This window comes from Pantherophis guttatus, chromosome 1 (genome assembly GCF_059756535.1).
Source record: "Pantherophis guttatus breed Tessera chromosome 1, ASM5975653v1, whole genome shotgun sequence".
NCBI classification, from domain to species: Eukaryota; Metazoa; Chordata; class Lepidosauria; order Squamata; family Colubridae; genus Pantherophis; species Pantherophis guttatus.
Window position 1 is genome coordinate 8,643,524 of NC_142063.1, and position 68,705 is coordinate 8,712,228.

General features: G+C 44.2%; 1 protein-coding gene across 2 annotated transcripts; it reads right to left on the reverse strand.

Moving 5' to 3' along the window:
- Window positions 1-12,609: 12,609 nt before the first annotated feature.
- MAP2K2 (mitogen-activated protein kinase kinase 2) lies at window positions 12,610-60,623 on the reverse strand. Of its 2 annotated transcripts, none has more exons than XM_034404357.3 (11): window positions 60,252-60,623; window positions 50,589-50,799; window positions 42,208-42,354; window positions 35,721-35,798; window positions 35,282-35,333; window positions 33,901-34,025; window positions 29,793-30,006; window positions 26,448-26,512; window positions 24,157-24,218; window positions 22,290-22,335; window positions 12,610-17,239 (listed from the first exon to the last, which is right to left on the reverse strand). In XM_034404357.3, the coding sequence occupies exons 1-11, from the start codon at window positions 60,347-60,349 to the stop codon at window positions 17,129-17,131; spliced, it is 1,209 nt and encodes a 402-aa protein (XP_034260248.1). In that variant the 5' UTR covers window positions 60,350-60,623; the 3' UTR covers window positions 12,610-17,128. The 2 variants fall into 2 exon arrangements, with proteins under 2 accessions (XP_034260248.1, XP_087749627.1); XM_087893501.1 differs by having other exon boundaries at window positions 16,948-17,239; window positions 50,579-50,799; window positions 60,252-60,541.
- Window positions 60,624-68,705: the final 8,082 nt, after the last annotated feature.

A 68,705-nucleotide genomic window follows, 5' to 3' on the forward strand; every position in this document is an offset into this window, starting at 1 on the left:
GGATGGCATGACCCCAGGACATTGCAACAGTCATAAATACAAGTCAGTTGCCAAGGATTTTGAATTTTGATCACATGAGGATGATGCAACGGTTGTTAAGTGTGAAAAATGGTCATAAGTCATTTTTTTCAGTGCCATTGTAACTTCGGACGGTCACTAAATGAACTGTTTGTAAGTCGAGGACTACATATTTTTTAAAAAAGAAAAGTTGATCAACCAATTGGGTACCAGCATGAAAATACAGGTAGTCCTCGACTTACAACAGTTTGCTTAGTGACCAGTTCACTTAGTGACCATTCAAAGTTACAACGGCACTGAAAAATGTGACTTATGATCATTTTTCACACTTATGACAGTTGCAGCATCCCCGTGGTCACCTGATGATTGATGCTTGGCAACCGACTCACATTTATGACGGTCGCAGTGTCCCGGAGTCACGTGATCCCCTCTTGCGACCATCTGACAAGCAAAGTCAATGGGGAAGTCAGATTCAACTTAACAACGGGGTAATAACTTATCAGCTGCAGCGACTCCCTTAACAACGGTGGCACGAAAGGTCTTTAAATGAGCCAAAACTCACTTCACCAATGTCTCGCTTAAGAAAGAACAGAAATGCTGGGCTCAATTGTGGTCGTAATTTGAGGAATATCTTTAAAGCTCCAGACAACCCTAATTTCAAGAGCAATTGAAATAAACTTGCAGATGGACTTCAGATGTAAATTTTGGCCTTGGGTGAAAGGGGGAGTGGGTCCCTTTAAAATCCCTGGGGATTCCAGGATCCAGAATGCTCAGCTGGCCAGCAAGGAAAGCCCTGTCAATCACCTGAATTAACTAAGCCCCACCCCTTTATGGTCCTTTCCCTGCATGGTTAAAAAAGGGAAAAAAAACAGGATTTCAAGTCAGGCAGGAGAGTGGGTGGAGCCTCACCAGAATGGGCGGAGCCTCCTGGACATTTGACAGTCAGCCCAACTAGGGGGCGTTGCTGATGGGGCGGTCATGTTTGGGGTTCGAATTTCCAGAGGACTCACTCTGGGATGGTGTCTACAGATTGTCCTTGATTTACAACCAAAATTAAGTTCCAAATTTCTGGTAGTAAGGGAGACGTTCGTTAAGTGAGTTTTGCCTTGTTTTATGACCCGTCTTGCCACAGTTAAGGGAATTCCACTGCCGTTGTTAAGTGAGTCACATGGTTGTTAAGTGAATCTGGCTTCTGCCGTTGATTTTTCTGGGCAGAAGGGGACCATGTGACCATTGCAGAAGTGGTATTCAGCCGGTTCGTACTGGTTTGTGCGGACGGCGCGCACGAGCAAATTGCCGCATTTTGTGACGCCACATGCATCCGTGGATGCGCGCAGTTGCATATGCGCATTGCACTCACATTTCCGGTGCTGGGCAAACCAGTTGCTACAGTATGTGAAGCCCACTTCTGGACCACGGGAGACTGCGTCCGTCGTAAATGTGAGCCAGCTGAAGCCATTCACGTAACAACTGTGGCAATGAAAGGTCGTAACGTGGAGCAAAGCTCGCTTACCTGCCTCTTTTAGCGACAGGAATTTGGGGCCCAGTTGCAGTCATACGTCGAGGACTACCTGTGTACAATTTTAGAACGGAAATTTTAACAAGGTAAAACTCATCTGGATATTCGGAAGAAATATTAAGGAACAGCCTGTAACTGATAAGGTAGAAATAATAAAAATAAAAATAATAACTGATAAGGTGGCTCAGGATGGAGAGGAGACACCAGGTATGTTCGAGACATCCTAACTCAGGGATCTCCAACCTTAGCAACTTTTAAGATTTGCGGACTTCGACTCCCAGAATTCCTCGGCTAGTTTTGCTGGCTGAGGAATTCTGGGAGTTGAAGTCCACAAGTCTGTCTATTATGAAGTCCACTATGAAATTGCTAAGGATGGAGATCCCTGTCCTAACTGGTCTAGAGAAAAGAAGGATGGAGGGGGGGGGGGCATGAGAGCAGTATTCCAGAATTTGAGGGGCTGCCACAAAGAGGAGAAAGTCAATTGTATATTCCAAAGCACCTGAAGGCAGGACAAGAAACAACAGATGGAAACTAATCAAGGAGAGAAGGAACCTAGAAGTAAGGAAAAACTTCCTAACAGTAAGGACAATTAACCAGTGGAACTGCTTGCCACCAGAAGTTGTGCTTGCTTCATCACTGGAGGCTTTTAAGAAGAGACTGGACAGTCACTTGTCTGAAGTGATAGGATCTCCTGCTTGAGTTGGACTAGAACAGGGGTCACCAACCTTTCAGACCTCAGGGATCATTAAATTCATCATTTTAAATCCTGTGGACCACTAATACGATCTGCCTAATGACCGGCTGGGTGGGCGTGGCTCGGTGGGCGTGTGACTGGGTGGGCGTGGCCAACTTAATGTCACTCACATCGAGGGGTACCTCACCGGCCTCTACTCGCCCCTCCCCTCCCAGCCACTCCTCACCTGCCCAACTGGACTCCTTAGGGCCCCAACAGGAAGCAGTTGTAGGAGCTAAGCAGCCACCACGAGAAAGAGTTGGCAAAACAGCTGTCTCGGCTCAACTTTTCTAGACCGGGACTCATTACGCACAGTCACTCAAGCCCTTGTCATTTCCGAACTTGACTACTGCAATGCTCTCTACATGGGGCTCCCCTTGAAGTGCACCCGGAAGCTCCAATTGGTCCAGAATGCAGCCGTGCGAGTAATTATGGGAGCAACATGGCGCTCACATGTAACACCTCTTCTACGCGAGCTGCACTGGCTTCCGGTGGCCTTCCGAGTGCGCTTCAAGGTGTTGGTTCTTACCTTTAAACTGCTCCATGTCTTAGGACCTGAGTACTTACGAGACCGCCTGCTGCAACCGATAACCTCCCACCAACCAATACGCTCTCACAGAGTAGGCCTACTCATAGTCCCATCATTAAAACAATGTCGTCTAGTAGTTCCAAGGGAGAGAGCCTTCTCTGTGGGGGCACCTACTCTTTGGAACAAAATAACCCCTGGAATACGAATAATCCCAGATCTTCGCACTTTCCGACGTGCCCTGAAGACCTTTCTGTTTCAACAAGCAGGGCTGGCATAAACATCTAAATTCTATGCCAAGGTCTTAGCAGATACACCAAGTTGACTCAATTTATTATTTACTGTTTATTTTAAAAAAAAAACTATTATATGTATATGAAATCTTAATCTGTTCACCGCCCTGAGTCCTTCGGGAGAAGGGCGGTATAGAAATTCAACAAATAAATAAATAAATAAAATTGGATCTGGTCGAGAAGGAGGCTCAGCAGAAGCACCTCACTGAGGACTAGGAGCATAGGCTTTCCAAGCAGAGGGAAGACCTGCGGGAGTGCGGGAAGGCCAGGTACCGGCGCCTGGAGGCTCAGTGGGCTGAGCCAGTTCCAGGCCATGATGCTCTCCCACTGGAACGAAGCCCTCCGGCTCTTCACCACCAGCGGCTCTTCCCTCCAGCCTTCGTACCAGGAGCCCCATACCAGGAGGCTAAAGCAGACCCCGAGTCGGAATTTCTGCCCCACACAAAAAGACCCCGAAGGGGGAGACTCTCTGCAGCAACACAAACGTTCATTGCACGTATCCAGCCCAAGGGGCCGTAGTTTGAGGACCCCTGATTTAGGGCAATATCAAAAAATGCAAATAATTTTTCTCCGGATCGCCAAAATTTTCTTGGGGACCACCAGTGGTTCACGGACCACCAGTTAGTGACCGCTGGACTAGAAGACCTCCAAGGTCCCTTCCAGCTCTATTCTGATTGATTATATTTCTGATTGGTTGGATGCTTTTGTTGGAAGGAATGTCCTTCTGGGTTCAGCTCCAAGTGGTGAAAAAGACACTGGAAACATGGAGACTGCTTAGAAAAATGGTTTAATGGTGGAACAGGATCACATGGTTTGAGTTCCTGAACAGAAAAGGGGCGAGACGCAGTGAGTCCCCGGGTTTTATGCCCTCTCTGAGCTTTGAACTTCCTGGGGCCCAGAAAGAGTATCCTGATTGGTTGTCAGACTCCCAGGGAGTGGGGGGTCTTAGCTAGCCTTGCTGGCTGATGTAATCTTCCCAGGTGCCATGTGGTGAGTTTCTGTGGCTAGATGGGTCCTATTGTGTTAGTTTCTGTTGCTAGATGGGTCCTATTGTGTTGCAGATGATGGTCCTTTGACAAAGATTGAGTTTCTGCCTCTGGCCCATTGACAAAGGGTGGGGGAAGGAAGATGGGAGCTGCTTCGTCTTTAAAACATGCTTCTCCATTTCTCATCCAGGGAAACATAATATTCTGCCTTTTTAATATTTCCCAAAATATTTCATTCTTCTAGGAAAGGGGTGGGTGCTAACTTCCTACACTTTCCATCTTAGGTGAGACCAGGGGTGGGTTCTCTACCGGTTCACAATGGGATCGCGTGAGCGAAGAGAGCACGCGCGCCTTGCTTCTGTACATGCGCAGATCGCCGATGATGATATCCAGGGCTTCGCACCGGTTTTATTACCGGTTCTTGCGAACCGGTCTGAACCAGGGGCAACCCACCACTGGGTGAGACCCAATTCCCCCATCCTTAGCATAGCCCTGGGAGTCCATCTCCAAGCATCTGGTTGGGAGAAGCTGCAGGAGCCCACAGGGTTTTCTACAGGCAGTCCTCAGACAGTTCAAAGTTACAGTGGCACTGGAAAAAAGCAACTGAGGTACCGTGTTTCACACCTACGACCGTTGCAGCATCTGGATGCCTGGCAACTGACTCACATTTATGACGGTGTCAGTGTCCTGGGGTCATGTGATTCCCCCTTTTGCAACCTTCTGACAATGGAGAAATCAGATTCATTTTACAACTGCGTTGTTAATAACTGCAGCAACTCACTTAAGAAATGTGGCAAGGAAAGCCGTAAAATGAGACGGAGCTCCCTTAACAAATTTTTCGCTTAGCAGCATACATTTTGGGCTCAGTTGTGGTCGTAAATCCAGGACTACCTGTATTTTAATGTCTTTCTTTTCTTTAATATATTTTGCTGTAAGCCACCCAGAGTCTTTGGATATGAGACGGGCAGCCAATAAAATTTTCTAAATAAATATAAACCCATGGATGTCATATATATATATATATATATATAATTTTATTTTAATCCATCTTTTATTAAACAGTGTGTCGTCTGAGTACAAATGTTTGTGCAGTAACAGTTAAAATTTAGAATCATAATATTTAATCTATTCTTAGCTTAATACCAATACATTAAATATCTAATACTTTACATCCTCTTAATTTGCTTAACTCTATTAACTATTTTCTACATTTTACTCATCTACTTTTATTTCTAATTTTTATATTTGTCCTCTTAACCATCGATAAAATGTTTCCCATATCTCCTAATAACCAGTTTGTCCTTTCTCTTTAATTGCCAGTGTTAATCTATTCATTTCTGCACGTTCTAATATTTTCCTTATCATATTCTCCTCTGTAGGAATCTCTTCGCTTTTCCAAGGGCCCGTTTAGAATTTTTACACTCTAAATCATCTTTTTTTTTTTTTACATTCTAAATCGGCTTTTTTTACATTCTAAATCGGCTTTTTTTACACTCTAAATCGGCTTTTTTTACATTCTAAATCAGCTTTTTTTTTTTAACATTCTAGATCAGCTTTGAAATCGCTCTCACTCCATTTTTCTCTGTAAGGGTTTTTATTTATATTTATTATTTAATTGTTCCAGCTCCCGCAGATTTTGCTTTCCAGCAGTTCCTAAACAAAAGTGTTCTCTTGGGTTTACCCTATTTGCATTATTTTTTCTTCTCCCAAATTCTAGTTAAGGTAGTTTTTAGGAACTCTCTGGTTTTATGAGCACTAGCTGTTTATGCCTAGGGTCCGTGATGAAGGGAGGGGTGCGTTTTGAAGGCAAATGACAACAAGAAATGGATGAATATAACGTCCCTTTACAGGCCTCCAGGGGTTGGGATTTTCTTTAGGACAAATTTAATTTTATTCCTCCGTTCATCCCTCCTTGCCTTGTTCAGGAAGCTGGGGAGGGGAGTGGGGGGGGTGGGAACGGAAAAAAAAAAAGCAGAGAATGGGGAGGGCAAAGCAGGACAGATAGTTGTTGACGTTGTGGGTTGACCTTGCCTGCTCTCCAGCCAACTTTTTTTATCACTTCTCTGCAATGTCAGACCCTGAAAAAATGTGCCCGTGAAATGCTGCGGCAGAACCGAAGGAAGCCACTGACATCACTTTGCCTTGGGATTCCTGGGCTGCTTCCCACCAGCCATCGTTTCGGGGAAGGGAAGCAAAACCTCAACTGTTAAATCAGGGCTCGGTTGCTTTCAAAGGGATGAGCTGCATCGTTTGCATTGCTTTGTTTGTTTTTTTAAAATGTATTCAGTTTAGGGACGCCCAGGGTCAGGGATGTGAGATGGGCAGCTCTACCTACCTACCTACCTTATCTATCTACCTACCTATTATCATCATCAATCCATCCATCCATCATCGTCTATCGTCTATCCATCTATATCATCTATCGTCTATCATTTATCTATCCATCTATGTCTATCCCTCTATATCTATCGTCTATCTCTATCCACTGTCTATCTAATCTACCTATCATCAATCCATCCGTCTATCAATCCATCGTCTATCATCTATCCATCTATCTATATCATCTATCATCTATCCATCTATGTCTTATATCTGTCTATCCCTCTATCTATATCGTCTATCTCTATCCACTATCTCTTTATCGTTTGTGTATCTATCTCTACTATCTATCTATCATCAATCTATCCATCCATCGTCTATCTATCAATATCTATCATCTATTGTCTATCATTTATCTATCCATCTATATCATGTCTATCCCTCTATATCTATTGTCTATCTCTATCCAGTCTATCTTTCTATCTAATCTACCTACCTATCATCAATCCATCCGTCTATCAATCCATCGTCTATCATCTATCCATCTGTCTTATATCTGTCTATCCCTCTATCTATATCTATCGTCTATCTCTATCCACTATCTATCTTTATCCAGTTTGTGTATCTACTATCTATCTTTCTATCTATCATCATCAATCTATCCATCCATCCATTGTCTATCATCTATCATCTCTCTATATCTATCATCTATTGTCTATCATTTATCTACCCATCTATATCATCTGTCTATCCCTCTATATCTATTGTCTATCTCTATCCAGTCTGTCTGTGTATGTATCTATCTATCATCTATCTCTATTCACTATTTGTGTATCTATTTCTATCCACTCTCTCTCTCTCTCGTCTATCTATCCATCCATCAGCCCTTATAAATACACAGTACAGGTAGTCCTCAACTTACGACCACAATCAAGCCCAGAATTTATGTTGCTAAGTGAGGTAGCTGTTAAGCGAGTTTTGCTCCCTTTTACAACCTTTCTTACCACCCTTGTTAAGTGAATCACTGCATTTGTTAAGTTAGTCACCCGGTGGGGTTGAGTCTCGCTTTCCTCCTTGATTTTGTCAGAAGGTCGCAAAAGGGGAAGTCACATGACTGTGGGACACTGCAACCGTCATAAACATGAGTCACTTGCCAAGCGTCTGAATTTTGATCACGTGGCTGTGGGGATGCTGCAGCAGTCACAAGTATGAGAAATGGTCATAAGTGACTTTTTTTTCCAGTGCAGTGGTAACTTTGAACGGTCACTAAATGAACTGTTGAAATGAACTACATCATTTGCACTGATTTTATTTCATATTAAGTTTGCTTTTATCTAGTCTGCTCAGGGGTCACAAGATGTGAGGTGGGCAGCTCTATAAATACATTAATAAATAAACAAACCCTTATATAGAGTATTAATCTTTTGGAAGCAGATCTAAGGAGATTCTCCGTCATCCGGGTCACGGTTGTCTCAAATATGCTTTTTTTTTTCCTTCCAAAGGCAACTGCACTCTTTGTTTTTCCTTGAAGACATTTCGCTTCACATCCAAGAAGCTTCTTCAGTTCCAACTGAATGGTGGAGGGTGGCACGACATAAGCAGTTCCAAGAAGGTAAGAATTCTGTATTGGCCGAGCGTGATTGGACCCACACGGATCCACCCCAGGGGTGAAATGCTCCTGGATCAGACCGGATTGCCCGATCCAGTAGCGATTTTTCCCTGTTGTTCGGTGATCCAGTAGCGATCACTGCCCGGGTGTCATTACTTCCTGGTTTTAACCAGGTAGTCCTCGAAGTACAACCTTTCATTTAGTGACCATTCAAAATTTCGATGGGGCTGAAAAATATGACTTACGACCATTTCTGGAAGTCCACAACTCATAAAGTTGCCACGGTTGAGACCCGTGTTAAGAGTCTGTCACTGGATTGCTAAGAGCGACTCCAAGGTTGATGATCCTTCTGGAGAACTCCACTGGTCCCATGTGGTGTGGAGTCTTAAGTCTAGGAGTTCAAGGTCAACATAGTGACCGACTCTTAACCTGACCAACGGTTTATTCCATACATTTCCTTGCTGGCTGGCGAAAGCCCCCCAGAAGGTGATGTGTGGTGGAGTCCATGTGGTGACGATTGCTTTATTGAGGGAAGGGATGACACAAAGCCCTCAAGAGGTCCTAGCTAGTGACAATAATCCTGGACAGGCTCCATGAGAAACTGGTTGGGGTGCTCCTCAGAGGTTCCTGGAGGATAGTGATGATCTAGACCTCAAGGCAGGTTTGGACAAGGACGTCATGCTGATAGAACATTAGTCACGCTTGATGACCTTCAGCAAAGCCAGGACAATTGTCGAACCATCCTGGTTTCTCTTCTGTCTCTCAATGGCTTTGGATACCATTGACCCAAAAATCTTCCTGGACCATCATGTTGGAAGTCAAGAGGTCCAGTGTTACATGAGGACTGTCCTCCTTGGTAGTCACATCCAATTGGTGTGTCCGTGGGGTGGAGGAAGAGATCAAGCTTGGGACCCTTGAGTTGGGTTGACTCAAGGCTCAACTCTCCACTTTGTTTTATACTTATATGAGGCTGCTGAGTGAGGTCATCCATTGGGGTCAACTATCAACTGTCAAATACTGTTGGCATTTGACATCAACGGATGTCTCAACTAGCACAATACCTTGACCTTGGTCAATACTGTGACCTTGGTCGATTAGCTCTCGGTCTTCTCATGTCTAAAAGTTCAGTGGGAGGAATTTACTCCTGACTTTCAACACAGGGGTGGGATTCAGCCTATTCGGACCAGTTCGGGTGAACTGGTAGCTCCGACGATCAGCTGAGAGCGAACTGGTTCGTCTCCCTCGCGCTCTACTGACCTATATTTCCTTTGCTTGAAGCGCAGCTGATCGGCGCGGCAGAGCGGATTGCTGTGCCTCAGCTGTTTTACTCAACGGGGCTGCAGTAGAAGGTAAGTTTTAGAGCTGTTTTCAAAAGTGCGTGCTCGGCGAACTGGTTTTATACTGGTTGAATCCCACCACTGGTTCAACAGCTCTGGATAATTGGACCACTGGATAATTGGATCACGCAGGAGGTTGTTGCCCTTTGGTGTACAGCCTGAGTCAGTCACTCACTAGTGGTCTACCGCTCACTAGTGGTCACAGTCACTCATAGAGTAGGCAATGTTTGTGTCCTGGAAAACATTCTGCATTGGTAGCTAAGCTCGTTCCCAGTTGCCTTCTTGGAAGTGACCGTTACCCCATCTAAAGCGATTCCCGATACAGGACCAGCCCGTTTCCCCGGGGTTTCTACCAATCTGCTTAATCAGGCGTATTATGTCATAGCAGCACAGTGGCCTAGTGGTGAAGATGCTCGCCTCCCATTTGGAAGGTTGAGAGTTCAAATCCTAGGTAGCGGCAGATGTTTCTCGCTCGGGGTGCAAAGAGAAAATATTTACTGTGAACTCTCTGTTAGGCATCAGGAAGGGCATCCAGCCAGTAAACGCTCAGCTCCATTCAGTCACCTTGACTCCATCCCAAATTAAGGGTCGTAAAAAGAAAAAAAAAAATTCTGGGTCCTGTCAATTAAAATGCCACTTGATGGGGCCCAGAAAATGGGCCTCCTCTGTGTTGGCAGCCTCTCTGCAGAACATTATAGATCCATATGAAAACTAGCGCCCCCCACTCCCAATTTTGTTTAAATGATTTCTTAAACCTGGCTCTTCCGCTGCAGTCATGATGGAATTGGCCTTAAAAGTATTAATAACATGAAAAAATAAATAAAAAACAACTAAGGGATGATTGGTTTGCTATTTTCTTGCAGGATGGCGTTCTGGATCCCTATCATGCCTATACTATGCATTACACGGTGGTCTCCCATCCCTGCCTGGTTTTGGAGCCTAGCCTAGTCTTACCATTAACTCTAAAATTCTTGTTCAATTGCATCCTAATATAATGAACTTAACCAGTGTTACTTGGCTGAATTGGGCGACTATAGAAACTGAAGAAATGAATGAACGAAGCGATCAATGAAGTTGATGAGAAATTTAAACGTATTTTATAGCAATGGAATCACTGGATAAGGATTTCTTTGTCTCAGTAGACACCATTTTGGTTTTTTTTAGCTTCACAATTTGCAGCACTGTACAGGTAGTCCTCGATTTAAAACCACAACGGAGCCCCACATTTTCGTTGCTAAGTGAGACATCTGTGAAGTGAATTTTCCTCCACTTTACGACCTTTCTTGCCACGGTTGTTAAACGAACCGCTGCCGTTGTTAAGTTAGTGACACGGCGGTTAAGTGAATCTGGCTTCCCCGTTGACATTGCTTATTAGAACAGTGTTTCTCAACTTTGGAAGCTTGAAGATGGGTGGGCTTCAACTCCCAGAATCCCGCAGCCAGCGCTGCTGGTTGGGGGATTCTGGGAGTTGAAGTCCACCCATCTTCAAACTACCAAGGTTGAGAGACAATGTATTAGAAAGTCACAAAAGGGGATCACGTGACCCCACCCCCGGTCATAAATATGAGTCAGTTACCAAATGTCTGAATTTTGATCAGGTGACCATGGGGAGGCTGCAACGGTCGTTAAGTGTGAAAACCAGTCATAAATCCCTTTTTTTCAGTGCCGTTGCAATTCAAACGGTCACTAAATGAACTGTTACAAGTGGAGGACTACCTGTAATGGTTTATTGCAGGGGTGGGCAAATATGGTTGGCCCCTTTATGACCTGTGGACTTCAACTCCCAGAATTCCTGAGCCAGCTTGGCTGTCTCAGGAATTCTGGGAATTGAAGTCCACAGGTTGTCAAAAGGGCCACATTTGCTCACCCCTGGTTTATGGGAATAATTTCCTTGAACTGAGCTAATGAAACCCACAGGGGTACATCTGCAGAGTTTTCTTGGAAGTAAGAAAGAAAGAAATGGCCACGCACTGTCACCTATATTTATACTTCTTTTTTTAAAAAAAAAAAGAGAGAGAGAAAGAAGCACATTGTAATGTAAAGTGCCATTTATTTTATCTCCCCATGATGAAAATATTTCCTTAAAAAAAATTGCACCATCATAATGCTGAACATTCTCCTTAAAACACCCCTAAAACAACTAAAGCCAAAAATGAAGAAAAAAAAATACCCCCAAACAAATTAAAAAAACAAAACAAAAACAAAACTAGAGCAAAACATACCAAACTGTCAAACATTTTTTACTAAGTTATTTTTTTTTTTTTGTTGGTTGGTTGGTTGAAAAATTTAAATAGAGGCAAGAGAAACACGAAAGACATCCCTGGGGCGCACGGACACTCCCCCCACCCCCCGTTTCCCTCCCGTCCCAGCTAAAGCTTCACTGTGCAGATATGGGTTCTCTCGAAATAATCATAATTAAAAAAGGAAATAAGAAGAAGAAAAAAAAGCAGTGCCCGTTTTTGGACGGAGCGACCTCTGGGACTGCTTCTCAACTCCAAATGCTGAATAGGGTACATTCAAATCTGCAGGAGTCACATCATCCCTCCCCCAAATCGGAGCAAAATGCGTTCGCGCAGGGGAGACGAGAGAGAATTACAATAGCAGCTAGTGGGGAAATTAAAAAAAAAAAAAAACAAAAACCCCAAAAAACCAAAGAGCCATGCGCCACAGAATCCTCCTGCCGTCACGCTGCGACACCGGCCACCTCGCAGGGGTGTAAGGTCCAAAATGTCTCGAGCTGGAAGGTTGCAATCGGAGAACGGACGCTCATTTGCAGTGAGCCGCATAAAAACGGACAAGATGATTCATTCGACTGGACCGTTTTATGATTTGCCATCTCAAAATGTTTTGGATGCAACCCAGCCTTTCAGGATTGCCTAAAGATTTTTATTTTTAGTTTTCTTTGCATTTTTGGGGGGGCTCTTCCTGGGGAGAATCCACCATTCCCCCCCACTTCTCTCATCGCTCTCTACCCTCCATGCTCCACGCACGCTTAGCTGCAGAGGCTGGCAGCAATGTGGGTGGAGGCCTTTAAAGCATTCAAATACAGCAGGAGCCTGCAAAGGTGGCCGCTTTAAGACTTGTGGACTTCAACTCCCAGAATTCCCCAGCCAGCTGTGCTGGCTGGGGAATTCTGGGAGCTGAAGTCCACAAGTCTTAAAGCGGCCACCTTTGCAGGCTCCTGCAATAGAGCAACTCCAAAATGAAAGCTTTCAATTGATTGACTTATAGAGCTATGGCCGAGCCAGTTTAAAAAACAAACAAACAAATACAATCATTTTTTTTTTACTTGCAATATCTGAAACTCAAACCAGCAGCACAGGCTGGATTCAAAGGAGAAATGTGAATTCCATCCCACCCCAGGCTCAAATTGTTCCTCCCGACAGACTGCTCTGAGTTAACTGCTAGCCTTTTTGCATCCTTTTTTTCCTCTGAAGGAAGCCCAGATTTGCTACCTGGGCCGCCGCCCGCTCCTTTCGTCCCTCAAATGAAATTAGTTGAAAGGGAAGGAAAAACAGAAAAGAGAAAAAGAGACCGATGGGCTTTCCTGGACAGTAGACAGATGCTTACTACATCTCTACTACAGAAATGTAGTAGAACCGGGGAGAAATTCAAAGGAGGAGGAAGAGAAGCAGCAGTCCAGCATTTCTTCTCCATCAGAAGACATCCCTGAGAAGTCCTCTCCCTCTTCCCTCCCCCAAAAAAAAGAAGGCCGCAGACTCCATCAGAAAAAGCTGCAACCTGAGCGACAACCAATTAAAAATCCTTCCTCGCCTTTGAATTTCCTGAGAGCAAGACAATGAAAAACGATCTGCTGCGAACTCCGCAATGGCGACAGGAAAGGCATCCGGCCAGTAAACACTCAGCTCCATTCAGTTGCCCCGACTCCATCCCAATTGCAAGGGATTACAGGGTCATTAAAAGAGAGAGAAAAAAGACGTAGCTTGAACAAGGAGGCTAACGCAAGCAGATCCTACAAATTTGACTTCCCAGAGTTGTGGGTGCTCCATCACTGGAGGTTTAAAACAAAACAAAAAAAGACCGGACAACCATCTGACCAGGATGGTATAGGGCAGTGATGGCTAACCTTTTTGCCATCGCGTGCCAGGAGAGGGGGGGCGGGGGGGAGGGTCGCGCATGCACGTGCCCACGCGCATGCGCACGTAACCCCACCCACCCCTGCTCCTGGCACATGATGGCCTGGTAGGCCCATTTTTCTTTCTTACCTGATTCCAGATCCTTTCTATGGATCTGGGAAGGTCGAAAACAGTCTTTCCCACTCCCTTGGAGGCCCTACGGAGGCTGAAAGGGCCCATTTCCCAACTCTCGGTGGGACAGGAAGTGACGTTTTTTGCTGTCCCCAGCCTCCAGAACCTCTCTAGGAGTCTGTAGGAGCCTCTCTAGGAGTCTCTGGAGGCTAGGGACAGAAAAAAAGTCACTTCCTGTCCCACCGGGAGTTGGGAAATGGGCCCTTTCAGCCTCCGTAGGGCCTCCGTGGGAGTGGGAAAGGCTGTTTTCGCCCTTCCCAGATCCATAGAAAGGATCTGGAGCCAGGTAAGAAAGAAAAATGGGCCTTCCCCACCCCCCCAGAGACAGGAAACAGCCTGTTTCCCTACTTCTGGTGGGCCCAGAAGGCCCAAAAATCAGCTGTCCGGCGCACGCATGCCCCCCAGAGCTGAGCTGGCATGCCCACTAATATGGCTCCGCGTATAGGTTCGCCATCACGGGTATAGGGTCTCTTGCCTTGAGCAGGGGGTTGGACTAGAAGACCTCCGAGGTCCCTTCCAATCCTACTACCCAACTACGGTTGTGGGACCCAGCTACACTTCTACAGGTGCCAGCCGTATTCATGGGGACTAATAGGAAAGTCTTGCGAGAGGAGAATGCGTCCATTTTGCTACGAATTTGAAAAAAGAAAAGAGCTTGGATATTCAGTGGTCTTCTGTAAGACTTGGGTGTGAGTCTGTGGGAGCCGGAAAGTACAGACAGCCGAATGGCGTCCGACTGGACAGAGCCGCTAGTTAGACCGCTTTCATTGTTGACTTCCTTGCTCCAGGGAGCTTGGAGAATTTACCCTGGCACCTCTGGGCTTGGGGCTGCCACTTTAGGATGGCAGTAGATGAAGTTGGGCGAGGTTGCTCTAAGGGCAACTGAGATAAGATGGCTTCAGCAAGCAGTGGGCTCGAGTATCCGAGGTGCAAACTCTTTGCAAGCATCAGGGCTCCTGGTTAGCCAGCCAACAGATCAATAGGCCACAGAGGACAGCTCTGTCTGGCCGAGGCCCTTGCTGAGATCTCCTCCCGAATGGAGGCCGAGTGATCGATGGATCAAGGAGAGGAGATTCACTTCCAAGGGGCCGTGGAGGGAGGGGCGAGGTAAAAGGCTACAACCCTTCAAGGAGGCAACGGGCTGATTTGGGACATTTATCATTCCCCTCCAGTAATAACATCACCCTGTTCTTGGTCCTGCAGGACTGTAACCGGTTTTTTGGGAACCAACAAGTCCGTGTTGGCAATCAAAGCGTGCCTTTAGCCCACGGGGAAATTTTAAGAAGGGGAAGAGACAGAAAAAGGGGAAGGGAGAGGAGAGGGAAGGAAGGAATAGATGAGAAGGGAGGGAGGAAGAAAGGAAATGGAAAGAAAGGGATAAACAAGAAGGGAGGGAGGAAGGGAGATGGAAGTAGGGAGAAAGATGGAAAGACAGGAAGGATAAACAGATGAGAGGGAGGGAGAGGAAGGAAATGGAAGGAGGGAGAAAGAAAAAGATAAACAGGATGGATGGGAGGGAGGGAGGGAGGGAAGAAAGGAAGGAAGGAAGGAAGGAAGGGGAGGGAGGCAAGGGGGCTGAAAACCTGGCCCAGCCAATGAAACTTTTAGTCCTCCTCCTCCTCCTCCGCAGTGGCTGCCTCTCCCCAGAGCCAGGGAGGCTGAGGGCAGCAGCCCCACCCAGAAGAGCCCCAGGTGTGCAGCCCAACTGCTATGATGACACCGCAGCCTCCTGGGACAGCGGTGCAGAAGCAGCCGAGCCCAAAGAAAGGAAAACAGAAGAAGCCGGGCGAGCCTTAAGGGGGAAACCAGAGCGATGCCTGGCTGTATCCAAGCAGCAAAACACGGGAGGGGAGAAGGGACGGCCAAGGCCAGAGGCGCTGCTGGCGTTCAAGGCCCTGAAAAAAAAAAGGGATGGACAACCGGTCCTCGCACTTACAACCATCACAAAACCACGACCCAACAGCTTTTCTGCCCACCGCGACCTCAAGCTATCCTCCGAGGGCATCCCCCCCCCCACTGCCAAAATCCAGCATGCTGTAATGGCTTCAGACTCGTCATGTCACCGAAGCCTTGGACGGAGAAGGTCCTTCAAGTGTGCCAAGTCTGAAGGCAGAGCCAGGACACCTCCTGCCTGCCTCTTCACCCCCAGGCCCCAATTCCTGCCCACTCCCCTTCAAAGGAAGGTCCCAGAACAAAACCAAAGGCAGGCAGGCAGGCAGGCAAGCGGAGCAGAAGAGAGGAGGGTCACAGGAAGGAGTTGAGAGCTTGGCCAGAGAGGCATTTCCTTAATTGGGCCGTTTTTTTCACTATCTGCTCCCAAACAGCTTCCAGGAAGTCAACAGGGGCTCTTCCGCTTCCTGGGCCAGGGGTCCAAGAGGCAACCACAAAGCCGTCTGATTGGCTAAACTGCCCGCTTTGCCCTGGCTGCCCCAGACAGTGAGATCTCTGCCCATCAGCAAATGCCCACCCTTAGATTCACCTACAGAAAAGGAGAGTGAGAAAGGGAGAGAGGGGGAGGGAGAAAGAAAGAGGGAAGGAGAGAAAGAAAGAGACAGAAATGGGAAGGAAGGAAGGAGGAAAGAGAAAAAGATAGGTAGGTAGGTAGGTAGGTAGGTAGATAAGATGATAGATAGATAGATAGATAGATAGATAGATAGATAGATAGATAAATAGATAGATAGATAGATAGATAGATAGATAGATAGATAGATAGATAGATAGATAGATAGATAGATAGATAGATGATAGATAGATAGATAAAAACCAAAATAACAGAGTTGGAAGGGTACTTGGAGGTCTTAGTCCAACCCTCTGCTCTAGCAGGAAACCCTATACTATTTTGGATAAATGGTCGTCCAAAAAGAAAGAGAAAGTGAGACAGAGAGGAAGCTAGAGAGAAGAAGAGGAAAAGAAGAAAAAGAGAGAGGAAGGGAGAGACAAAAAGAGATGGAGAGGAGAGGAGAGGAGAGGAGAGGAGAGGAGAGGAGAAGGAAGGAAGGAAGGAAGGAAGGAAGGAAAGAAGGAAGGAAGGAAGGAAGGAAGGAAGGAAGGAAGGAAGGAAGGAAGGAAGGAAGGAAGGAAGGAAGGAAGGAAGGAAAAGAGACAGATACAGCCAGCCTATCCTGGAAACTCTTTCCTCTCTTCTCGAAACCAATCAGCAGCCAGGCCCATCTCGGCCAGCTCTACCCACCCAAACCCGAGAGCTTGCAGAGAGCGAGGGATTCTCCCACCGCAGGAAGAGAAACCAAACCAAACCCAAGAACAGTCACAGGAGGGAGAAGCCGAGGCTCCTTTCTGCTCTCGGGGCCGCAAGAGAGAGAGAGAGAGAAAGAGAGAAAGAGAGGGACAATCTCTTTCTTGACAACTCTCCTGCCTGGCTTGTTCCGGGTGCAAAGACTGAGGGAGGCAAGGGGCTTCTTCCTTCTGCCGGGAGGGCAGCGAACAGCAGCAGACAAGCAGGTGCACGAGAGAGGGAGGGAGGGAGGGAGGAGGAGGAAGAACAAGGCAGCTGGCGTGGCGGTCACATGGCCGTGCGGGTGGGGGTGCTGGGCTGCTTCAACCGCAGCGTCTTGCATAGCCAGCCGGCAAAATCCACCACTTCCACCTCGGCGCACTTGATGAAGGTGTGATTCTGGAAAGCAGATGGGAGAAAGAAAAAAAAAAAAAAAAAGAAGAAGGGGTTAGAACCAGAGACGACATCGTCGGACGTACGGACAGGAAGTGGTGGCCTTGCAGAGGGCGGGGAAAACAAGGGTCAGGGGTCAAACGGAAGCCACAGGGGTTGAATTTCCCTGTCCGAGCCTTTTTGTGAAAGGTGTGGGATAGAGGTATCCAAGCGTGGCCTCTTTTAAGATTTGTGGACTTCAACTCCCAGAATTCCCCAGCCAGCTCTGGGAGTTGGAAGTCCACAAGTCTTAAAGGGGCCACGACTGGAGACTGCTGGGTATGGGGCTTTTGAAAAAGGACACGAAGAATATCCGTCGCAGTACAGGTTATCCTCAATTTACAACCAACCGTCTGAAATTACAAAAAAAGCAATGTACGGACAGTCCTTGCACTTATGACCATCACAGCACATTAACAAAATTCAGAGGCATGGCAAACCGTGTGTGTGTGTGTGTGTGTGTGTGTGTGTGTGTGTGTGTGCGCGCGTGCGTGTGTGTATTACATAAGGTGCAGCCTCCCAGGACCGGGTGATGGCCATTTGTGACCTTCCCAGCTGTCGTCCGACAATGGGACAATCTGGATTCGCTTTAACCCCCATGTGATTCACTTAACAACGGCACTGAATTTCTTAACCACGGTGGCAAAAAAAAAAAAAAAAAAAAAAAGTCCCAAAGGTGCTTTTTCCCAATAGACAACTTAAGTTTCATGGATTTTTTTTTTCCCTCTCTGAAAAAGTTTCGCTTCTCATCCAAGAAGTTTCTTCAGAACTGAAGAAGAAAAAAGCTTCTTGGATGAGAAGCGAAACATTTTCAAAGTCACAAACCAAAAAAGGCCAGTTGGGTCTTTTGGAAAGGGCACCTTTGCGACAACCGTGAGAACTGGATGACGGATAATCTCCGTAGACACGTGCAAAAAAGGTTGTAAAATCAGCAGCCACTCATTTAATAAGTGCAGAGAAGAGCAACGAAGATGATGAGGGGACTGGAGGCTAAAACATATGAAGAACGGTTGCTGGAATTGGGGATGTCTAGTTTAATGAAAAGAAGGACCAGGGGAGACAGGATAGCAGTCTTCCAGTATTTGAGGGGCTGCCACTCTGTGACTTTTTCAGATATAGTGAAAGGTAAGGAAATGGCTAAGCAGCAGCTGCTCCTTGGGGCTTCCTGCCAAGCAGCCTCCAGGGCCCTGCCAGAGGTCGCCTTGAGCGGGGAATTCGGAATAACTGAGTTGGAAGGGACCTTGGAGGTCTTCTAGTCCAACTCCCTGCTCAGGCAGGAGTCTTTATTCCATCCCCGACAAATGGCTGCCCAGTCTCTTCATAAAACATATGAAGAACGGTTGCAGGAACTGGGTGTGTCTAGTCTGATGAAAAGAAGGACTAGGGGAGACATGATAGGAGTCTTCCAGTATCTCAGGGGCTGCCCCAAAGAAGAGGGAGTCAAGCTATTCTCCAAAACACCTGAAGGCAAGAGAAAAAATAATGGATGGAAACTAATCGAGGAGAGAAGCAACATAGAACTAAGTAGGAATTTCCTGACAGTGAGAACAATTAATCAGTGGAACAACTTGCCTCCAGAAGTTGTGAATGGTTCAACACTGGAAGTTTTAAAGAAGAGGTTGGACAACCACTTGTTATCCAACCAAAGTGGTGTAGGGTTGCCTGCCTAAGCAGGGGGCTGGACTAGAAGACCTCCAAGGTTCCTCCTATTCTAAATAATTCTAATTTCAATTCTTATTCCTAATTCCATTCCTATTCCTATTCCTATTCTATCCACCGTGCTTAGCAATTGAAATGTTGGTCCCAATTCGTAAATTGAGGAATATCTGTAAGTTTTGGGGGAGCCCTGTCTAGATTGTGGCTCTGCAAAACTGGTGAGGAGCACAACAGCAACATTTAGCATAGGCAGCGGGAAGGAATGCTGAAAACTGCAGCTCGTCCGCATTTAAAGAGACACGGGGCTCTTTGACCTTAATGCAAAACAGTATTAAGTACCAAAAGGCAAATTTTAATTTCCCCTATTTGCAAATAATAATAATGGGGAAGCCTTCAAGAATAAAAGATGGACATTTGAATTTAAAGAAAAAAATTAAAATTCCACGCACATACATTGACACATCTTGAATGTATAGGCAGTCCTTGGCTTACGACCGTTTGTTTAGTGACCGTTCGAATTTATAACGGCACTGAAAAAAAATGACTTGCAGCTGTTTTTCAGAGTTACGACCTTTGATTATGTGATTAGAATTCAAGGCGCTTGGCAACCGGTTCAAACTTATGACCGTTGCTGCGTCCCAAGGTCACGGAATCCCCTTTTGCGACCTTCTGAGAAGCAAAGTCAAGGGCGGAAGCCAGATTCACTTAACAACCGGGTTACTCATTTATCAACGGTGGCGATTCGCTTAACAACGGTGGGCAAGAAAGGTTGTAAAAACGGGGCCAAACTCGCTTAACCGAAGTCTCACTTAACAGCAGAAATTTTGGGCTCAATTGGTGGTCTTAAGTCGGGGATTGCCTGTATTTTAATTTAGGGTGGATTCCTGCCCTAGGTTGTTATTTTCCCCACTGTCATTAATTTGGTTCTCATTTGTTGACGGAGGGGTTGGCTGGGAGCGGAAAGCCCCGTCCTGAAGGCCTCTGTCGAATTTCTGTTCCTCGTAGATAGCAGACCCCTCCTTCAATGCACACATGGCTTTAGAAGGAAGTCAAACCCACCCTGCTGTTTCACATCACATTTGTGTCACATGTGCTTATTCATGACTTTGCGCTCTCTGGACGATATTGGGAGTAAGAAATGCAAGTGGGGAAAAAACGGGGGGATTATCTCACCAGCGCAGAGCTGGATACAATTCTCCTGTTTGGAGATAAGCAGACAGACGAGTCCAATGCAGAGCCCACTTTCTCTTTCTATCAAAAGCCGTATTTTTCAGCCTTGGCAGTTATTAAGATATGTGGACTTCAACTCCCAGAATTCCTCAGCCAGCATGGCTGGCTGAGGAATTCTGGGAGTTGAAGTCCACACATCTTAAAATGGGACTTGAAGTCCACACATCTTCCCCAATTCTGGGAGTTGAAGTCCACACAACTTAAAATGCCGAGGAGGAGGAGGAGAAACATGGATACAGAAACTCATTCCCTGTTTCCCAATGGATTTTCCCTTCTTCCTGAAGTCAAAACACAAATTGAACACTAATTTGTGTTTTGGGCAAGGGGGAATTCAGAAGAAGTTACATTTCTGAGGTCTTAACAGTTTGGGATAATTTTAAAAACAGCAGAGTTGGCCCTTTGTATCAGCCAATTGAAACAAACAAACAAACAAAACAACCGAAGGGGGAAAAAAGACTTTAAATTCATTTTTTAGAACTAACTTAACTAACTGGGAAGGAAGAAAAACGTTGTGCTCAGTCAGAAGAAGAGACTGGGAGCCATCAGCGCAAAGGGCTATGAATGGATGATGTAAGTCTGGCACAGTTAATTGGTGGCGTGGGAGGATCCTGGCTACTGGGGGTGGGAGAAGATCCTGACCACTGGTGGTATGGGAACATCCCAGCCACTGAGGATACCAGAATAACAGAATTGGAAGGGACTTTGGAGGTCTTCTAGTCCAACCCCCTGCTCAAGCAGGAGACCCTATATCAGTGATGGCTAACCTTTTTGCCATTGAGTGCCAGGAGGGTGGAGTCATGCGTGCGCGTGCCCACACCTATAATTCTATGCGTCCCGCCGCCGCACATGTGCGTGGGACCCCACCCCGCCCGCTCCTGGCACACAATGGCCCGGTAGGCCCGTTTTTTCTCTCTCACCTGGCTCCAGAGCCTCTCAAGGAGTCTGGGGAGGGCAAAAATGGCCTCCCCCCCCCCCCCCCGGGAGGCCCTCCAGAGGCCAGAAATGGCTCGTTTGCCAACTTCCAGTAGGACCGGAAGTTGGCAAACAGGCAGTTTTCAGCCTCCAGAGGACCTCCGGGGGTCTGGGAGTGGGGAAGGTCATTTTCACACTCCCCAGATTCCTAGAGAGGCTCTTGAGAGTGGGGACAGCAAAAAATGGGCCTTTCAGTCCCACCGGAAGTTATTAAATGGGCTGCTTCTGGCCTCTGGAGAGCATCTGGGGGAGGGGCCCTTTTCACCCTCCCCAGACTCCTAGAAAGGCTCTGGAACCAGGTGAGAGAGAAAAACAGGCCTTCCCCACCCCTCCCACCCCTTGAGGCCCTCCGGAGGCAGGAAACCACCTTTTTCCCTACTTCTGGTGGGCCCAGAAGGCCCGAAAATCAGCTGGCGCGCATCAGAGCTGAGCTCACGTGCTCACTGATATGGCTATGCATGCCACCATAGGTTCGCCATCACGGACCTATACCATTTCAGACAAGTGACTGTGCAATCTTTTCTTAAAAACCTCCAGTGATGGAGCACCACAATCTCTGGAGGCAAGTTGTTCCACTGATTAATTGTTCTAACTGCCAATAAATTTCTCCTCAATTCCAGGTTGCTTCTCTCCTTGATTAGTTTCCACCTGTTGCTTCTTGTCCTGCCCTCAGGTGCTTTGGAGAACAGGTGGACCCTCTCCTCTTTGTGGCAACCCCTGAGATATTAAAACACTGTTATCATGTCACCCACTAATCCTTCTTTTCATTAAATGAAAAGGGATGTGCAAGGACTCCATCTACTGGGGGTGTGGGAGGACCCTGTAGCTCGTCAGCTTGAGACCACCTCTGCCACAAATGGAGTCTGGAAGAAAAGTATATTCTACCCAATTCAAGGCTTTCCCCTGGACAATCTACACAATTGTTGTGTGATTTTCAGGACTTTTCGCACTTGTCACTGTACCCCCAGGTGGAGGGCAGGGCTGCAATTCCTCAAAGAACACACCAGTGGAACGCACACTTCCACGCTCAGAGAGGAGTTAACAGTAAAAGAGACGGAGAGAGACCAATATGCCTGGGAACTGAGCAAGGATTTGGATCTCCTTAGTGAAGGAAATTCGGTGCTTGAGCACACAAAGCACACAACTCGACAATTCTTACCATCAGCATCTTTAGATCTGCCCGTTCAGCAGGGTTTTTAATTAAGCTGGGGGAAAGAAAAAAAAAAAAAAAAGATTAGTCAATTATGATCACTGCAAAATGAGCATGCATATATTCCTTGGGGGACTCAGCCCCAGTGTTTGGGGGATGCCAGATGCGCAAAGCTCTCCTCAGCTGTCCTGACCCAAGTCCATCCACGTGGCTCCGTCATAAACAAGGTCACACCAAGAGCAGAGCTAGTCCTCGACTTACAACAGTTCCTTTAGCGACCGTTCAGAGTCACGATGCCACTGAAAAAAGTGACATTACGGTCGTTTTTTTTCACACTTCTGACCAGAAAAGTCAACGGGGAAGCCAGATTCCCTTAACAACTGTGTTACTAATTTAACAACGGCAGCGATTCCCTTAACAAACGTGGCAAGAAAAAAGTCATAACATGAGGCAAAACTCACTTCATAAATTTCCCATTTAGCAACATGAATTCTGGACTCCATTGTGGTCGTAATTCAAGGACTAACTGTATGTGACTCCCCTAAAGTTATATAGGTAGTCTTGGACTTACAACGAATTTTTACAGAAAATTACAGAAAATTTTATTTCTCTAATTCAAAGTTCATTCAGTGACCGTTTGAAGTTACAATGGACTGTAAGAAGTGACTTACGACCGTTTTTCACACTTACAACCGTTGCAACATCCCCCGTGGTCACGTGATCAAAATTCGGACGCTTGGCACCTGACTCAAATTTATGACAGCTGCAGTGTCCCCAGAGGGGAGGGGTGTGTGACTTTCTAATAAGCAATGTCAACAGGGAAGCCAGATTCACTTAACCGCCATGTCACTAAATTAACAATGGCAGCGATTCATTTAACAACTGTGGCAAGAAAGGTCATATATTGGAGCAAAATTCACTTAATAGATGTCTCACTTGGCAACAACAATGTGGGGCTCCGTTGTAGTTTTAACTTGAGGACTACCTGTACCGAGAAGCCTCATCCTGAAGGAAAGAGAGGAACCAACAGCTTTGCCGAATTGCATTCAAAAGTTACTTTTTCTAATCTTCTGATGAAAATAATCTGTCGCTACCAAGGAGCCCTGGCACTTAGACCTAGACCAGGGGCGGGCAAATGTGGCTCTTTTACAACCTGTGGACTTCAATTCCCAGAATTCCTGAGACAGCCAAGCCACATTTGCCCACCCCTGACCTAGACTAACTTTATTGTCACTTTGAATGTACATTAATCGACATACATTAAAAATGAAAATTTGTTGCATACAGCTCTCAAAGGGTCACCACCTCCAATATACACTACATAAAGATGATAAAATAAATAAATACAAAATTATGCATATGCCCACACACATTCTATGACCCAGAGGAACCAAATAGTCTAGCTCGGATGTATACATGTACATGGCAAGAAAAACCAATCTTGCGAATTTACCAGACGGATGTCATCAGGGAACAAAGCTGTTCCAGAATTTGACAGTCCCGCAAGTCGTACTTCGGAACCTCCTCCCAGAGGGAAGCAACAGAAATAGATGTAAAGTGGGTGTGTGGGGTCTCTAACAAGGCTTCAAGCTCTAAGCACATAGCGCTTATAAGCAGCATCCTGAATAACGGGAAATGAGTTTGCTATGATCTTCTCCACTTTCCTCACCACTCACTGTATGGACTTTCTATCCAAGTCACTGCTGCCACCAAACCAAACAGTGATGCTTAAAGTCCCCATTTGTAGGCCTCGCAACCAAAGGAGAGAATCCCTCATCCTGAGCCAGCATGTTTCCAGGAAATGCATTCACACAGACTCCTGGGCCCCTAATCCCAAGGTTTTATATTTCCCACCGATAAGTGCGAGACATCTTACCATTTATTTACAAACTCCTGGAATTCTTGGGTGAAAACTCCGGCCGGCAGTTTTGGAGGTGGCTGAAATACACAGGGGGAAAAAATTTAAGGTGAGGTGAGCACATCAGTTTAGGAAAACAGCCTTCAGCCAATGGGTTGACTTAATGACAGTGGCATTTGCTTAACAACCACTGCAAAAAAGGTCATCAATTCAAGTCAGTCACAGGGGGTAGACCCTTTAAAACCACCATGACTCAGGACTGTAACAGACAGGCTCCATTATGGTCGTAAATTGAAGTCTTCCTGTAGGTTTGGAGAGATTCGAACACATTTATGTAGAAGGATGCAATTCAAATAAACGGATCCTTAGTTGATTCTAACATCATCAAGCCTTGGGAGGGAGTAAACATTAAGGTATGAAAACTGATGATGTTACCTAGTTGGGTTATGAAAAGTCTGCAAGAAAAGAACCAAGCTCAGAGAGCACCAAGGACCCTCACAGCTCAACCCTAAACTACAAATAACCTCTTCTATTTGGATAAAAGCTCCTAATCCTCACTGGTCAAGAAGAAAAGCCACAAATGATAGGGATGGAGAAAACTCAGCATGGTTCGGGGCCTTGGCTCTGAAGTCCCCTTGCTCTCCTGAATCTGACAACTCTCCTCATTAGTTCATCATTCAAGACCCCAAAGAACTTGGCATATTAATAACTTAGTAGCAAAGTCCTTTTCCCCGAAGTGGCCTCTCCACAGAATGGGATCAAGGGTGGTTGGGCCATTCTTGCTCTCTGTGCAGAATGGAAATAGTCCCGAGGGAGCCACACAGTTTCCAGGGACTCAGTCATGTTGCTTTCTTACTTCCGATGTATTTATTTCCGTCTGCACCCTCTTCATTCTTTGTTTTTTTCTGCGCAAAGCCCAAATAGAATCCTTCATGTGTGACCCTCCCTTTTGCTCTCTCGTTGGTCCACAACAAGAGAAATTTCCTGGTTTTCGTCCTCTTTCATTTTAAAAGGCAAGAATGTAGACAGAAAGGCTCAGCTCATCTTCATTCATTCTTCCTTTCTCTGTATTTTCACTGAGGCTGAAAACGTACACGCATGGGATGGCGCTGTTCCCATTTTATTGGCAGCACCTTATTTTTACTTGCAATCAGACGTGAACAACACTGTTGTGGAGGACAGATTACACCAGTGGTCCCCAATCTTTCCCGCTGGAGGAAGAGGGGATGGTTCCATGCGAGTGGCCGGACTCCATTTACACAAGGTGTGCACGTGCGACTCGCACAAATGGAGCCTCGCACGTGAGCGCCTGCCGCTTGAGTAAATGGAGCTGCGTTCACAAACGCTCGCTGGTCATGTAAACAGAGCTGTCCATGTGTATGTAGTTGCCCGCTGCTTGTGTGGCTCGGTTCTGAACAGGCTGCAGCCCAGTAGTGGGACACAGCCCAGGCTTCGGGGACCCCAGGATTAGAGGCTTCTAACCTGTGGATTCAATGAAGTGGTATAACAGACAAAGTGTTTTTTGTCAGGGCAACCTGGTCTACCCAATTATGGGACGGAGCACACTGCTTCCGTTTTCGCCTTTCCGCCCCAATCCAGGAGCCTTTGCAGGCAGTCGCTTTTGCGACAAATTACTTTTGTGTTGAATTTTTATGTGTTACCGACAAAGAAATAAAGGGAGACTAGTATAGATCTATTTCAAGCTCTTGTCAGCTAGCCATACCCTTTCTGGGATTCGAACCCGGGCTAGTTGTATATTACGTAGATGTATTAACCTCTAAGCCATACTGCTTCTGAAGCAGTATGCTCCATCCCATAATTGGGTAGACCAGGTTTGCCCTGACAAAAAACACTTAATCTTTCCCCTGGCATAGCCGACAAACAGAGTCTGTGGCTTAGAGGTTAATACGTCTATCTAATATGCAAGTAGCCCGGGTTCAAATCCCAGAATGGGTATGGCTAGCCGACGAGAGCTAAATAGCTTGAAATAGATCGATACTAGTCTCCCTTTATTACTTTGTCGGTAAAACATAAAAATTCAACATAACAGACAAAGCTTCAACTGGTCGGGAGCTTTTATTTAATAAATAGATATTGACAGAGAAGGGAAGAGAAGGCTCGCAACGCAGAGCAGGCTGACCAGCAAGGGCACCTGGCCACGAAACACGAAAAGCCAGATATTCCACCAGGTGTTTAATCCGCCCACCATACCGTTTTAATCCCCCGCCTCCAGGGACCTGATTTAAAGGCACGAAAGCAAACGGCCAGCCCACAGTAGAGAGTCAAAATGTTTTCTTTTGGCCACTCACCTCATTCACAATGTAGTCAAGCAATTCAAAAATGGCCATGGCAGGGCGGCTGTCCATCCCATGACCTGCAGGGTTCAAAAGAGCAAAGGTGGGATGAAAAACTGCCTGTGAAGAACACGCCAAGAAGCGTGCCCATCTTCAAGAAACCATATTTATGGTTTAATATTTAAGGAGAGCAGGATCCAAACACCAACCGGTAGCCTGGTCGGTTGGCCTTTGGAACCTAAAGGTATGCACAAAGCAGAAGCAACGGGCTTCTGAGAGACAGGCAGTCCTCGACTTACGACAACGGAGCCCGACATTTCTATCGTTAAGTGAGACATTTGCTAAGCGGGTTTTGCCCCATTTTACGACCTTTCTTGCCAGAATGGTTAAGTGAATCACCGCAGTTGATAAGTCAGTAGCCTGGCTGGTAAGCGAATCTGGCTTCCCCACTGACTTGGCTTGTCGGAAGGTCGCAAAAGGGGATCACGTGACCTTGGGACACAGCAACGGTCGTTAAGTATGAACCAGTTGCCAAGCGTCCGAATTTTGACCGTATGATTGTGAGGATGCTGCAATGGTCGTAACTTTGAAAAACGGTGCTCAGTCACATTTTTCAGTGCCGTTGTAACATTTGAATGGCCACTAAACGAATTGTTGTAAGTCAAGGACGATTTGCAGTCAGTCCCAGCTTCTACCCAGTCCTAGGAGTTCATATGAGAGGTTAGGGGAGACATAGGGCAGAAGGCTGGGCTGAAACAGCCCGACCTGTCTGTGATCCACCTTATTAGTCTTAAATAATGACCTCACCTGGTGACTTTTCACCTAAAAGGTAGGATAATAAGAACAAAGTTAAGTTTAATGAGACCCACAATATTCCCTTTTTTGTTTTGTTTTTATTTATTTATTCCACTGTTCTTATTTTTTATGAATAACTCAAAAGCTGTGAACATTCCTAATACTCCTACCTTTTCCTATGTCCCCCACAACAAAGACTCTGTGAGGAGAGTTGGGCTGAGAGAGAGAGAGAGAGAGAGAGGTGACTGGCTCAAAAAGTCATGCAGCTGGCTTTCTTGCCTAAGGCAGGACTAGAACTCCCAGTCTCCTGGTGATTGGCCCAAAGTCACCCAACCAGCTTTCATGACTAAGGTGGGACTAGAACTCCCAGTCTCCTGGAGATTGGCTCAAAGTAACCCAACCGGCTTTCATGACTAAGGTGGGACTAGAACTCCCAGTCTCCTGGAGACTGGCCCAAAATCACCCAGCCAGCTTTTGTACCTGGCGGGATTAGAATTCACTGTCTCCTGGTGATAGGCCCAAAGACACCCAGCCAAGTCAGAACTAGAACTCACTGTCTCCTGGAGATTGGCTCAAAGTAACCCAACCAGCTTTCATGCATAAGGTGGGACTAGAATTCACCATCCCCTGGTTTTTAGCCTGGTGCCTTCATCACTAGATAAGCTGTATAGGCCTGAACCTCTTTATCTATGGGGAAAAAACATGAGTGAAACTGGCTAAGTGCCATCGAGAAGTCTCCTTCTTTCCCTTCTGGATACTGGATATTTTTATCCTCTGATTCCCTGAGTTTGTGGATCTTTGGGGCTTGAAAACCACGTCCTTTCATTCTCCCAATCTTCACCACGTTGACAAGCAACATCTTGCTGCAACATCCCGCCCCCAACCTATTTGCCTCAGTACGTGCCATGTTCAACTTTAGCACTGCCAGTCAGCACCACTTATGCCAGCTAGGCATAGCTTAGCTGCAGTCCAACGTATCTGGAGGGCATCATATCAAGAAGGATGGCTGAGCTGCCTTGAAAAGAAACTGACTGCAGGTTTCCCAGGCAGCTTGTCTCATTTCAAAGCATATTTAAAGCAAACTGGTAAGCCGAGGAGAGTTAAAAAACCATGTAAAGAATCAGTAAAATCATAAATTCAGGTAATCCTCAATTTATGACCACAATTGAGCCCAAACTTTATGTTATTAAGTGAATCACCGCAGTTCTTAAACTAGTAACACTGTTGTTAAGTGAAACTGACTTCCCCATTGACTCTGCTTGTCAAAAGGTTGCAAAAGGAGATTGCATAACCCAGGGACTCTGCAACCGTCATAAATGTGAGTCAGCTGTCCAGCATCCAAATGTAAATCACGTGACCAGGGGGATGCTGCAACGGTCATAAGTGTGAAAAAATGGTTATAAGTCCCTTTTTTTCCATCTCGTTGTAATTTCAAACGGTCAATAAATGAACTGTTGTAAATTGAGGAGTACTTGTATACAGTAGGTAGTCCTTGACTTACAACCATCTGTTTAATGACTGTTTGAAGTTGAAGAACGGCGCTGAAAAAGTGACTGAAACTGTTTTTCATGCTTTATGACAGTTGCAGCATCGCCATGGCCACATGATCAAAATGCTTGGCAACTGGCATGTACTTAGGACGGTTGCAGTGTCCCGGGGGTCACATGATCCTCTTTTGCGTCCTTCTGACAAGCAAACTTAATAGGGAAGCTGGGTTCACTTAACAACAATCTTAACTTAACAACTGCAGGGATTCACTTAACCACTCTGGCAAGAAAGATCATTAAAATGGAGGAAAACTCACTTAACTGTCTCACTTAGCAATGGGAATTTTGGGCTCAATTGTGGTTGTAAGTTGAGGGCCACCTGTAACTGATTATTTTTAAAACTGAATTTCTATAGTTGAATAGCTACGAGTATTTATTGAAATGTGCATAGGCATGAGTTTAATTCTGCTGGTACTGACACTTAGCCATGAAAGCTAGCTGGGTGACTTTGGGCCAATCATCACAAGCCTGTGAGTTCTATTCACACTTTATGTGAATAGAAAGCCAGCTGGGTAACTTTGAAAGCCAGCTGGGTAACTTTGGGTGGCCTGTCAATCTCTCCCATGTCAAGTTGGTTGGTCAATTCCTTTCATAACCAGTGGATCAACACTCTTTGGAAAATGCTAGAATAATTAACCACAGTCCAGCTACAAACGATTATGCTTCCTTCCGACATTTAATAAAAACAACAACAGTGATATAATTTCAATTATATCACTGGGCCTGGTGGCTCAGCAGACTGATAGCATTGTGATTAACACCAGCTGTCTGCAATTACTGTAAGTTCGAATCTCACCAGGCTCAAGGTTGACTCAGCCTTCCATCCTTTCTAAGGTAGGTGAAATGAGGACCCAGTTTGTGAGGGCAATAAGCTGACTTTCTATAAATATACAAAAGTATGAAGGCTATTGCTTAACGCACTGTAAACCGCCCTGAGTCTCCAGAGAAGGGCGGCATATAAATCAAATAATAATAATAATAAAAAATTGGCAGCAACGTCCCAGGAACGAACTCTTACCACTAACAGGACGTCCTGGGGGCCTGGGCCGTGGAGAGATGCTGTGGGGTTCCCCTTCGGCCCCATCGACTATGGGACGACCAAAGATCACTTCCAGTTCCTTGCCATCGGGCGGGGGGATGGGATACCGTCCGATTGACAGCTCCACCAGGGAGAGGCCCATGCTCCAGATGTCCGACTGAACGGAATAGTGAGTGCCTTGTAAACGTTCAGGCTGCAAGCAATCGCAACAGAGGTGGGTCAGTGCCCATCTTGCAAAAAACACACCTGTCAATCCCAGTGGCTCCTTCGATATCCAGGTGTCTGTGGGTACACACCTATGTGAGAAATTTATGGCAAGCCAGCAGGAACACTAAAGCGGAATTTGAAAGAGGTTTTCCCTGTCTGGATAGATACTCAGTTAATTACCAGAACAGCTCTTCAGAAGCCAGGCCAAGAGAGTTATAATAATCTACCTAGAGAACTTTTGCTTACTGGATCATATGCAAATAAATTAAAAAAGCAGAAAATACAGTTGTGCACTTAACAGAGAGCATAAGGTACCTTCCTTTGCCTGCAGTTGCAAAAAGCTACTTCTGTGCTGCCTCTGTTGCCACAACAGACGGAGAGCTGAAACTACTGACACTTAAACGCTATGATTTATGATTTAATTTATAGGGTGCCTCAGCTCCTAAATGACTTGCTTCTGCTTCCTAGATTTTGACTGAAGAACTGTTTTTTTTAAAAACATCATCACCCAGATTGGCTGAAGGGGGCAAATATTCCGGCCAATAGGTTGATCACTTTCCAGAAAGACAGATTTATATTAAATTTATATTATATTAAGAGCCGTGGTGGCGCAGTGGTTAGAATGCAGTACTGCAGGCCACTTCTGCTGATCACCGGCTGCCAGCAGTTTGGCAGTTCGGGTCTCACCGGCTCAAGGTTGACTCAGCATTCTGTCCTTCCGAGGTGGGTAAAATGAGGACCTAGATTGTTGGGGACAAGAGGCTGACACTGTAAACCACTTAGAGAGGGCTGTAAAGCACTGTGAAGTGGTATATAAGTCTAAGCGCTATTGCTATTGCTATATCAAATAGCAACATACTCTTTTTAAGTGCTGCAATCAAGATTATTCTTCTGAATATGACTATCTTGATACCACATCTGCTTTAATACCTGCTGAGCTAGTAATCTGGTTGCTACCCAACTTCCCTTGACAAACACACAGTTCCAGTTAGGCATAGGAAGTAGAGTGCGCAGAGGTGAGGGACAGTCCTGGAGGCCCCGTGGCAGTCACACGTAACACACCTCTGTTGTGTGAGTTGAACTGGTTGCCGGTTTGCTTCCGGGTCCAATTCAAGATGTCAGCTATTATCTTCAAAGCTCTTTATGGCAGTGAGTTCAAGGTATTTCGGGAGCCATGTCACCCCAATGGAACCAGCCTGCCCAGCTCACGTCAGCAGAAGAGACATACTTTAGATTTTGTCTGCCAAAGGATTTCAGCTGGCGGGGCCCAGGACAAGAACCTTTTCCGTTGTGGCTCCCACTCTTTGGAATATTCTCTCTGCTGGAGTTGGGCCCACAATCCTGGCTTGTTGGAAGAGCCTGGAAAATCCCGGCTCTGCCGGCTCATCTGGGGCCCCAACAAGAGAGCACTATGTTGGGGGCGGTTGACCGGCTAGAAAGATCCCCACCCTCATGTCACCTGTCCTCATGGTTTTTAGTCTCTTATTTAAGCCTCTTGATTTTAATTGTTTTGTATCATCGTTTTTACCTATTTACCATGCTGCAAGCCGCCCAGAGTCACTGTAACAGTGAGGTGGGTGGCACAGAAATGCAATCTCTATATAAAAAAGGCTGTATGTATGTATGTTCCAGCATAACTCTGGAACACTTCGAGCAATTTCAACCAAACTTGGTACACAGATGATTTACTATCTGGAAACAAATACTGTGGGGGTAAGATACCCTGGAGATGTGTGTGAATGTGTGTGTGTCTGTGTGTGTGTGTTCCAGCATAACTGTGGAACGCCTGGGCCGTTAAGGACAGCGAGTGCGGCGTCCTAGAGTAGCAATTGTTTGTGATGTCAGTTCCTTCGCAGCTTCCTCTGGAAAGGCAGTGTGATGTTCTCCCTCCAGTGGAGCAATGGGGAAGCGCCTGATGGATTTGGGGCAAAGTGCCAGGATCATAGACAGGGCGGGAAAGAGGAGCGCATGGGAGGGGAAGGGAGAGGGCAGGGATGATGGGCATGGGAGTAGGGGGAAGAAAGGCCCCTCTCAATGGCTCCGTCAGACAAAGGCTTTGATGTCTATAAATATCCAGGCAACACCGGGTTACCAGCTAGTATATAAATAAAAAAACAGAACATAACACCAGGATTCCAACTTCTTTTGATCCAGTCAAGACTGTGCCTTCGCTCCCCATTTTGTTCCTGCTGAACAAACGAATCTAAAAAGATCCACTCATTTTGTATATACGGTAATAGGTTTGTACTTTGGTTCTGTTCTTTGAACCCAATAGAATCGGAAGTCAGATTCTGTATTTCATGCTTATTGAGAAATCAAACTAGGGCCACAGGAGAAGCTTCCTCTTTTTAATGTCTATGGAAATTCTCAATCATGTAGATTATGGTTGTCCCAAGGGTTTTCTTTTTCCCCAAAAGGAGTCGTGGTGATGCAGTGGTTAGAATGTAGTGTTGCAGGCTGACTCTGCTCACTGCCAGCAGTTTGATCCTGACCAGCTCAAGGTTGATTCAGCCTTCCGAGGTCAGTAAAACAAGGACCCAGATTGTTGAGGGAAAGAGGCTGATTCTGTAAACCGCTCAGAGAGGGCTGTAAAACACCGTGAAGCGGTATGTAAGTCTAAGTGCTATTGCTAATTATCATATATCCCTCTATCTCTATCTTCTGTCTATCTACAACAGGGCTGTCAGTCTCGCAGCCCACAGGCTGGATGCGTCATACCCTAGCCATGTCTGGTTTAGCGAATGGGGAGGAAAAGTCCCGATACGTCATGTGATGCCGCGAGTTTGACACGCCTGATCTACAATATCTATCTATTGCTATCTATTGCTGTGTCTGTCTATCTACCTATCATCTCTCTCCCTCCACCTAACTACCTACCCCCCCTCTCTCCCTCCCTATCTCAAGAACTATGGTGGTGGTGCAGTGTTAGAATGCTATATTGCAGGCTGACTCTGTCCACTGCCAGCAGTTCGACCCTGACAGGCTCAAGGCTGACTCAGCCTTCCATCCTTCTGAAGTGGGTAAAATGAGGACCCAGATTGTTTGGGGCAATATGCTGATTCTGTAAACTGCTTAGAGAGGGCTGTAAAGCACTGTGAAGTGGCATATACCTCTAAGTGCTATTGCTATTTCTAAAGGGCAACTGGACTTTCTTGTTTTCTTTAAAAACATTTCGCTTCTCGTCCAACAAGCTTCTTCAGGTCTAATTCTAACTCTTCTTATTAGTCAAAGGAGCCCAGTGGAAGCAACCGAATGGCTCGCCAGCCAATCACACACAAGGTCAGAATTGTAAAGAATTCTGGTTTTGTCTGCTGCTTTAATTTAGCTGTTTATATGGACTTGTTGTATCTGATACAAATGCCTGAGCTTCCTCTCCATCAGACAGGATTAAGGATAGGCTTGGAGAGGAACAGTTTCTGCCAGAAAAATGAAGGCATTCACAACCCAAAGGTAGTTGAGATCAGAAAAAAACAAATCTAGCTTAAAGGAAGACACCATTTATTATGGCAATGATGCTAACCTTGGGAACTTTAAGATGTGTGGACTTCAAGTCCCAGAATTCCCCAGCCTGCATGGCTGGCTGGGGAATTCTGGGAGTTGAAATCTTCATGTTAAAAGTTCCCAAGGTTGGAAAAATATCGGTTTAAGGCGACATAGCTGTAACAAAGCACAATCCATCACAAGAGAGAGAGAGAGAGAAAGAGAGAGAGAGAGAGAGAGAGAGGGAGGGAGGGAGAGGGAGGGGTTAAAGTTAGGCAATCTTCATTACAACATCCTCACACCAGCTGTCATATAGTAGCAATCCCTCCCCACAGGACAAACTTTACGTGACCTAACTCCGTTTTTAAAAAACAGCACGTAAGGAAGGAAGAGGACCTACAGACATGTAGGATCGGGTGCCCACGAAGGAATTGGCCATGGAGTCGATGAGCTGCCCGCTGACTCCAAAATCACACAGCTTAATCTCACCTCGGGAATTCACCAAGATGTTAGAAGGCTTCACATCTGCAAATGAAAAATTGTTTTAAGAGACAAAGAGGGGGGCGGGGGGTGGGTGGAAACCACAACCAAACACTGAAAAGGCATCCTAAAAAGGAATTCCACTTGGAGACTGTTCTAGATAAAAGCTCTATGGTTTCTCCCCCCTAATGAAGACAGGAAAGAACCTTGCAAAGGGTCTTTTAGACCGTGGCCAAACTCTTGGATTAAATCAACATGGCTGGCTGGGGAATTCTGGGAATTGAGGTCCACCTATCTTAAAGTTGCTAAGGTTAAAAACACTCAAATTAAATAGCAAAAAAATAATAAACTATTAATATTAATAAACCAATGAATACAGGTAGCCCTCAACAACCATTTGTTTAGTGACTGTTCAAAGTCACAATGGCACTGAAAAAAGCATCTTGGGACCGTTTTCACCCTTACAAATGTTGCATCAATATCCAGTCACGTGATCAAAATTTGGATGTTTGGCAACTGGTTCACATTTATGACGGTTGCAGCGTCCCAGGATCACGTGATCCCCTTTTGCAACTATGCTACTGACTTAACAATGGCAGTGATTCACTTAACAACTGTGTCAAGAAAAACAAGGTGGTCTTGCTTAGCAATGGAAATTTTGGACTCAACTGTGGTCATAAATTGAGGACTACCTGTATTCTCAATGGCCGTACTGTGGGCCCAATGAACCTGTGACTTTGAGCTGATTTTATGTAGGCCTAGATGTTGTCCATCCCCTGGTGTTCTTCAGAGATCATCGTGCAATCCCTTTCCCCTGCGTGTATGGTCCCCCAAAACTTTTCTGAGACTCAGGAAACTCACAATGGAAACGAGCCCCTGCCCAAATTCTCCTTCCATTGCCGGAAAGCAAAATTTGGAAGACTTAAAACTGCAAGTGGTGAATTTCAGAACTGTGAAGGGCTTTTCTTAATAAGCAACCCCCCCCCCCACTCCCCAGTTCTGACACGAACACAAAGGTGACAGAAGAGGCTTCCCTCAAAAGCAGCTGCCAGTAAGAAGCAGCTATGGTCTGTGTAAGAACTGTGCGATATAGAACACAACACAATTTCCAGATTTTTTACAACCCCCACAAAGTTGCAAAAATCCACAAGCCAGGCAGTGTACCATACAGCCACTATGTATGTATGTATGTATGTATGTATGTATGTATGTATGTATATGCATATGTATATAATAAGAGCTACACAACCCCAGTTCACTTACATATGCAGACTCCTCCTTCTATTACAACCAATGCTTACCTCGGTGCATGATTTGGTGCTTCTCTCGTAAATAAGCCAATCCTCGCAGAACCTGAAAAGAGGAGAGGAGAGGAGAGGAGAGGGGAGGGGAGGGGAAGAGGAGAGGAGAGGAGAAGAGAGGAGGGGAGGGGAGAGGAGGGGAGGAGAGGGGAAGAGGAGAGGAGAGGAGAGGAGAGGGGAAGAGGAGAAGAGAGGAGGGGAGGGGAGGGGAGAGGAGGGGAGAGGAGAATCAGTATTTGAGGGATGGAAGCAAGCATGATCCCCATTTTATAAATGGGAAACTAAAAAATAAAGAGCCATACAAATGTGTGACAGAACAGACCGTCTCTGACTGAAGGGATAATTCGGTGCCCAAATGCTTCTAGAAGGATACAGATGAGACTCTGTATCTCGCAAAACCTTGTTTGAGGTAATTAAAAAGAGGCAGCTGCATACTCACTGCTATACTGACTTTGCCCAAAATTTCTTCAGGAATCCTCTTGGCTTCTTTCAAAACCTGATCCAAGGAACCGCCATCCTAAAACCAGGGAAAGGTAATTAGGTTGATTTATTCGTTGGCTTTTAATCCCGCCTTTATTGCTTTATCTCAAGGTGGAGAACATACACACTCTTCCTCCTCCTATTGTCCCTGCAGCAACAACCCTGCAAGGTGAGTTGGGCTGAGGGAAAGGGACAGGCCCAAAGTCACGCAGCTCTTTTGTGCTAAGGTGAAATTACAACTCACCATCTTCAGGTGATTGGCCCAAAGTCACCCAGCCAGGTTTCATATCTAACGTAGTTCTAGAACTCACCATCCCCTGGTGATTGATCCAAAGTCATTTAGCCGACTTCCATACCTAAGACGGTACTAGAATTCACCATCTCCTGGTGATAGGCTCAAAGTCACCCAGCCGGGTTTCATGCCAAACACAGTACTAGAACTCACCATCTTGTGCTGGCATGCCTAAGGCAGCCTGTTTTCAGGCTTAAGGTGGAACTAGAATTCCCAGTCTCCTGATTTTTAGGCCAGCAGCACCCTACATTATCTTAAAATTTAGAATCAGAAAACATCCCACCCAACCAAATGAATAAGAAACCAGATTTAAGTAAGAAAGAGCCCAAAGAATATCTTAGTATCACTTGAAAAGTACAAGGCATATAAAATTTCAAACAACTTGCCTGAAATTAGACAAAGAAAGGACAGGCTACCTCCTCAAGAAGCATTCTGCGAACGGGGCGTTGCTAGAGAAGACACAACCCCACCTTGCCACAACCAAACCTCTTAATAATGAATTCTATAGGAAAGTTGATTGACAGAGCCAAAGACGATTCTCAGGAGCTCTGATTCACAGTCAGGAAGCAAAATGTTAAACCCTCTTTGTTGTCAACCATTCTCCATCTGCTTTAATCAGCTATAGTTCAGGAGGACTAATGAAGCAGATTCTCATTTTTAAAAATTCATTTATAAAATTTATATAGCTGTCCATCACACAAAAAGTGAGGTTTTCCTGAAGATTCTTAGTATATTTTTGTAACACAAGGTACCTTCCTTCTTACCCTGTTGCCCCGAAAATAAGACATCCCCTGATAATAACCCAATCGGGCTTTTGAGCACATGCACTAAAATAAGCCTCCCCCCGAAAATAAGCCCTCCCCAAAAATATTTAAACGCAGAGCTGGAAATCAGGTAAGACGGCAAGAGGAGCCCCATCTTGCTCCACACGCCCCCAAAATAATAAGACCTCCCTGAAAATAAGTCCAAGTGCTTATTTCGGGGTTCAAAAAAAAAATATAAGACAGGGTCTTATTTTTGGGGAAACACGGTAACAGAATGTATTACATCTGGGTTACTTGAAACAATATATGGCTTGGCTAAGGCACCCCATTCACTGTAGAAAGCAATAATGTTCGGAAGAGTTAGCGGTAAAAGGAAACCAGGCCTCCAAAGAACATGGCGGCCTGGATACCTTCAAAGATGACATCAGCCAGAACATGGAAAACTCAAAAAAGAAGCAAGATCGGAAGAGACCTGGTCCGTAGAATCGCCAAGAATCAGATATGACTGAATGGAAATCATCATCATGAAGACACCCCATAAACCTATGCAGCAAATCTACTGTTCTTGTACCGCAGGAGGTTAAAATCTTTGCAGAACGCATAGAGAATATTCTGTCCGGAAAAGGGCAGAATGCTGTAACAAATCCTAACGGTGGCTTCTGTGCCGATGCCACTGTTGGGCTGAAAGGGGACCAGGAAGGCTCATGTTCGTGTCCTCACATGACCATCGGCCTCAGTAACTGTCAGCCGCGATCAATCTCACAGGATGGTTGCTAGGAGAGCAAAATGGATGAGGGAGTATTATGTGTATCACCTTGACCTGCTGGGATGCAAGATGACATTTGTATTATATGTATTTTATTTGGCTGTTCACCGCCCTGAGTCCTTTGGGAGTAGGGCGGTATTCAAATTTAATAAATAAATAAAATAAAATAAATGAATACACAAGCCACCAGCTGAATTTAGCAAGGTGAGGAGAACATTCAAGACCAGGCCACTGGAAGACCTGGCAGAAGACAAAGTAAAGGGAGATGAATACCCATCATATTTCTGGGACAAATTGGTTTAATCGGAGAAAACCTCCTCTTCCTCCTCCAGCACTACTACAGGGTTATCCCATTTTTATTATGTACATGCTGTAGAGGTTTTAATATGGCACCTTAAATGGTACAAACGGTGGGATCCTTGTCGTGAGTAACTTAAAATGCAGCAAAATAGAGAAATGACAGAGGAGGGAGAAATAAGTGCTATTTTCCAAAGCACCCGAAGGCCAGACAAGGAATAACGGATGGAAACTGATCCAGGAGAGCTTCAACCTGGAAATAAGGAGGAATTTTCTGACCATGAGATCAATCAACCAATGGAACAGAAGTTGCCTTTGGAAGTTGTGAGAGCTTCATGACTGGAGGCTTTCAAGAAGAGTCATCCTGCCATCCAATGGGAAATGGCGTAGGGTCTCCTGCTTGGGCAGGGGGTTGGACTAGATGACCTACAAGATCCCTTCCAACTCTGTTATTCTAAATAGGACAGTTATTCTAAATAGGACAGTTAAAACAGGGAAACTCAATTTATTTATGGTGCATCTATGCTGAGATGTGTTATACAGGTAGTCCTTGACTTAAGAATGGTGAAAATTACATCAGATTCCACCCCCACCCCCCCGGTACTTACAACCTAATTCCAAAGATCCAACAACCATCCTGGTCATGTGAACTGCATTCTGGGCACCTGGCAATCGACCCACATATTTATGGCCGTTTGTAGCGCCCTGCAGTCACATGACTGCAAGTTACAACGCTTTTGTCAAAAAGCATCCTTCAGTTTTCGGCGAAAATGCCCCATAGTGAACACTAGGTTCACTTAACGACCACAGCATTCACTTAATGACTCCTGAAAAAAAAAGGTAATAAAATCGGGTCGGTGACATGGATGACCTGCTTTACAATCGTCACAATTTATTGATTTTTTACCTTTTTGAACTGCCGGTCTCCCTCAGAGAGCGACTCTTGAGTGACGTATAATAAAATGTACTTATATGGACTCACGACCATAATGGGCGGGCTCCATTACGGTCGTAAGTTGAGGACTGCCTCTATGTGCCAGATGGGCCGAGCGGTTAAGGGGCATCAGGCTAGAAAATGAGGACTAGTCTAGCTTTAGCCATGAAACCAACTGGCTGACTTTGGGCCAGTCCCTCACTCCCGGCCCAATCCACCTCACAGAGTTGTTGTGGGAAAAACAGGAGGAGGAAGATGAATGTATCTGCCACCTTGAGTTATTTGAAAAAACAATAACGGAGAGGTATAAATAAATAATGATGGATGAGAAGCGAAACATCTTCAAAGAAAAAACCAGGAAGTCCGGTCGCCTCTTGAAAAAAAGCAGTCTCACCTTTGGGGCAGCCATGACCCGGAGGACTGAGAATCTCCATAGACATATAAACAAATAAATAAATTTGCCATCAGGCCTCCCTTTATATAGCGTTATCTAAGGGCAGCTTTTAATCCCCAATATTTATCATAAGAGGCCAGTTCTTCCCACTCCTTTTTTCGTGGAAAATGCTCTGCAATCATTTACTTTTTTCCAAGCCGCACAATATGGACGTAATTGTCAAGAGGCAAAATCCGAACCCAAGAGAGTCAACGGTTCAGACGGTTAGGATTTGAGCACCTGCTTCCAGGAGAGGAACTAAAGAGGTACCTAAGTCTTGAGACATGGGAAGAGTCATTTCTGGGCATCTTAAAGAAGCTGGCGAGGCTGCCTGCAGTTGGGTACTCGTTGTCGTAATGTACAATGTTTAGGTGGCTTTGCTTTTGAAAGGGGGACTCTGCCAGTTTTAGAATTAAGTCAACAGATGGCAGCACCGACTTTGTACTACAAACAAGGATGGCGGGGAGACGACATTTTCCCCGGTGACAGATTCCATGCTCAGAGATATCGGCCTTGCCAAGAAACTGCTCGTTCTCTATCCTATGAGACAGACAATTAACATATTTCTCAGAGATTACTCCCCAGGTAGTCCTTTGGCTTATGACCACAATTGAACCCAAAATTTCTGTTGCTAATACGGTTGAGTTTTGCCCCGTTTTATGCCCCTGCTTGTGAAGTGAATTGCTGTGTCAAACTGGAAGCTGACCTGACCGAAGCCATTTTGTCACTTTAGTGTTGCCACACTGGAGCTGTGGGCTAGGGAGGGAGGGGGGGAATAGAGATAGCTGGGGTTTTGTAGCCAAAACAAAATACTTTCTCTTGGGAACCAAGGACATTCTCACACCTAGTCAGAGAGAGAGAGGAGGAGTGATGTTACCCAGCAACCAGACGGCACCTCAATTGGACCATGTGACTGATTGTTTGGTGAAAGGGAAAAACTTTTACTTTTAATTAGATGAAAACTGACTCTGAAGTTTCCCATGGTTTTCACCAGCTCTATGCCAATATGATATATCCAATAAAGCTATTCTTTGAGGAATCCACTTGCCTCGGAATTTTGTTTGCTATGGGTGCATCACTTGGAACCCTGATACGATGCTGTTGTTAGTGAATCTGGCTTCCTTGTGGACTTTGCTTGTCAAAAAAGCGATCCCATGACCTGTGCAACCATCATAAATAGGAACCAGTTGCCAAGGGTCTGAATTTCAATCATGGCACCATAGTGGGTTGCTGCAACAGTCGTGTGAAAAACATTTTTTTCATGTGCTATTGCAACTTTGAACAGTCACTAAACAAGTGGTTGTAAGTTGAGGACTACCGGTACAGCTGATTGATTCACTTAACAGCTGTGGCAAGGAAAGTCGTAAAATGGGCCAAACTCACTTAACAAATGTCTCACTTAACAACCAAAATTTTGGGCTCAGTTGTGGTCGTAAATGGAGGACTACCTATACTTCATGTGCCTTTTCCTGTTATGATATTCAGTCTGCCTGGCACCCAGATTATTGTGCAATGGCAGAAAGCTATTATCTTACAAGCTGGGAGAACAGAGAAACGTAGAGGCTGTACCACTACAGATTCTTTTTAAGGTGCTGGCCTAGGCGACTGTGAGTTATAGTCCTTATATGAAAAACCAGTTGGGTGACTTTGAGCCAGGCCCTCTCTCTCTTTCTTAGCCCAACTCATCTCACAGGGTGGTTGATGTGGGAAATACAGAAGATATATTTGCTGCCTTGAGTTATTTATAAATAATAATAAAGGTGGGATCAAAATCAAATCAAATAAAAATCAAATAAAGGAGCCTGAGTGGCACAGCAGACTAATGCTACTGTTAAAGGTAGTATTTAGCTTCCAGCTGCCTGCAATTACTGCGAGTTCAATTCTCACCAGGCTCAAGGTTGACTCAGCCTTCCATCCTTTCTAAAGGTAGGTAAAATGAGGACCCGGTTTGTGGGGGCAATAAGCTGACTTTGTATAAAATATACAAAAGTATGAGGCTATTGCTTATCGCCTTGTAAGCCGCCCTGAGTCCCCGGAGAAGGACCGCATATAAATAAAAAATAAAAATAAAAATACATAAATAAACATTTTAAGCCAATAAATACCATCATGGCTGGAATCTCAATGGATTTCCACCGGCTACTAATATTTCCCAAAGAAGGAAACAATTAAGCAGCCATCAGCATTCTCAAATAAACTAACTATCTCAGTAATATCCAATGATTTGATCTCTTATCGGGATTAAGCATGGGAAGGCTAAGCAAACTATGGTATCTCAGCCCATAATCTGCTTGCTTTTATGTTACATCTGGAGTGGATTTCTGGCTTGTCCTCCTGATAAGCCATTCACTATCTGAAGCAATCTGGTAGCAAAGATCAGGAAGATTAGCCAATAATCCCAATAAATCAAGAATTCTCCTCATACTGTGGAAGAAAGTGGCTTGTTATTGGTAATGGAGACCTAAGCAGAAAAGAAACATTGGGACTACAGGTAGTCCTCTACTTACAACAGTTCATTTAGGGACTTTTCAAAGTTACGTCACTGAAAAAAGTGACTTATGACCATTTTTCACACTTACGACCACCACAGCATTCCCGTGGTCACATGATCAAAATTCAGATGCTTGGCAACCGAGTCACGTTTTTAGGATGGTTGCAGTGTCCAGGAGTCATGTGATCACCTATTGCGACCTTCTGACAAAGTCAACGGGGAAGCCAGTTTCACTTAACAACTGTGCTACTATTTCACTAACTGCATTGATTCACTTAACAACAGCGGCAAGAAAAAGTGGTAAAATGGGGCAAAATTCACTGAACAAATGTTTCGCCTAGCAACGGAAATTCTGGTCTTAGTTGTGAAGTGGATTGGCTTCCCGTAATCAAAGCTCGGTAAGGTCCATGAAAACCTTTGATGCTGAATAAGGCACCTATCCCATTCTGCACGGGGAATATGCCCTCACCATATGCTCCATGCAAATGCTGATCTCCCCGTCACTGTAGAAGGCGCCGTAGAAACCGACGATGTATGGAGAATTGCACTCGTGAAGCACTTGGAGCTCCCGGATAATCTGGTTTCGTATGGCAGGCTTGATCTCCAAATGAATCAGCTGTGGAGGAAACAAGAGAGAGAGAGAGAGAGACACATATCAAAGGATGAAGATAGTGCAGAACAGCTCCAAAAACAATTGTGCCAGGCATAATTGTAGGGAGGACTGGTAAAGGACTATAATTCACAGTCGCCTAGTTCCTAGGCCAGCACTGGTACAGCCTCTACATGTCTCAGCCTCCCAGATATATATGGACTAGATTACTTTAATCAGACAAAAGCCTAACTAAGCTGGGATTCAGTCCTAGTTTAACAACAAATAACCCAGTTGGGAATTCTGGTATCCTTGGGGAAACTTTTCCAAACCTTACCATTCCGACTTGAAAGAATTTTATGCTTTTATAGTATTACGGTCTACTGCTTAAACATGAAACTATTTTACTTATGCTAAATTGTTTCATTTTTTAAAAAAAATATTCTTCCAGGCCATGGAAGGTACATTAGCCGATAAACAGCAGACACAGGTTCTACCCTCATTACTCATAGGGGAAAGGTAGTTAAGAGGGGAATGGCTGGCTGTGACTCAGTCAAGCCCGTACATCTTTCCTGGAGGGGAAAAAAAAATCACTGCTGTTTTTAAATGCTTTGCTAACAGAAATTAAAAGTTGTAATGTAATGCTGTTAATAGAATGGCATGTTCTGCTTTCTTTTAAAAGGCCAAATCTGAAGATGTGCCACAGAGTGTTTGTTATTTGAAATTTCACATTGGGTAAAGGTAAAAGATATCTCTGCAGGTTTTACTCCGCTAGTCTCCTTTTCTAAGCCACTGAGCCAGTGCTGTCTGAAAATATTTGTGGTCCTGGAGCCAGCATGACATCACAGCGCAGAGCATGCAGCAAAACACGGAGCACTGTTGCCTTCCCACTGAAGTGGTACCTATTTATCTACTTGCACTTACATGCTTTCAAACTGCTAGGTGGGCAAGAGCTGAGGCAAGTGATGGGAGCTCATTCCGTCACACGGTGGTAGAACTCGAACCGCCAGAGCACAGAGCTTCTCTGGCATCTTTTAAGCCACTGAGCCACCGTGCCTCTTCCCATTGGGAAGAGACCTAAATTTGCTTGCTAGACGCAGTTTATTATGAAATAGCCCCATGCAAATAAACCGGTATTAGTGGACTCAATTGCTACTGACAAAATTCTATGTTGGTTGTCATTAGTCACTACAAACCTTTCTTAAATTAATCAACAGCCTTGATTATTAGACTATTAATACATTTTGAAAGAGAACTAAACTGCTTATGACTCATTAGGTCATCCTTTTATCAATTTAACTAACCATGGTGGCCAGTGATGGGTTGCCCCTGGTTTGGACCGGTTCACAAGAACTGGTAGTAAAACCGGTGGGAGGCTCCGCTCACCGACCCGGACGTCATCAGGAAGTTTCTGCGCATACGCAGAAGTGCGCACGTGGTCCCGTTGCGAACCGGTAGTAAAGTAGAACCCACCCGATGGTGGCGCAGTGGTTAGATTGCAGTATGGCAGGCTACTTCTGCTGCCTGCCGGCTGCCTGAAATTTGGCAATTCGTATCTCACCAGGCTCAAGATTGGCTCACCCTTCTATCCTTCTGAGGTTGGTAAAACGAGGACCCAGATTGCTGGGGGCAATATGCTGACTCTATAAACCTCTTAGAGAGGGCTGTAAAGCACTATGAAGCGGTATATAAGTCTAAATGCTATTGCTAACTACAGAGATCAACAGAATGACTCGGGGCAAGCAAAAAAGCAGTGGGAACAAGAACCACCTCCGACTTCCTGCCGGCTTCCACATTGACTTCACTTAGGAGAAGTGGCAGGAAGCACTGAAAATCACGATTACGTGAATGCAGCTGACCAAAGTGGCACTGCAGGGACAACCAGTTTGTGAGTACAACTGGTTTGGAGATCCTTGAAATCTCAATTCCACAGAAGTAACAAGCCCCACATTTTTAGTACAAATTCTTTAAGTTAGTACATTTGAGATACGTTGATTCAAAAATTGTTGCCATATCATGTTTTGGATAATTGAAGGTTACAAACAGACAAAAGCATTTTAATGGTGTATAGATGACAGCCAGACAAAATACGGATAGACTGCAAGATTTGGCATTCTCTATTTGCACAAGAAAAAGAAAAAGCTGCTTCTGATTTTACCACAGATCAGATTTATTCAAATCTCTACTGGGATTCCATAACACTAATATTCATTCAATGTTTCTTTTTGCATTTTTCCCAACTTGCTTAAAGAATTTTTAAAAAAATCTTCCATTTTATTAACATTACAGAATTTAAAAGACCAGACTAAAATAAGCCGTCAGAATTTGACTGTTTCCGGCAAGTCATTTTTGCAACTGAGAAGCACATTTTGCAATTTAAATAGAATTTAATGTTCTGGTGACCATCTGGACAATTTCCATTAATTATAAGTAATATATTTACTTATAACTTACAATTAATTATATGTCTTTCTTTTTGTTTTTATAGTGTTTTATTTTTTAATCCATTCACTGTACTCGAACTGTTGTCCATACATCGAGGCAGATCACCCAACAGTGAAATAAATCAATAGCCCCCCTTTAAAATCGTAGAAACAGGAATATGTATAAATATAAAAGACACAAGTTTAGAAATATGATTTTGCAATACACAATTCATTCACATAAGAGACCAAGTTGTATTGTGTTATGATTGCAGTGTCAACCCTGAGATGTGTTTCTGGCCTTTTAAAAGCTATTGGCAGACACCCTTGCTCAATAGCTGAGAGTTATGGGACTGCAATTATAGCTCTACATTTGCTAATGATTCTGCATCCAAGAAGGCATGCAGTATAACCTACTTAGCAGTGCAAAAAAAGAAAAAAGAAAAGCAGCAGCAGAAGAGAAGTGGGAAGGAAGCAGTCACCATAGGAACGCTCACACGGCTCAGGAATGGAGCACCGAAACCAAATTTATGGAAGACGGTTCACAGAAGAGTTGAAGCCTTATGTTGCGCAAATGTTCTTTCCGTACCAGATGTACAATTTTGCAAAGGAGAGCAAACCAATCAGCCACCCAACCTGCTAGCATATCTTCCATAGGAAAAAGGTACAAGATATCCATTCTTTGTTATTGTTGTTCAATCACTATGTCGTGTCTGACTTTTATGACCACATGGGGCACAGCACACCAGGTCCCCTCTGCTCTACATTGTCTCCCAGACTCTGCCCAAATATCACATTCATTGGGTCAATGACACTATCTAACCATCTCACCCTCTGCTGTCCCCTTCTCCTTTTGCCTTTGGTCTTTCCCAACATCGGGGTTTTCTCCAAGGAGTTCTCTCTTTTTTTTTTTTTTGATTTGATTTATATGCCGCCCTTCTCCGGAGACTCAGGCGGCTTACAATGCGTTAAACAATAGCCTTCATACTTTTGTATATTTATACAAAGTCAGCTTATTGCCCCCATAAACTGGGTCCTCAATTTTCCTATCTTAGAAAGGATGGAAGGCTGGGTCGACCTTGAACCTGGTGAGATTTGAACTTACAGTAATTGCAGACAGCTGGTATTAATCACAATGCTTTTAGTCTGCTGAGCCACCAGGCCCCTCTCTTCTCATTGGGCGGCCAAAGTATTTGAGTCCCAAAGGTGCTTTTTCAAGAGGCAAATTTTTTTTTGTTTGTTTTTTTGAAGACGTTTCGCTTCTCCTCCAAGAAGTTTCTTCAGCTTCTTGGATGAGAAGATGAAGAAGTTTCTTGGATGAGAAGCGAAATGTCTTCAAAGAAAAAACAAAAATTGCCTCTTGAAAAAGCATCTTTGGGACAATCATGACCTGGATAACTCCATAGACAAAAGTATTTGATCTTCAGCTTCAGGATCTGTCCTTCCAAAGAACAGTCAGTGTTGATTTCCTTTAGGATTGACTGATTTGATCTCCTTGCAGTCCAAGGGGCTATCAAAGGGTCTTCTCCAGCACCACAATTTGAAAGCTTTGGTTTAATTCTTTGATGCTCAACTTTCCTTATGCTCCAACTCTCACAGCCATACATTTCTACTGGGAAGACCATAGCTTTGACTATAATACCCATCCTACCAATCATCAAACTTTCTCTTCCATTAAAGCAGAAGATAGAAGCACCAATTTTTTTTTTAAAAAAAGAGGCTGCTAGGTCTCTATTAGTGCTCCTTCCTGTCTTTTTCTCTTTGATTTTCATTCTCACTCACATTAGGTCACATAAGCCAAATCAGAAAACAAAGGCCAAAATTACAGATGAATTCCAACTTCTCTTATCGCAGTGCTTCAGAGACAGGAGAAGTCCATCTAAGTGTTTTCCATCACCTTAGAGGAGAAACACCTATTATTTTTTTTACAATTATGGGTGGGACATGGACTGAAAATCACTACAGGAAGTCCTCCACTCACAACCACAACTGGGACCAGAATTTCAGGCGGCTGCTAAGGTGAATCACACCTGATTTGACAACTTTTTTGCCACAATTGTTAAATGAATCACGGCGATTGTTAAATGAGTCATGTGGTCATTAAGCTAATCTGGCCTCCCACAATGTGATCACATGATCCAAGATGTTGCAACTGTTGTAAATACATGCCAGTTGCCAAGCACCCAAATTTTGATCAGGTGACTATGAGGATGCTGCGATGGTCGTAAGCGTGAGAACTGATTTTAAGTCATCTTTTTCAGTGCCGTTGTAATTTCGCATGGTCACTAAATGAATGCTTGTAAGTCGAGGAATACCTGTTAGTTAGAAGCCACAGGAACTTCACATTTGCAGTTTAAATAGGCATCAATACAGTATCAAGAATACAATCTTGCACCAAAAAAAGATTATTTAAATAAATTTACATGGCTGCCCATCTCACATTAGTGACTCTAGGCAGCGTACAAATATTAAAACCAGCAATTAAATATAAGAACATGTGACACCTTAATCATAGGACCACATCACCAGAAGGGCTCGCCTAGCCTCCTGGCCCAAATTCCCGTGGAAACAGTCAGCTCTTCAGAGTTTTACGAAAGGCTAACAGGGTCAGATCCTGATAACAACAGAGAAGTCATAGTAGATGACAAGTTTATTTATTTTATTTATTTATTTTATTCAATTTGTATACCGCCCTTCTCCTAGTGGACTCAGGGCGGTGCACAGCCAGAACTAAAACACATACCAATACAAAATTTAAAATTTTTAAAAGAATTACATGACTTTGGCCCAAAATTTAAAACATTCAAACTAAGACCCATTGCCAATTTAAAAAGCTAAAAAAAGGGGGGGTTTCACGCCAGCCCTGCTTGACGGAAAAGAAAAGTTTTTAGGGCACGGCGAAAGACCCGGAGATCCGATATCCTTCGTATCTCCAGGGGCAAATTGTTCCGAGGGCAGGAGCTGCCACAGAGAAGGCCCTCCCCCTGGGGGTCGCCAGCCGACATTGCCTGGCTGATGGCACCCTGAGGAGTCCCTCTCTGTGGGAGCGTACTGGTCGGTGGGAGGCTATCGGCGGCAGAAGGCGGTCCCGCAAATACCCAGGTCCTATGCCATGGAGCGCTTTAAAGGTGGTGACCAACACCTTGAAGCGCACCCGGAAGACCACTGGAAGCCAATGCAGCTCACGCAGGAGGTGTCACATGGGAGCGCCCTCTCGCTCCCATAATCCCCTGCGCGGCCGCATTCTGCACCAGTTGGAGCCTCCGGATGCTCCTCAAGGGGAGCCCCATGTAGAGAGCATTGCAGTAGTCCAGGTGGGAAGTGACGAGTGCCTGAGTGACTGTGCGTAAGGAATCCCGATCCAGAAAGGGACGCAACTGGCGAAGCCAACCTTGGCTGATTGTGAAAAGCTAAACGGGATAGTTCAGAGTAGCAGGCTGGATTTGAAATGGGGAAAAAAGACACTCTAAAGTTGCCAAGAAAGCCACAACAACATGCTTTTGTCATCAAATGAAGTCGTCTCTAGTAAAGGGTGAAGCAAATCCTTAAATAAAATTGTGTAGATACCACAAGAAATCTAGGCAACTAGATTTATTGCCTAGCCCTAGGCAATCCAGAAAATTGGATTTAAAACAATGACCTTACATTCGTAGTAGTGAGGCTCTAAGCTGTTGCAATATTTTAGTATAGGCAGTCCTCGACTTACAGTTCATTTAGTGACCGTTCAAAGTTACAACGGCACTGAAAAAAGTGACTTAGGTCCATTTTTCACACCTATGACCTTTGTAGCATCCCCATGATCACGTGATCAAAATACAGATGTTTGGCAACTGACTTGTACTAATGACTGTTGCTGTGTCCCAAGGTCATGGGATCCCCTTTTGCGATCTTTTGACAAACAAAATCGATTGGGAAGCTAGATTCATTTAATAACCAGGTTACTAAGTTATCAACTGTGGTGATTCACTTAACAACCGCGGCAAGAAAGGTCGTAAAAAGGGGAAAAACTGACTTAAAGGTCTCACTTAACAACAGAAATTTTGGGTCAATTGTAAACATTAAGTTGAGGACTACCTGTATTCATGCTCTGCTGCATTAATCAGGAGTCACATTCCAGATTACAGGTAGCCCTCAATTTACAATCATTTGTTTAGTGACTGTTCAAAGTTACAACGGCACTGGAAAAAACAACTTATGACTGTTTTTCACACTTACAACCATTGCATCATCAATGGTATCACTCTAGAAATTTTGCACAGAACTCCTCCTTCTGACTACTTGCTTAAAGGTTGTTTCCCTTTTTCCTTCGGCAAGATTGGGGTCAAGCCCCTTTGGATGGTTATTGGGTGCTTGGCTTTTTTCAGTTTTGGATTTCCAGTCATCTGTCTTTGGGTGGGGTTTAATTTTTAGATTATATGGCTGCCCTAAATAAAAATTGTCAAAGAGGCTAAAAGTAGTTCTTGACCTATGACCGTTCAGCAACTGTTCAAAACTAAAAAGCCATTGAATGAATAGAGTCCTTGGGGTTCTAACTGCCCCAGCATTCCTGTAGTCACATGCCTGAGATCCGTGGCAACTGGTTTGCACTAACCACTGGTCACAGCACCCTAGGGTCACATGATCACCATTTGCAACCTTCCCTGCTGGCTTCCCCAAAAGAGTAAATGGGGAAGCCAGTAGGAAATGTTGCACGTTGCTGGGGTAGGTCTCCTTCCACCCACGTACACTCAGCCCCAGCCCCTCTGTGCTCACACTGTGCCGGTCAAAGCGCACACTCTCACCAAGTCTCCCTTACACGCCTGCCTGGAATTTGCAACTTCCTGCCAGCTTTCCCACTAACTTTGGTTATAGAATATAGAATAACAGAATTGGAAGAGACCTTAGGTCTTCTAGTCCAACACCGAGTGCAAAACGGGAATGCATGTGCCAAAAACCGGAAGAGCAGCCGTACAGTGTGCATGCGCACACCAGAAACATCATCTTCCCGTTTCTGGTGTGCACATGTGCACAGCCACCTGGTCTTCCGGTTTCTGGCGCGCATGTGTGCACGAAGACCAGTTGAAAATGGAAGATCATCTTCCCGGCATGCGTATACACAACGGGTGGCTGCTCTTCCAGTTTCCGTCGCTCCCACATGTGTGAAGACAAGCTGGCCAGCGCGCCTGAACCCGGAAGAGCAATGGGCAACGGCTCTGCATGCCACTTTTGGCACGCATACCATAGGCTCGCCATCACGGCTCTATACGATATCAGACAAATGGTTATCCAATCTCTTCCAGTGTTGGAGCATGTACAACTTCTAGAGACAAGCTGTTCCACTGATTGTTCTGTCAAGAAATTCCTCCTTAGTTCTAAGTTGCTTCTCTCCTTGATTACTTTCCACCCGTTGCTTCTTGTCCTGCCCTCAGGTGCTTTGGAGAATAGTTGACCCCCCATCTTCTTTGGGGCAGCCCCTGAGATATTGGAAGACTGCTATCATGTCACCCCTAGTCCTTCTTTCCATTAAACTAGACATACCCAATCCCAGCAACCGTTCTTTAAATGGTTGTGAGCTGGCAGGAAGTTGCCTCTTCTAACAACTGTGAGATTTAGTTAATGACAGCAACCGGAACAGCTTAACGACCACATGCTTAGCAATGGAAATTCCAGCCCCAACTGCCATATACACAGAGGACTACCTGCATGTCTCTGAAAGCTCAGTTCAAAAGTTGCAGTTGGCATTCTTATTACTTGATAAGTTTATTGCTTTGATGGTGTCCCTTCTTGAAGTCATTGGCTGAATTCAGGCCCACGTATGGAAAATGAGTTGCCCCTCTTCTCCCCCTTACCCGGTCTCACCTTCCGTGCCATAATTAGCCCTGAGGGTTTATGTTGTACTTTGGTGACCACCCCACCATTGCCAGCTCCCAGTTCCGAAATCCTCTCGAAATCGTCGTCTTTCAGTTCTCCCACTTTGGCCTTCTGGGTGAGAAAAGCTTCCAGCCGTTTCTTCTGCTGCTCATCCAGCTCCAGTTCTTCCAGTTTTTTCTGGAGGTCAACAAGGTGTGCTCTAAGGGGAAAGAGGGCGAGAGACATCAGATCTACGTAATACACCACTGTATGCAACGGAGTGAGGCAGCGTGGCCATTACTACTATTTGCTGGTGAACTTAGAAGGCTGTTAGGATGACTTGTAGGAAAATCACCTGGCTCCCAGTGTTTCCCAAACTTATATACAGGTAGTCCTCAACTTACGACCAAAATACAGCCCAAAATTCCTGTTGTTAAGTGAGGAATGTGTTAAGTGAGTTTTGCCCCGTGTTACGATTTTTCTTATCGCATTTGTTAAGTGAATCATGTGCATTTGTTAAACTAGTACCAGAATTTGGTTTCCCCATTGACTTTGCTTGTCAGAAGGTCGCAAAAGGGGATCACATGACCCTGGGATGCTGCGACCGTCATAAATATGAGTCAATTGTCAAGCATCTGAATGTAAATCACGGGACCACGGGGATGCTGCAGTGGTCATTAGTATGAAAAATGGCCATAAGTCACTTTTTTCAGTGCCATTGTATCTTCAAACAGTCACTAAGCGAACTGTTGTAAATTGAGGACTACCTGTACAGATAGTCCTTGACTTACAACCATCAAATGACCGTTTTTTCACACTTATGACTGCTGCAGCACCCCCATGGTCACATGAACAAAAGTCAGGTGCTTGGCAACTAACTCATATTTATGAGTGTCCAGGGGTCACATGATCCCCTTTTGTGACCTTCTGACAAGCAAAGACAATGGGGAAGCCAGATTCACTTTACAACTGTGTTATTAACTTAACAACTGAATGATTCCCTTAACAATGGTGGCAAGAAAGGTGGTAAAATGGGGCAAAACTCACTTAACAACTGTCTTGCTTAACTATGGAAATGTTGAGCTCAATTGTGGTTTTAAGTCGAGGTCTACCTTTATTGAAGACTATTCAGTATTTTCTTAGTTCTGTGCCAGGCTAGATTCTAATATTCACTGTTGGCTACGAGGAATGTCTATTTTCTCAATCTAAACAAGAAATTCTCCAAGCCGACTAAACAAAATGTGAATAGGGCTTTCCAAATATATATTCTGCCTGTTTTATTTGTTTATTCTATTTGACTTTTTAATGTACTGTACATTGGGATTATTTTCCTTTATTCTTCTTGATGCTTCCGTTATTCTAAATTGCCTCAATCTTGCCTATTGCATCCCACTGATAGCAGCTTCTTCCAAATCCTCTTTCGTTCAAGACAATTTCGTGCCCTTTTTCACTCACACAACAATTTACCCTGTTTCCCCCAAAATAAGACATCCCCTGATAATAAGCCCAATCAGGCTTTTGAGTGCATGGCGATAAGGCCAGGCGCTTATTTCAGGGTTAAAAAAAAAATAAGACAAGGTCTTATTTTCGGGGAAACACAGTACTAAACAAGCTCCTCACTTTTTTCTCTCCCCGCTGCATGCCATCCCCATCCCCATGCCATTCCACCTCTACACTTTGCTTCCATTTCGCAACATGCGATTTGCGGATGGAATTGTGAATTACAACACCCTACACTGTGGCATCTACAAGATTACGAATGGCAGTTTAAATTCACTGAGCTTCTAACTCAGGTTAAGCAGTATTGAGGGAAGGATTAACATTATTATTCATTTTTTAAACTGTTGTAATCTGCACAATGTGTTTTTGAATTACGCGGACTTTAAAATCTGTAAAAAAAGGGAGTGTCACACTTCATAGGGATATAACTAAAAACCTCCAGTTTCTGGACACTTAACCCTTTATTCAGGGACTCACTCACTCAACAGAAGGCTCACAGACAAAGCTTGACCAAATCAATTTCTTTGATGCAGACAAGAAAGAAGTCTTATATACACAGAACGTTTGAGTACTATAATACAAGTATCAAAAATCTCTATAGGCCTATGTTCCAGAGTTTTTTTAAAAAAAATTTCCTCTCTCACGTTTCCATATCAATGGTTATTTGAGGTATCTACTATTGACCCCAGAAGACACCTAAACTATATTAACATGAAGGTTTTCTTCAACATGGGAAGCACTGGGTTAAGCTTTATTCCTGAAACCAAAATGTGTTAATATTAAACTTCTCCAAGTCTCAGGCTATAAATAATTAGGAGTTTCTTCTTTGCAATGCCCACTTTGTGGATTTTTTATTATCTCAGCTCAGTGCAAGTTTTACATTTACCGTATCTGCAATTCTATGCGTATTTATTCAAAATAAATGGATCAGAATTCAGAGATGGTATTTTTAAGTAGGAATCCATTGACTTGCCACCTTAAAAAAAATTTTTTTTTTTTATTTTAGAAGACAGGGGACAATCCATTTGGATAAAGGGAAACTATCCCTTAGGAAAAACAGAAAAACTGAAACAAGCTTTTTTTTTTTAAAGAAAAAAGAAAAATGGAAAGATGAGAAGACAGTAAATTCTGTATCCTGGTGTTTCCCAGATCCCAGCTCTTAAATTCCAGAAATTCCTCTCTTCCCATTTAAAATATGTCCTGTTTGAAGTATCTAAGTCCGTAAGTACTTTTATAAAAGACTGGAAACCTTTTACAGATGTTTTGCTGAAAATGGACACAAATAAACTGGTGATTTTGGGGTTTGCTAATTAAAAGGGGTTAAATAAGTATAGGAATAAGAAATAGCTCTAAAGGATGATAAAAATTTGCAATTATTGTAATGAAGATTGGAAGTGGCTTTAAATTTTCTTTTTCTCTCCTGTTTCTTTCTCTTCTATATTCTCTACTTTTTTTATAATTTGTTCTTTGTTATCTTTTACTTAGGTAAAATCTTTAAACAAAAATGATAAAAGTATCTAAAGTGGGCAGTTTTCCTTGTGCATTGTTCCTGCTGCTTTTCCTTTTTTCCCCTACAGTTCTGATTCCTCTTCCACACACAATTAATTCTCCTTAAATTTTATTCACACACCTTTATCAAAGTCTTTGAACACTACTCTTCCTTTGATCTGAATCCCAGTGCTTATAGCAGTTATTCTGCTATAATAGTCTCCATTACAAATATGTGCATGTAATTTCCTGATACATTTACACGGCTCTTGAAAGGACTATATACGGTCAGCTGCCCCTCCATCAAGCTGCTGTTTTCCTACAAATCTGCAGCATTTCCACCAATGTACCTCAATTTCTTTAAGTATCACTGCTCCTTATAAAATAAGTTCCCCCCTAAGCATTTCAAAATCGCCAACTCATCATTCTTTCCTCCAAATATACTCAACACTCTACTTTTTTCGCTATATCGATCTGAACAATTTAATTATGAAGCACATATAATCTTTCCCATCATCAGCAGTTTACATATTCAGCCCCCTGCCCTTCTTCCCATACTGTACCCATTTTTATCTGTGTGCTTTTAACAGTTAAAGAAGCTGAACCTGTCAGCTGGAAAGCAGACAGCCTGGGTTCGAGACCCAAGTACCACGTGACGGGGTGAGCTCCCATTCCTTGCCTCATCTTCTGCCCACCTAGCAGTTTGAAAGCATGCAAATGCAAGTAGAACAATAGGTACTGCTTTGGTGGGAAGATGCATTCAGTGCATCTCAGCGTATAGCCATGCTGGCCACATGACCACGGAAAATGTGTTCAGCCAACATTGGTTCCCTCAGCCAAGAAACAGAGATGAGCACCATGACTTAAGAGTCGGAACACGGCTGGACTGGGAAACTTTACCGTTTTGCTTATACTTTTCCAGCCCACTTTAAATTAAATACCTTCCTATAGCCCCGTGATGGCGAACCGCACTGGCCAGCTGATTTTTGGGCCTTCTGGGCCCACCAGAAATAGGGAAACTGGCTGTTTCCTGCTTCCGGAGGGCCAGGGGGGGGGGCGTTTTTCTCACCTGGCTCCAGATCCTCTCTATGCATCTGGGGAAGGCAAAAAGAGACTCCTAGAGAGGCTCTGGAGGCTGGTGACAGCAAAAAGCATCACTTCCTGTCCAACTGAAAGGTGAGAAATGGGCCATTTCAGACCTCTGGAGGGCCTCCAAGGGGTTGGGGAAGGCTGTTTTTGCCCTCCCCAGATGCATAGAGAGGATTTGGAGCCAGGTGAGAAAGAAAAACGGGCCTACCAGGCCATCGCGTGCCAGGAGCAGGGGGGAGGGGGGGTCGCACGTATAGAATTATGGGTGTGGGCATGCACACGCGCGAACCGCCCCCGCTCCCCCTCCTGGCACGTGATGGCAAAAAGGTTAGCCATCACTGCTATAGCCAAATCAGAGCATTGGTTTCCCGTGAAAATCAATCAGCTCATTTTTTTAAACAATCCCCAATCTATTAAATTTCCATCCCATTTGCAGGTGATGGATCTCTGGCATATATTGTAAGTGTGAGGGACTGAAGTCCCAAGTTCAAATCTCTATTCAGGAAGGTATCTTACCACTCATAAAGGTCACAAATCATAAGTCTCACACCTTATTACAGGTAGTCCTTGACTTACAACAGTTCATTTAGTGACCGTTTGAAGTTACAGCAGAACTGAAAAAGGTGACTGATAGTTTTTTACACTTATGACCGCTTCAGCATTGCCACAGTCATGTGATCAAAATCCAGCCGCTCATATTTATGATAGTTGCAGTGTCCTGTGTCATTTGATTTTGCAATTCTCTGATAAGCAAAATCAATGGGGAAGCCGGATTCATTTAACAACTGTGTTACTAACAACTGCAGTGATTCACTTAACAACTGTGGCAAGAATGGTTGTAAAATGGGGCAAAACTCACTTCACAAACATCTTGCTTAACAATAGAAATTTTGGGCTCAGTTGTGGTCCTAAGCCAAGGACTATCTGTATGTTACATGTTTCTTAGGTTGTTGAGATGTGACACTGAATTTGGACAACACTATGAACAACAAAGAACATTTTAATAGTATGCTATGCAAATCCAGTGAGGATGTCTTTCTATGCTTCAGTGTGTCAGTGAGTAACTCATGGCTAAATTAATGAGGGATAAGCAGGTTATGCAAATACACCATAATTATACTTGAGTGTAAGGGTGAGTTATGTGAGAGACACACAAATACACATACATTAGGTTTTAAGCTCTCTGAACAGGGATTTCTATATAGTAAAATACTAAAATTAATGTATACACAGACATACATATTCCAAATTTTTAGCTTAGATGGCGTAAGATTTTTGTGAAAGTGTCTTGTGTACCGTCACAAACTAACTGCCATGAGGGATAACCAATTCCCAAAATGGCTGCAGCTAGCTATAGACTGTGGTTAAAAACAGTACAAGAATCTGAATAGATGGTGGTCCTAGTTACACATTTCCATATTCCCAACTGTTCAAAGTTGTTACAGGAATAGCATTAGAGTGAAAACCCGGGGGGGGGAGGGGGGAGAGAAAGAGAATGCCATTACAGAAATAGTACCCTGAACTCCTTGGAAAAGACAGGATAAAACTATGTAATAAAAATAATTGCTATTCAGTTTTTTTATTATTGGCTTTAAACTATTGCTCATCTTTCCACACAACTTCTCTACTCTATACCCCCAATGCTTCCTAATTTCCTCTCCCTGCTACATTATGTGTATTTCATTTTTTAGACATTTTATGGCACACTCATTTTCCAGACTAATACTGATTCTCTCTCTCCAACATTCATTTCTAAATTATCAATAGTACAGAAGCAGATTAATGAATTATTTTAATTATGTGAGCCACTACCATACTAATATAGATCGTAAGAAAAACTTTTGCTGTATCAGAGAAGAGACCCTCTCAGTGCCGTATCCTATGTGGTTCAAGTCTGGAAGCTAAAAATACAGGGAGGAGTCAGTTCTCTTCCACTGTCACTCCTCAGCAGATGGTAATTATTCAAGCCCGTGAATCTTGATATTATTCCACTACAAAATCAACAGATCCTACCAATAATTTGGATTTCCAGTTTCATGTAGTCCATGGGTGTCCAACCTCGGCAAGTTTAAAATTTATGGACCCCTCAGCCAGCATAGGGAATTCTGGGAATTAAAGCCCACAGGTCTTAAAATTATCAAAGTTGGATGTCCCTGATCTAATCATTTTTAAAAATAATCAAAATTGGTGATCATTATAAATGTGATTAAAGCATAATTTAACTACATATATACATATATGTGTGTGCATACATATACATACACACCCCTTCTATTTTTTTATTTTAAATAACATTCTACATAAAATTTCATGTAGTTTCAATGAACACCCTCTCCTTCCATCAGTAAGAGGGCAAAATGCTTATTTTTGTCAACACTTTGTAGAAATGTAGAAATCTACACCTATTAATGTAAATATGAAATGCTATAACCTTTAAACGCTGTAATTTTAAAAGCATCACTTAGAAAAATTAATCAGTGGAACAACTTGCCTCCAGAAGTTGTGAATGCTCCAACACTCAAGTTTTAAGAAGAGTTTGGACAACCACTTTTTTGAAATGGAATAGGGGTTCCTTCCTGAGCAAGGGGTTGGACTAGAAGACCTCCAAGGTCCCTTCCAACTCTGTTATTCTGTATTGTATTCTGTATTCATCCATTCCTTTTGCTAATTGCCCACATTTCTATATAGGCTTCATCCTTTACATGGCTAACATCTCTCATTACAATTATTCCTTTCCAGGTCATTGACAGTTGTTCCTCACCGCAATAACTAACAACACTTCAAAATTTATGAAAATACAACATTTCAACACAAATCATTCTACAAGTGAAGTCTTGAATGTTACTGCGGTCAACCCAACCTTCACTTCTATTCTTACAGACCTCTTCGGTTCCCCTCATCATGGACCTTTTCAAGGCTAAAACCTTAAGTACACTTTCTTGGGAGTGTGGTCCATTGGCTTAGAAAGTCAGCTTCTAAGAAAATTTGCAAAGTATTATGCTTTAAACACCCAACATTCACTTTCTTCTGTCTCCCCAGTCATTACTTTGCCAGTTCATTCTTCCTCTTTTACTGTATCAGTACTTCAATTATAATAAATCATTTCCTCAGTTCTTGTTTTGTAATATTATAAAATGCATTTTAAATATTGCTTGAGTGCCTCATTTTATCTTAGCAAGAATAGTCTGGAAGAACATTTCACTCATTAAGGAGCTTGAAGAATAGCATGCCATATAAAATATGCTGGAAAAAAAATGAAAACATCTTTTAAAACTATGTAAATTGTTCCAAACAGCCTTTCGGCCATAAAAGAATGAACTATTGCTTCTCAGGCATAACATTCAATTGGAATAGTGAAACCAGGATTCATTTGGACAGAATTTTCCCAAAATTATTTTAAGGGCAGCCTTTAAATTCTTCCTACCAGTGCTCCAACCTGATCAACCGAATGAGGTCCTAGAGTCTGGTTCTCTCTTACGTTAACATCTCTATTATCTGTCAAACATGATAGGAAGCATTCCATTCTCCAACATTTGTTCATCAGGAATTACAACTTCACCCACAACTTTGGTTGATCACACTTTCGACGGAGAAAGGGAAGGTGGAGATGCTGTGTTCTTTCAAGAGATGTATCGAGCAATCTTCCTCCTCCCTTAATTACCGAATATTCAGCCTGCCAGTATGAGGTGATAAAATGACCTGTTTTCATTGGTTTTTAAATGAACTGTTATTTGATTTTTTTTTGATATTTTCACCAGGTCTAGGAGGATATTGCATCTCTTCTCTCTGTCCAGGTTCTTCACAGAATATAGAATAATAGGACTGGAAGGGACCTTGGAGGTCTTCTAGTCCAACCTCCTGCCTATGGCAAGAGATCCGATGCCTATAGGCGATCCTATACTATTCTAGACCCAGAGGGGTCCTTGGTTGTTTCCTTGCAGATGCTTCATGACCCAAACTAGGTAATATCATCAGTGCTAGAAGGTTGGTGAAATGAAAGAGAAGGAAGGGGACTCTGGAGTCTTTGGTGCTCTCTAAGCTTGGTGGTTTTCTAGCAGACGTTTTATGATCCAAACTGGATAACATCATCAATGCTAGAAGGGAGTGGAGTTTGTGGAGTGGAGGAGGAGGAGGACTGTGGGGTCCTTGGTACTTTCTAAGCTTGGTGGCTTTCTTGCAAGTGTTTCATGACTGAACTAAGTAACACTATCAGTTTAGCTTAGTTTAGTTAGTTTAGTTTATTATATTTGTATACCACCCTTCTCCTGAGGGACTCAGGGCGGTGAACAGCCATGGTAAAAACAATGTACAACAAAAATTAAAAGCTTATTAAAATAATTCAATCATTCGGCCAAATTTAAAACATCCAACTAAGATCATTTTAAAACCCCTATCAAAACCCAATTTAAAAAACCTTTATCCTGTCAGTCCAGTTTGCTGGAATAATAGGGTCTTCAGAGCGTGAGGTCGGGGATCCTTCGTATGTCCGGGGGCAGTTCATTCCATAGGGCCGGGGTCCCCACAGAGAAGGCTCTCCCCCTGGGGGTCGCCAGCCTACACTGTTTGGCTGACGGCACCCTGAGGAGGCCCTCTCTGTGGGAGCGTATTGGTCGGTGGGAGGCAATCGGTGGCAGAATGCGGTCCTGTAGTGCCAGAAGAGAGAGGGGATTGGGGAGTGGAAAAGGAGAAGGGGAAGGGCGGCGGCAAGGTCCTTGGTATTCTCTGAGCTTGGTGGCTTTCTTGCAGACGTCTCACGACCCAAACTATATAATATCAACAGTGCCAGAAGACAGTGGGGATTTTGGAGGAGGAGAGGAGGGCGGCCGTGGGGGTCTTTGGAACTCTCTGGTGGTTTTCTTGCAAGCGTTTCATGACCCAAACTAGGTAACACAATTAGTGCTAGAATGGAGTGGGGTTTGTGGAGCAAGACGGCTGTGAGGTCCCTGGGGGCTCTCTGAGCCCCGGTTGGCTTTCTTGCAGACGTCTCAGGACCCAGACTAGGTAACACCATCAGTGCCAGTCCATTTATTTATCCCACTTCGGCTCCTGAAACGTCTGCAAGCAAACCACCATCCTCAGAGACTCCCACCCCCACCCCAGGACCCCTCATTTCCACCCTACAAATCTTCTCCTTTATTGGCATTTTCCCACCTCAGGACAGAAGAACCTGCCTGGCCTGTATCCTAACGCCCCCCCCCACCCCCAATCCTTCCTCCACCTTTTCCTGGACCGAATGAAGTTTCTTTCCTCCCACCATCACCACCAACAGCCCGGTTCCTCCCAGCTGCTTTCCCATCCACCCCCGGCCTCGGGTTCTGCCTTTGGGGCTTCACTTTGAAGGAAGACAAACACCCACCCACCCCCCAAATCCAGCCAAACAAAAGCTCCCCGTGGTTCGTGGCTCGGGATGCTTCTCCAAGGACCGACGGGCAGCCACCATCCCCTCACACACTTTACCTCAGCCCCGAAATCACCTTTCCGTGAGGAAAATCTTCCTCTTTTTTTCCTCCCCCCCCTCAGAAATACCTCGCCCTCCCCCCCCCCCGGCTTCCCCTCAGACCCATCCCCGCCGACCCCTCGTTCAGCCCCACTCACTCGGAGCCGTCGCCCTCGCAGCCGGTGGGGCTGGGTCCCTCAGCGATGGTCGGGGTGATGTTGAGGGCCGGCGGCACCAGTTTCCTTTTAGCCGGCATGGCAGCGGCGGAGGCCGGCGTTCCGTTGCGCCTTTAGCGAGGGACCCGCCTCAGAAGCAGCACCACTACCAGCAGAAGCAGCAGCAGCAGCGGCGACGGCGTCGTCGTCATCGCCCGGCTTGGCTGCCCTAAGCGAGGCCGAGGCTGCGCGCGAGGCCTAAAAAAAAAAAAAAAAAAAAACCCAAAACCCTGAGGGGAACGCGAAGAAGGCGAGAGGAAGGAGGGGGGCGTGGCCGAAGCGCGAGCGAGCGCTGAGGCGCGCGAGGGAGAAGGGGAGGAGGAAAAAAGAAGTCTCCTCCCAACCAACTTGCCGCCCCCGCGATTGGCTGAGGCTCTCGCCGCCGCCTCGCGATTGGTCGGCTCGCCCGGGAGGATGGAATAGTGGGAGGGGGTGAGGCAGGCGCGTTCGCTCGCGCGCGCCAACCAGCCCTTCTCCCGATTGGCCGGCCGCTGGAAAAGGGGGTTGCGCGAGCCCGGCCAGAGGAAGCGAGAGCGCGCGCCACCCCGCCTGCCCAGCTGAGGAAAGCTTCACCTCGCGATTGGTCGAAATGGCTGTATTAAAATAAGTGAGAGAGATCGACGTCGAGTTGAGAGACGCATGCGGAGAAAGAGTTGGGAGGGGTGGAGGAGAAAAGAGGCAAGTCTCGCGAGAATAAATCTCGCGGTGTTTTTTTTCCCCCCCTTCACCTCACCCCTCCCCTCCACCTGACAGCAAAGCTTGACCCCCCCAAACCGCCGCAGCAAAGGTTGGCGCATGCGCACGGCGAACGGGGGCTCGAGCTGGGGGGAAAGAGGCGGGAAAACTTTTTTCTTTTTTGGCGCGAGGGCAGAAGCTCGTCAGTTGAAGGCGAACTTGAGGTGAGGTAACGGCTTCGGTTGCTGGCCTCCCGTGCTGTGGACAAATGTCAAACAAGAGACTCCCTGAGAGCTTTTTTATTTTTTTAAAACTCTTTTCCCTCTTGAGTCCTCAAAACCAGGGGTTAACATTAAACCCGCTCTTGGTCTTGGCTTTCAGAGAAATGCTTCATGAAGAAATCTAGAAGTTGAGTCATGGCAACTGGTTTTCTTTTTCGGTTCGAGACGTTTGGCTGCTTACCTAAAAGTAGCTTCTTAATCATGAGGAAATGTTCCCAGGGAAGATGCTCCTGGTTGGGTTTCCTATAGAAAAAGAAGCGTGCGGAGGTTGCATAGTCTCTCCCCTTTCTTACTCAACCTGTATGCTGAAATGGTCATGAGGAAGCTAGATCTTGAAGAATCAAAAATGGGCGGAAAGGTGGGTGGAAGAAACGTCAACAATCTTCGATGTGCTGATGATTTAACTCGCCTCTCAGAAATCAAAGGCAGCCTGGAATATCTGCTCAAGAAAATCAAAGAAGAAAGTGAGAATTTTCGTTTCTATCTGAACATCAAAAAGACCGTGGTCATGGCCATTGCAAGGAAGGGGAACATCAAAATAGAAATTGACGGTGAAGAGAGAATGTTTGGAAAAATGTACTTTCTTAGCATCAATATAAGCTCAAAATGGTGAATGCAGGGTCATGTGATTGCCATTTTGGGATCTCAAGTGGCGTCCAAAAAGCTTAGTCGGGGTTAACCCAATTCACTTAATAATTGCAGCGACTCGTTTAACAATCATGGCAAAAAAGGTCATAAAATCTGGCATGACTTATTTAACAACTATCTTGCTTAGAAACAAATTCTGGTCCCAATTGTGATTAACTCGAAGAGTATGCTGATGATTGATGTAAACCTCCAGTTCTATCCAGTCAGATGATGCTGTTGAGGAACTGACCAGGTGTCTAGAAATGGTGCAGCTCTAGAGGAGGAGGAATTGGCTCCAACTCAACTGTTGCAAGACAGAATGGCTTTGGGTTCTTGCCCCCCCCCCCTTTTCTGGGTATAGTGATGTGTCATCTTTAATCCTCCCTGGGTCTTGGAAGGGAAAGGAGAAAGGAGATGCTATATGCCTAAAGCCAAGCAGACTTTAGAAAAGACCATAGAATAATACAGTTATCCAGGGAAACAAACACCGGGAACAAATCAATCGAGTTCTCAGATGCTCAGGCTCAAATTATTGAAACCTAGCTCGCTTGAAAGTCAATAATAGCAGGAAAGATGAAAAGGAAAACAAAGGAGGAAACCAGCCAGAAGGTTGATGGATTTGATTATAGCAGTAATGAGTGCACCATTGGAGAAGATCTGAAGGCCCACTTGGGGACAGTTCATGGAAAAGGTTTGTCTAGGTCGGGTGTCAAACTGGTGGCCCGCCGGCCATATTCATCACACACAGTCCATGCCCACCCCAGCTCCACAAAGGCAAAAAATGTCATGATATGTCACATGATATCAACGTGATGCAGTGAGTTTGACACCCGTGGTCATTAAAAATTGGCATCAACTTGATGGCACATAATCAGTACAACAAAATTAAATATTTGTAAATGCTGTGCTACTTCTTTGTCACCCAGGCTGAAGCATCCCTGAGCAGTCTGCCACAAGAGGCAGAAAGTAGACCAACCACAAATTGATCAGTCAATACAAGACCTTCTAAACAACAATAGCAGGAAATTGGCAGCATCTTCAATAAAAGTTTTTCTGTTAAAAACTGGGGGAAGCAGAAATCATGTTTGTTGAATGCTGAAATTAAAACAGCTGGAAATGGCCCCTCAGGCTTCTACTGTGTCTTAGAACTAGAGTATGAAATATCATCTTCCAAACCAAGACAACAAGGGATCCCATTTTTGTCTCACCTCTCTCTTATATTTGTCATTAAGTTTTTCTCAGCACTAACAGAATAGCCACATGTCCATCTAATCATCCTGAAACACAGCCAGGCACGCTGAGGAAAATGGCTGTGTACATGTGCTAGAAGAAGATTCACACCCGCAGTATTGTTCTGTTCCTTTCATTCTCACCCACTATTACCCTATCCATCTGCTGAGCCGCTCACATTGTTCTCCCCACATTCCCATGGCAGCCAAACACCTCTTAGTCACTTAAAAATAGAAAGAACAGATCTCTTCCAATAAAAGACAAATCAGGGTTTGGCAACAGGTTGAGGCGTTGATGTGACACACACACATACAGAAGCGTTGCATTACACGTGCCTGGCTGAGAAAGAAACACATTACATAACTATCTAGATTCTGGTGCATATGAACTCACCCTGATTTTCTATTTCTTACTTATTGTACATCCATATAAATGGATCTATTCATATATTGTTTATAGTTCTCTATAAACAAAAGTGAGGATGTGCACAAGTACACCTTAGCTTAAAGTTATATTCACATTTGAGAAGCAATATCTGAGATTTATGCACTTAGGATATATGTATGAATATTAACATTCAGCTACAAATTGTCTATTGTGCAAACTATAAGTTGCAACTGGTATCTTGAAATCTAAACAGCATGTGAATGCCTATTCTCAATAGAACAAATTCTTGCTTTTATTCATCCAACTGCTATTTGTTTATGTACTTTTTATACAAAAGCAGACATACTATATTTGTTTTGGAGTTAACTAAGCATGACTAGCATGGAGCAGTGAAGAACAAAAAACTGGACAATGCTTTACATTTTTATGCTGTGATGCATTTCTTTATGTTTCTGTTTTGTTTTCCTGGTATCATAGAATGAAAGACAGATTATGACCACAGTTGAGCCCAAACTTTTTGTTGCTAAGACAATTTGTTAAGTGAGCTTTGACCCATTTTACTACCTTTCTTTCCTCAGTTATTAAGTGAATCGCTGCAATGGTTAAGTTAGTAACACGATTGTTAAGTGAATCTTGTTTCCCCATTTACTTTGCTTGTTAGAAGAACGTCAAAGGAGATCGTGTGACCCTGGGTCACTGCAACCATCATAAATATGAGTCAGTTGCCAAGCATCTGAATTTTGATTAGCTGACCATAGGGAATGGTCATAAGTGTGAAAAACCGTAATACATCACTTTTTTCAGGGCTGTGGTAACTTTGAACGGTCAATACAGGAACTGTTATAAGTCAAGGATTACCTGTATTTAAATAGCAAGAAATTACTTATGAGTTATTTTATTAAGCCAATTTGCGATATAAACCAAAGGGGTAACCCAGTACCTTTTCTCACAATTTCTTAATGCATGTTTTGAAACACACATTCAAAAGGACTATAGTTATGTTTTGCCACGTGACCAGAACTTGAACACTTTCAATGGTCAAAAAGGTTGCACATGACCCGCTGTTGGTTCAAATCCAGGAGCAATCTAACAAGAGCCTTGGCTTTGCTCTTTTTGCTACCCTACCAAAATAGATATGTAGGTTAAAGGTTTGTTATTGTACATCTTTACACTGCAAACATCCCTCTAAATGAATATATAAACAAAGTAATCTGCTTTATGGTGCTTTAGAGCAGTGCTTCTTAAGATGTGCTCCTAAGATCTGGGGGGGAGGGGTATCCCCAAGACCATCTCAGGGCTCCTTAAAATCAAAATTGTTTAGTAACCTATGTTGAAAAATAATACAATATTAATATTTCATCAAATAATCATGAGAAGCAGTAGCAGCAGTAAATGTGTCAATCTTAATTTTTGATATGGTAAATTGATAAATATAATCCATATAAAGAAAAGTTAATTTGGAGTCCTCTATAATTTTTAAAAATAGGAGGAGGTCCTGAAAGAAAAAACACTTTTTGATCATTGCTTTAGAAATATTAGGACTACTAACGGCGGCAACTCTGCAATGGTTCAGATGATAAATCCTGAAGAAAACCAGATGAGCAAAAAGTAATTGTATAAAGTAATGATTGTTTTAGGTGTTATTTTGGTGCTTTAGAAATAAGCAATGTTGGTTGCTTTTTTGCATTTTAAAAATCTGTCTTGAGCTGCTTTTTCTGAAAAGCAGGAAGTTTGGAGTTGTGTAGCCAAAGACACAAAAGCAAGGAGCGTTTTCCCTAGCTGCTGCTTCTCACATCAAAGTGAAGTCAAGCAGTTGCTGATTTCTCTCTCTAAAGTAACCTTGGAGAACAGATGAGTAAAACACTTGTGATCAGGGTGAGGCTGAATAGGGCAAAGATTGGGGTCCAAGGGGCACCTTGACAAGTGTGCTGGCGCCGGCATCATATAGTTATGTAATTATCTTTAGGAGTAAAGCCAATGGACTGGTTATCCAAAGATAAGATTGATTTCTTTTTATCAATACATTTGCTTTCTCCTTCCTCTGACAGGGACTATTCAAGTACAGCTACTCAGCCAAGAACTAGGCAAGATCTTTGGTCAGAACTCTTTCAGGCTCTGCCTTCAAAATCTGAAAAAAAAATGATATTTTAAAGTAGGTTTATTATACAGCAGTGATCCCTCGGGGCACAGTTGGTCACCTGATGGGAGGCAGTGGGGCATATCTTATCACATCTGTCCTCAGATCTGTGGATTTTCAGACTTTGTTTTCAAGGAAATTCTGAAATTTCTTAGAAGCTTATCAGCTTGAAAATAGTGATATGCTACTATTAAAAATTTTGTGTATATGAAAGACACCTCTCAATGCTGAAGTACTGTATAGTTTAGACTTTAGAGAAATATAGATATATAGGAATTGTAGATTTGAAGGATTACCTTGATTTTATACTAGACTCTAAAGACCATCCAACTTGGGCCCATTAATTTTGAAGGTTAGAATTGAATAGAGTTTGATATTTTGTCCATAGAAAAATCCTTTCCTGATTAACAAAAGAGAATTGTTTTGTTGTTTTTGCTATTAACTGTTGACATCCTTGTTGATTTATTTAGCGAATCAAAAGTAGATCCAAATCTCTCATCTACTGAACCCTATCAGAATGATAGGCTTTTTGAACAACCAATCATTGTTGGATGGACTTAATAATAGCATAATTTTTGAAAACCTGTATCCATTCCAGAAGTATATTTGTAAGTCTTAAATGGAGAATTAGTGCCTGAGAAATATATACCGGTAATGAATAGGATTACCCATTTTGGAAAATTCAGTGTTCTTGGAAACAGGCTCTGAGACAAATGCTCAAGAGTGGGTTGCTCCTGGTTCGGACCGGTTCTATAGAACCAGTAATAAAACCAGCAGGAGGCTCTGCCCACTGACCCCGACGTCATCAGGAAGCTTCTGTGCATGTGCAGAAGCAAGCGTGTGCGTGCGCGGCTCTATCACGAACCGGTAGTAAAGGTAAGTAGAACCCACACTTGAGTCATTGCCCTGGCATCAAACATGATGCAAACCTGCTCCAGCAGCCTCTTCTTTTCTGCCATGTCCTGCTTTCTACTATGATGTTGGCTTTGTCCTGTCATCAGCCTACTGAGACAGAATTAAGCTTAGCCTTTCCCACTTGTTCCTACCCTATCTAATCTCAAGATACATAAAACTAGTTAGTATATCACATGAAGTTAGGTAAGGGAGTTCCTGGCCATAACAGTCACCTGCTTTGTAAAAGATCACCAGAATTACCTGCCAATTTGTCCGGAGAAGTGCCACTCCATCCAGAACCTAAAGACAAATTCCACGGTACTAGAAGAAAAAGGAACTCACAACCATTTGGTCTTGTCATGACTGAGTTTAAGCCTGTTCCTCCCCATCCCCAGTTTCCAAGCACTGGGTTAAGATCTTGAAAGCATTGCTTACACAACCAGGGATTGAGATGTGTAACTGGATATAATCAGCCTATTGAGAATACTTGACACAGTTGAGGGAATGACCTTCCCCAATGATTTCGTGTAGATGTTAAAAGGACAGATAAAAGCATTGAGCAATATGGTAATCCGCAATTGCAGGCCATAGGCTTGACCTCTCGATCTCATGAACAGCAGCTGAAATAGTCTGGATAGAGGAGAAGGGAACAACTGCAACATGATGTCTCCTATATCTGACCCCCACCCCCAATCCAGAAGGATATCATAATTGTGGTGCCAAAAGTTGCTGAGAGATGAAAAAGAACCAGGACAGTTGCATCATTCTATCTCTGTCAATAGTAATCAACAAGTAAAATCAATGCCATCACTATTATGCCTTTGCCTGGAACAGGTCCAGGTAATCCACTTTTGCCAGGGCCCTTGAAGCTGAAATCTGATCACCTTCTCAAACTTTCCCCAGAAAATTAAGTTGGAGAATGGGCAAACATTGTCCAGAACTGTTGGATCCAGCAGTGGCCTTGTTCAAGATAGAAATGCCTCATCCCTCAAGGAAGCAGTCATCATCTCATGGACAAACCACATTTGTGACCCAGGAACTCTTGGCTACCAGGATGGGCATTAATCTAGCAGACAAGGGGTTAGATAAACACCCCCCAAGGATCCTGGCCACTTCCTAGGAGTTATATTTCTCACATAACTCATACTGTCTCAGTCAATTTACAAGGATTCGGCCAGGCAGAACTAACTTGAAGCAGATCCAAGCGACTTTATTTGACACCTGTCTAGAACAGAGTTCCCCAACATTTCAGGCTTTGCAGACCGGCTGGTGATGAGAGGGGATGGCTCCATACAAGTGGTTGGCAAGCGTGTGTGCAGCTCCATTTGCACAAGCGGTGTGCATGTGTGCTCTCCCACTGCTCATGCAAGTGAGAATGCGGGTGCATGCACGTGCACTCACTGGCTGTTTCCGTGGCCCAGTTGCAAACAGCTCACAGATTGGGGATTTCTGGTCTAGAATATTTTATTTTTTCCATTGTCCCTGAAGACATTATGGTGAGCCCTCCCTCCCCAGCAAAGAATTGGGCCCCTGACTGGATGTGAGGAGAAAAATAAGCTTTTGCTGCTCTTATTACCACAGTATTTTACACATTTAGTTGGATTAACACTTTTTTTTTTTCAACAGTGGTGCCCTCTTCCCTCTTCATAAGTGCAGTCACCTTTACGGTTTTCCTTGTTCAGTTTTTTCCCTTGGCTGCATCTCCAGTTTTTTAAACTGCGTTAGTGATACAATCCTCCACTTTTCTCAAAATTGTCAGTTCTTGCCTACACACATATATATACAGGAGACTAACAGATGCGTTGATCAGGAGAGCATCTCATGCAACTAGCTTCTGTTCAGAAAAAGTCAGGCCGCTACTCTGGATTATCAGACCAAGATATGGAACATTTTTGATGAGCTTGGAAAAGACAAAGAAGTATTAAAGGCCAAAATGATGGCAAATGATAGACAAGCTGAAGATAGATAAGTACTGTAGAAAAACAAAAGAAGAATCTGCTACCCTTGTATTTACTATTACTATTCCTGCTCCTACTAATAGTAGTAACAGTTTCTTTTCTCATGCTTAGTATTACTGTCTGGTAATTTAGGAGAAGCAAAAGTTGATTTATTTGTAAAACAATTTGTACACAAGTTTCAACCTTGGCTGTGATCCCTAAGAAGGTG

Bases quoted from the DNA above. Each gene is read 5' to 3' on its own strand.
- MAP2K2 (XM_034404357.3), bottom strand. From the start codon at position 60,349: ATGCCGGCTAAAAGGAAACTGGTGCCGCCGGCCCTCAACATCACCCCG. The intron at 50,800-60,251 runs GTGAGTGGGGCT...CTTTCCCCTTAG, and splicing joins TGCGAGGGCGACGGCTCCGA to AGCACACCTTGTTGACCTCC. The intron at 42,355-50,588 runs GTGAGACCGGGT...TTTCCTCCACAG, and splicing joins GGCTAATTATGGCACGGAAG to CTGATTCATTTGGAGATCAA.